This window comes from Primulina tabacum, chromosome 2, assembly GCF_025594145.1.
Source record: "Primulina tabacum isolate GXHZ01 chromosome 2, ASM2559414v2, whole genome shotgun sequence".
Lineage (NCBI taxonomy): Eukaryota > Viridiplantae > Streptophyta > Magnoliopsida > Lamiales > Gesneriaceae > Primulina > Primulina tabacum.
Window position 1 is genome coordinate 4,397,233 of NC_134551.1, and position 72,089 is coordinate 4,469,321.

General features: G+C 33.9%; 4 protein-coding genes, 1 non-coding gene and 1 pseudogene across 11 annotated transcripts; 1 reads left to right on the forward strand and 5 right to left on the reverse strand.

Moving 5' to 3' along the window:
* Positions 1–12,043: 12,043 nt before the first annotated feature.
* Positions 12,044–13,637, reverse strand: LOC142537309 (transcription factor RAX1-like). The gene is made up of 3 exons (XM_075642851.1): positions 13,383–13,637; positions 13,072–13,201; positions 12,044–12,830 (listed from the first exon to the last, which is right to left on the reverse strand). The coding sequence occupies exons 1-3, from the start codon at positions 13,516–13,518 to the stop codon at positions 12,137–12,139; spliced, it is 960 nt and encodes a 319-aa protein (XP_075498966.1). The 5' UTR covers positions 13,519–13,637; the 3' UTR covers positions 12,044–12,136.
* Positions 13,638–19,826: 6,189 nt separating this feature from the next.
* LOC142526773 (sialyltransferase-like protein 2) lies at positions 19,827–23,417 on the reverse strand. 7 transcript variants are annotated; one of them, XR_012815352.1, is made up of 8 exons: positions 21,543–23,033; positions 21,411–21,475; positions 21,161–21,315; positions 20,994–21,075; positions 20,647–20,744; positions 20,447–20,527; positions 20,124–20,350; positions 19,827–20,026 (listed from the first exon to the last, which is right to left on the reverse strand). XR_012815352.1 is itself a non-coding variant. In XM_075631379.1 (8 exons), the coding sequence occupies exons 2-7, from the start codon at positions 21,426–21,428 to the stop codon at positions 20,164–20,166; spliced, it is 432 nt and encodes a 143-aa protein (XP_075487494.1). In that variant the 5' UTR covers positions 21,429–21,475; positions 21,543–23,033; the 3' UTR covers positions 19,831–20,026; positions 20,124–20,163. The 7 variants fall into 7 exon arrangements, 5 of the variants coding, with proteins under 5 accessions (XP_075487511.1, XP_075487494.1, XP_075487486.1 ...); XM_075631379.1 differs by lacking the exon at positions 20,647–20,744 and having other exon boundaries at positions 19,831–20,026; positions 20,124–20,193; positions 20,285–20,350; XM_075631354.1 differs by lacking the exons at positions 19,827–20,026; positions 20,647–20,744 and adding an exon at positions 23,239–23,417 and having other exon boundaries at positions 20,175–20,193; positions 20,256–20,350; positions 21,543–21,901.
* A 5,991-nt stretch (positions 23,418–29,408) lies between these two features.
* LOC142526803 (S-adenosylmethionine synthase 3-like) lies at positions 29,409–31,820 on the forward strand. Its single transcript, XM_075631408.1, has 2 exons — positions 29,409–29,569; positions 30,340–31,820. Exon 2 carries the CDS (start codon positions 30,347–30,349, stop codon positions 31,517–31,519), a length of 1,173 nt encoding a protein of 390 aa, XP_075487523.1. The 5' UTR covers positions 29,409–29,569; positions 30,340–30,346; the 3' UTR covers positions 31,520–31,820.
* A 2,859-nt stretch (positions 31,821–34,679) lies between these two features.
* Positions 34,680–35,618, reverse strand: LOC142537180 (cyclin-dependent kinase G-2-like). Its single transcript, XM_075642736.1, has one exon. The coding sequence runs from the start codon at positions 35,616–35,618 to the stop codon at positions 34,680–34,682; it is 939 nt and encodes a 312-aa protein (XP_075498851.1).
* A 4,447-nt stretch (positions 35,619–40,065) lies between these two features.
* Positions 40,066–50,825, reverse strand: LOC142526810 (uncharacterized; annotated as a pseudogene).
* An 18,983-nt stretch (positions 50,826–69,808) lies between these two features.
* Positions 69,809–69,914, reverse strand: LOC142538159 (small nucleolar RNA R71). Its single transcript, XR_012818697.1, has one exon. It is a non-coding gene; the product is annotated as a small nucleolar RNA R71 (small nucleolar RNA).
* Positions 69,915–72,089: the final 2,175 nt, after the last annotated feature.

A 72,089-nucleotide genomic window follows, 5' to 3' on the forward strand; every position in this document is an offset into this window, starting at 1 on the left:
GTGCCCTGTGCTTTTGAATAACCAAGGTGCGGAGCCTTGGGCCGGGGAGCATGTCCCGGGACTTGGGAGTGGTCGAGGTGCGGAGCCCCGAGCCAGGGTGTAGTGCCCTGTGCTTTTGAATAACCAAGGTGCGGAGCCTTGGGCCGGGGAGCATGTCCCGGGACTTGGGAGTGGTCGAGGTGCGGAGCCCCGAGCCAGGGTGTAGTGCCCTGGGCTTTTGAATAACCAAGGTGCGGAGCCTTGGGCCGGGGAGCATGTCTCGGGACTTGGGAGTGGTCGAGGTGCGGAGCCCCGAGCCAGGGTGTAGTGCCCTGGGCTTATGAATAACCAAGGTGCGGAGCCTTGGGCCGGGGAGCATGTCCCGGGACTTGGGAGTGGTCGAGGTGCGGAGCCCCGAGCCAGGGTGTAGTGCCCTGTGCTTTTGAATAACCAAGGTGCGGAGCCTTGGGCCGGGGAGCATGTCCCGGGACTTGGGAGTGGTCGAGGTGCGGAGCCCCGAGCCAGGGTGTAGTGCCCTGGGCTTTTGAATAACCAAGGTGCGGAGCCTTGGGCCGGGGAGCATGTCCCGGGACTTGGGAGTGGTCGAGGTGCGGAGCCTCGAGCCAGGGTGTAGTGCCCTGGGCTTAGATAATGTGCCGGGGCCTCGTGTCTCCCGGACTTTCAACCTTTTTGCTCCTCCTGCTATACTAGTTTTATTAAAAATCAAATCACTAACCTGGAAATATTGACTCCGAATTCATTTTCGGTAGAGTGAAACTTCTCTTGGTTGAGCTAAATTAGGTGACTAATATAGTTGTATGCTACTGAGTGCATAGTAAATGATCTTCATGCCAATCATGGATAGCTGCTGAGCTTTGAGCCCATATGAAATCCACATATAAGATCTGTGTGTCGAGTTGGTCGGACTTACTTTTGAATGGAAACCATATCTACGTCTTGAGCTCAAGTTCCCACAGACGGCGCCAATGATGTGATCCCGTTAAAATGGGTGAACCGGGTACGGGGCTCCAACGGACCAAATCAATAATTTATAGTGTTGTTTAGGAAAATGAGCAAAGTAGATGACTTCGATCGTGACCTGCACACAATAAAAGGAACTCGTGAATGGGCGCCGGAGGGGTGTCCGGCGTGGCCACTCCGATGCTTAAGTCAGCAGGTTGAAGATAAGAGAAAATGGCGATATATGTGCGAATATATGTGAGTGCCAATGCTCAGGATTTTCCCCCCTTTTAAATGAGAAACATACCTGCTATTTATAGGAGGAAATATCATGATTACTTCGACTTTCGTGTACACCTACCACTCATAGCCTTTGATGTTGACTTTCTGTCAAGCCACCCTACCTCTGATAGCTCCTCTGACATGCCAAACTCCTGTAGTTCTGACAGATAAGAATGCCCATACCGATACACTCGAGTATGGTGCGCTTCTCGAGGTAGCCCGAGTAGAAAGTTCCCGGGAGTTTGCATGAGAGCCCGGGCTATGATGATGGCCCGGGAAGAAATGGAATGCCCGGGAAACTGGCTATGATCTGGGCTTCCCATTTAATAAACGGGTTAAAGATGACCCGGATCCTTATGGGGTATCATCCAACATTAATGATTTCGTGACTTTCGTCCCACCTACGAGATAAAAAGTCACGTAGCCTAGCAAGAGTTAAGACTGATTGTTTTGAATTTCGTACACTCGAATAAATTCAAGATACACGATGGTGGAAAATCTTGTAAAGATTTGAATAAGCATCAACTACATAGCGCATTATCTTGTTGAGGAAATATATATTATATATATATATATATATATATATATATATATATATATATATATATATAAAGGCACCGTGCTTATTCAAAATTACAAAAATTCATATGAGATGATCTCACAGATCAATTTTAGAAGACATATATTCTATTTGAATCACTCATTAAAAAATATTATTTTTTGTTGTAAATACGAAGATGATTGATCTATCTCATGAAAAAGATCTATTACACAGTCTTATAATCAACTTGACTTGTGAATAACATTTAACTAGAGTTGATTCAAATAGTTGATATTAGATACACGTTCAACATTTTTAATTTCAATTTGAGAACTAGTATATTATTGAGTATGTATTTTGTGCGACGGTCTCACGAATCTTTACATGTGAGACGAGTCAATCCTACCGATATTCACAATAAAAAGTAATATTTTTAGCATAAAAAGTAATACTTTTTCATGGATGACCCAAATAACATATCTGTATCACAAAATACCACCCGTGAGACCGTCTCACATAAGTTTTTTCCCATATTATTTTACGATGAATCTATCAAACCACACACAAATATATATATATATATATATATATATATATATATATATATATATATATTAAAGGGAATGAAGGGGCAAAACATGTACTTATAATTGAAAACCTTATCGATTGTGGGTTGAGTTTGTATGCCTTCTCAAATCTATGAAAGCTGACCCTATTACAAGCAAATGACAAAATACTGATTCAATCATAAAATAATATGTATCGAGATCGAATCAATTATTATGATAAAAGTTTCACTTAATAATAATGATACAACTTAAAAATATTGTTATTCACTTAATAGTAGTTCGATCATAATATTTCTCGACTCAAACGCTAATTGTAACAATATACATACACACGTTTGTGTGTGTGCGTATATATAATATATATATATATATATAGATAGAGATGAGACACACGAAGAATTGAGATAATTTATTTCCTTTTTCTTTTTGTTTTTCTTCGAGATTTATTTGTAAGACGTTGGTGTCCATGCGTGAAAATGGCAAAGGGCAATCATATATTTTTCTCTTCTTTCATGATAGGTTGTCCCATGTCCTCTTCTCCTCGTGCCTTTACCTATAACATTTTTTTTTGAACATTAAAAAATAAAATAAAATCAATACGAGAGATCCCGAAGAACAACACAAGAAAGCCAAAATGGAATATCTCCATCTAGCCATTGGAAATATAGATAAACATCTGAAGTTCTACGTGATAGAAAATGAGTCACACAGTTTGTCGAACGATACATATACTTAATAAAAATAAAGCTAGTGTCCATAATCAAAAAAATTGACATCCAAGATAGAACTCCTATATATGCATGATAGAGAAATTATTTTTTATTTTCAAAATTTATATAAATCTTGAAAATATTCCACTAGTATTTATTAGGTTTTGTGAAATTAAAGCATATCACGCATGCAACGCGACCCAACTTTTTTGGTACGGAGTAAAAATACTCAAGTCCTCCTACCTTGTCTGAACTGGGCCAGTTTGCTGTCACATGTGAAATAAATAACTTTTATTTTTCAAAAAAAATAATTTACTTATTATTTTGAATATTGACATAAATATATATTTATTTGCACTTACTGGTCTTTATCATTCTGTATAAGAGATTATGTGTTTCCCCTAATGAGAAATAAAATGAAATAGATTTATTAACTCGTTGAACGACCAACGAGGATGATCGATCACCCCCCTACCTTCAGATTTTCCAGTAGATTAATAATTTTTTTTTATCTATAAACCTCGAAAAAATTATACGTTGTCCTCTTTTTTAAATCGAATTCGATGATCTTAATGAGTTTATTTTTGTTTTTTGGCATAAAAGGATGTTTGTTGATTGATTGATTTATTTTATATTTAATTTTTTTTTTTAAATAATTGGTCGTGAGATTGGCAAGATTTTATTTATAAATGAATAAATTTCACTAGGAGCAAGCATTAGAAAAAGGTTAATTACATTTATCTTATATGAGGTTTTGTTATATTAACGAAAAATCCAAATGTATTAAATATTACATATATCTCTTATGAGATTTGTGAAAAATAACAACTAAATCCAATAACTTCTTACATTACGTACACTCTTTCCAAGTTTTTATTGTTATATTTAATCTCATAAAAACGTAAAATAATAAAATAAGATAAATACAACATAAAAAGTTATTATATAAAAACTTTTTTATAGTTTTTTTATTTTAATATAATATCTAATTTTTTCATTAAAAAATATATATAATATATATGAACGCGGTAGGGACACTAACGTTTATAATGGAGACTAATATGGTGTCATGTTAGGGTATTTTGTCTTTTAAAAAAAAATTTATTTCAAATTGCAGTTTTATCTCTTAATATTTTACAATTATAATATAATCCTATTTAAATATAATATTTTTAAATTATAACATGACATTTATTACTTTTATACTATTAAGCATAGTTTGGTACATGGAATAAAGGAAGTACTGATTGATAAATAATCCTCCTTATCCCACGTTTGATACCATTTTAAAAAGCTCATGATAATATCATGGGCCCTTGATAAATAATTTTTTAGATGGATAAAATGTCCCTTCTATTAGGTGTGATAATTTTAATATAATGATAAAATACACTACAAATATCCCTCCTTATTTTGGTGAGCTTTTTCATAGACTTGGCATACTACATTCCATACTTTGGTTTTTTTATATATGATATTATTTTCGACAAATGAATTTGGTTTGGTTGTTTGATATCTATTTTATTTAAAAATTTTTAAATGCATTTAATTTTTTATATATTATATAATATATAAAATTATGTAAAAATAAATAAATTGTTGGGTGCAATAATTGTCTCTGTTTGGTAGAACGATCGAATCGTAGTGCTTGAGCTGTTGTGCGGTTTAAAAGATTTAAGTTGCATCATTACCACTAGTTATAGCTTTTGGTAAAGCGGTAAGCACTCGGTCCTACAATTGGTATCAGAGCCAAGGTCACGGGTTCGATTCCCATTGATTGCAAGGAGTGCAATTATTGGGAGGGAGATTTTTGGGTGAAATAATTGTCCTTGCTTGGTAGAGCGATCGAATCGTGGTGCTTGAGCTGTTGTGCGGTTTAAAAGATTTGAGTTACACCATTACCACTAACTATAGCTTTTGGTAAAACGGTAAGCACTCGATCATACATAAATCATACAACATTGTCGGCGCATGAACATATAAAAAATATGAATTCAAGCAACAACTTTGAAATTATAAAATTTATTATGATAATGTTAATTTTGTCATTATAATCTAATATATAAATTTAATCACTCTTATTAAAATAATACCAAACATTAAATATAATATCCTACATCATATTTATCATTAACTTATCCTTATATTATATATCATATGTTTATCCTATCATATATACCAAACTATGGTTTATAATATTATCTTTGTTTGAATATAAATCAAATTAATTATTAAAAAAATGGTACACCATCGATGCACTAGTGTTTATTATTAGTTTGGCACCACTAATAGTTCCTATAGAATATACCTATTTTCCAATATTGGGCTCTCAGTTGAAATCGTGCTCAAACAAACTCGGATATTTTCAAGAAAGGCCCCCAATTGATAAATGGGCCATTCTGTCCTGATTTTTTTGATGGGCTAACTCTAAAGGAGGAAAGAGACAATTATATTCTGGTAGCAGTTATAAATATAGTTACGGTTTGATATGTGAAATGAGATAGTCCGAGGATTATAATTAATGTGATAAAATGTGTAGTATCGGATACAATTTTAATTTTGTGGATAAAATTTGTTTTTTCTTTTGGGAAAGTTGTTTTTAAATTCCTAACAATATAGTTAAATGTGCGTTCAGTTTTTGTCTGCATTCCCTGAGTCTACAATTATTTTTTCGAATAAAAATCGATATAAAACATTGAAAATATGACACATATATAAGATATTGCGGAACAAATTGTTTTAGATCTAGTATAAAAGATAAATTTTGAGTATAAAATTATCACAACTATATTAATATTATTAATTACTACACTTGTTTGTGTGCTCAAATATCAAATATTAGTATTCGATCTGAAAAAATTTATAATGAAATATCATATATTAGTATCACATATGTAATGTTTTGTATCAATTTTCATCCGAAGAAATGTGTCTTTAATACCAAATTTGTTATACATGTTTAGGTACTCAAAAATCATATATTAATGTTAGAGCTGGAATATTCAGTACTCGAATCTCATATATTAATATCAGATTTTCAAGGTTTTATACCAAATTTTCATCCGAAAAACATGCCATTAATATAAAAATTTGTTATACATAATTTGGAGGGACGAAGATTAGAGTGAAACAATATTCAGTGGAGTCCATAGATATTAAATGAGCCATCAAAACTCATACCAAACAAACTCATGTGACTATAGTTTTGGCTTGTGGATAATATTCCTAGTCAAAATAACAGTACCTAACGTTGACACATGTTGAATTTCTGGCCCAAAAATTGAAAACTAAATGGCTCCATCACGATATTTATTACTTATCGGTCACGTTAAGTGAATCTGATTTGATTATTAATCATGTTTCGTGTTTTGCATATAAATGCACACAAGAAAATTGATGAGGATGGATGACGTACTTAATGGAGAACGAATGACAATTTTACTGTAAAATTGTGTGACACGTTCTCACGAGTCAATTTTTTGATAAATTTTTTTTTTATTTTGGTCACCATGAAAAAATATTAATTTTTTTGTATGTGATTAGGGCAAAACCCTGTTATCGGATCTCATTAATCATTTTAAATCTCTCCTTTTGTACCACTAATTCCGCATGAGGGAAGAACTCAAAATTAAAGTTTGCTATTGTTTCTAAAGTTTATGCTACTTCTAGAAAAGAAACGTGTAGATTTCTTAGTCGTAAAGCCATTTGAAAAGATCTACATAGATTTTTCCAACTTAAGGAAATACAAAGTGGAACATGAATAATTGTTTTTTGTGATATTTTTTTTTGACTTATAGGATCTAAATTTTCAACACCAAGTATTGCATTGGGGAGAAAAATCAAGCTTTTCAAGAAAATTGGGCTGCCATGACACAAAATAATGCCTACATATGTGCGCACACATATTATAAAATTATTTTGCCCAAATTCAAAATTTGATAGCAATAACGAGTGCAAATATAGTATATAGTAAGCTCTCGTTATGTTGGATTGTTGTCCTCTCATAGAAAAAAATATAGAGAAATTAATAAGGATACTACAATATATTGTTAGAGTAGGTGTCCAACAAATCAACTTGTGGTTTAAGCTTTATTATCTTAATGTTAAACTAATCTTTAATTTAATAATATTTTATGATTTTATCTAGTTATGATATTTACTTTATCTATATACGCATCCAAGTTGTATAGATAAAGTCCTTAAATATAATATAAGTACCACGAGGTCCACGTATCTAGTTGATCATGAAATTCATTAAAAAGAGTATTGTATACTCTAAATATGTTCCTAGTCGATTCATTGTCTAAAACAAGGATTAAAGTCGCTCTAGCTTGAGAATAACATATATGATGAAAACGTCACGTTTCATTGGTAAGGACATATTGATGTCCATTCATACAAATGAGTGATCATTTGATGAGGCAATGAACAACGCTCCCTCGAACTTTTCAAGTGATTATCATTTATAAAGTGGTTTAGTTTGTGGTTATACTAGTACATCATTAGTTATTTGATTTGAGACAACATGGAAGCTTTGCGTACAAGCATGCACTTTAATTCATTTACCGACTCCATTGAGGGTCGTCAGGTAGTAATGTTGGATGTAGTTTCAAAATACATAAGAGTCAATACATTGTAGTCAGAGGTTCAACGTTCGCCTACGGGTGAAGAGTTTCTTTCTTTTCCTCAGTTAAATAATTTTGGCTACCTCCCCCTTGGAAGACCCACTGCTGAACCCCTTCCACCGCCGCCATGTCTTCGTTGCTAGCCACCGTTGTTATTCACTTGAGTTGTCAAATTCTGGCGATCCAATCTCGACGCAAATTTTTCCTAGTTTTCTAGTGTAATCTAGAAGAGGAACAAAGTTTCTAATCTTGGATCTGATTCAAATATTGAAGAACAGTGGTTATCCAGTAGATCATTCATAAGGATTACAAGAAAAGCTGACCCTGCTAATCCTGAACTAGTTTGATGTCCAACATTCTTAAATACAAAAATAAACCTCTAAATATCTTATGAATGTTTAATCAAATCATATGAACGTCAAAACAAAATTTTAAAACTTTCGTTACATATTCAATATGAAAAAAAGTTATATCAGCATGTGTGTATATGCAGTTTTAAATTTAATTAGCTAGAGAGTTTTTAGAGATTTAAAACCAAACATTTACTGATAACTTACTATTTCAACCAATGGATATACAACTATTCAAGTACGGAAGTTTTTGACTCTTGAAATTCATAAAAAAAAATAGATAACTCAATTGACGAAGATAAAATTGATGTCTTGATTGATTTTGATGTTATTTTTTTCTGACAAATGTTTCAAAGTTTTATGACGTGATACCGTAGCCCCATAAAGTTTATTTTCCTTTTATTTTGATATTTTAAGCAAATTTATTTGCCATCACTTGGAAAAAACATCTAATCTTTAACGTGTGGTTACGCATATGAGGAAATAAATAAGAAGAATTAATAATTTAAAACAAAATAAGTATATGACGTGGATGGTTTGATCCATATTTACAATAACAAATATTAATAATTTTTTTTTATAAAAAATGATATTTTTTTAATAAATCATATCGAATAAAATATATTTTTTATAAAATTAAATTGTTATATTGTTTTATAAGATTTTTGTGTTAAAAAATGAATAATGAAACTTTCATAAATACTAATAACTAAAATTAATCAACACCTATATTAACATCCGAGCATATTTTAATAACATCATATGTAACATATTTATAAAAATTGCATTATATATTTCCTAATAACCCCAAATCATATTTTCTCATTTTAAATTTAGTTTTTACCGAACAATTTTAAAATTTTCAAAATAATTGTTACTATATCAAATTTATATAGATAGTTTTTTTTTTTTGGCCGTGAGAGATTTGTTACAACTGAGAAACTAGCATATTTGGCTATGTAACTTACACATTTTCTGTTATTGATCTTGTAATCGGTCAATTCATAGTTTTAGTCTACTAACGGTGATATTGCATCAGATATGTCACTAATGTCTTAGAGCGCGCCAACAATGTTCGGCACTACGTCACCATTTTTCAACATCACGTCATCATTTTCCCGGTGAACATGGACAAAAATGAAAATAATGTGCAAGTCAGTGGACTAAAATTAAGAATTGAATATTAACACAATAAAAAATATACATATTACATGAAATATAAAGTTGTTCTCCCGTTACAACAAGATCTTGAACTCAAAAAATGGTCCAAAATTTAAGTTAAACGTGCTTAAATACCCGGATAATATGTACATAATGATTTCCCCTCACGCAACAGCACTCGCGATATGATAAGTGGAAAAGTTTGAAATTAAACACAAACATTAATTGCGAGCACTTATTGTCAAATAACATTAAAAGCTATGGGCCGACAATCCGACTCAGACAATGTGATGGACTTTCACGTAGAGAAATGTAAACCCGGAAAACTCACCTCCAGGCTCCCATTTCAAATTAATTAGTTCAAAATAAAAAAATAATAATAACAATCAAATTTGGTTCTCTAAATTGATCTAATTTTAATTTTGGTTCTCTAAATTGATCAATATTCACTAATATTGTTCTCTAAATTTTGATCTAATTTACTTCTTTTTTCCGAAAGAATACAAACGCGACGTCGGACATGTTAACAATATCGTTATGTCAGCAATATTCGACATTAAGTCAGCTTTATAATGAAATAAAAGACTATAATTATAAAAAAGAGAAGCAAAGTTATTGTGCTAGGGCTGAAATTGACTAATTAAATGACTAAAATCATAATTAGCTCAACTAATTATACAACCAAATCTGTAATTTTCCTAAATAAAAATCTCCAATAAATTTGTTTAAATGCGATTTTAGCTCCAATGCCATTGAAACTCTTATTTTGACATTGAAATTTATCAAGGCAAAGACTTGTATGAGACGGTCTCACGGGTCGTATTTTGTGAGACGAATCTCTTATTTGGGTCATCCATGAAAAATTATTACTTTTTATGCTAAGAATATTACTTTTTATTGTGATGAATATCGGTAGGGTTGATCCGTCTCACAGATAAAGATTCGTGAGACCGTCTCACAAGATACCTACTCATTTGTCAAATATGATTTTCAATTCTTGTTTTTCCTTTTAAATTGGCAATTTATATTTTGAAATTGAAATTTATGTATAGTCACTTACCGAATATATCCCCGTCTCCAGTCGGTGTGAATAATCCCTACTCATAAAATATATTATCCTCCAATAAGACAAATTATAAATAGCTGTTATTTAAAAATATTTTCTACTTTAAAATAACTAATTATCGCGTAATCCGAAAAATCAGTGAAGATGTCAATGCGTCATTATTTTAAAAAAATTATTGATTAATTTTCTTAATCAACTTTTTAAAAGAAATTAAAGTTTTCTTATTCTTCTTTGGTAGATAAACTAAACTTTTTCTTTGTTTGGCCTTATCTTTCCTCAAGGCAACTAGGGGCGGCTGCGCCTGGATGAGAGGCCAGGTACATTTAGATTAACATTTGGAGACAAATTTTATTATATATTAATATTTAATGATCCTAAAATATACACAATAGTAGAAATTCAATGAAGTCATAGGTAGATAATTGTCGAAGTAGATCCAAGTGAAGTAACATGGTACCATTTTACTTTGCATTATAACTGAAGTCGTATCCAAGAAATTAGCGAAGTCTTTGTCGGTTCAATGAGGGAAAACCGATCCGGAATTAGACTGATGTCGAAGTAAATAATTTTATGTGTTTAAATAAGCTGAACTTGGTCACTGATTTTTTTAATGGTCACATTTTTCCCGGAGTCTTAGCGTGGACTGCTTCCAATGAGAATATATTCAATTGATGATTAAATAAGCAGACTTCAGTTTCCCATATGCTAAAGTCTTTGTTCCCCTAGTGGGATTTATATTTTTTTTACCGCAACCATTTCAAGTCAAATTTGTTCCCACTTCAAAATTAAGTCACTTGTACATTTTTTTAAAAGGAAAAGCTACATTTTTATATTAATTTTTTTTTTGCAATTTCATCTTCTATTTTGTCAAATTACATTATTAGATTAACATATTTGATTTTTCTTGTAATTTGAGTCTTTTTTTGATTTGACAATGATGTAGCACCGATACAGTGTCGACATAGCACTCTACTGTATCATATCATCACTCTCATTAAAAATAGATTAAAATTTCCAAAATAAAAGATATATGATAAAAATAGATATAACAACATAAATGATCAAAATCCCAAATAATCAAAAATATAAGACCACAACCGCAATTTTCCCAAAAAAATAATTATTAATGGTTTATTTAAATTAAATTTGTACAAACATATCGAACCCATTGGAATTTAGAAATGGATAATCATAATCTTAATTGGAAATGTACTTTTATTAAATTAGAAACAAAAAAATTCTCGACCATTCTATTTTCAGAAAACAGAGAAGTATTTAGAAAAATATTAGACAACACAATGGCTCTTATTTATTTTTATTTTTTTAATTAAAAAAAACATGTTGGGAACGTGAAAATTATATATCGTGTATCGTTTAGATTATATCATTGGTAAAATAAATGATCCTTGACAGGGATATTTTAAATAAATTATGTTTCATGGCATCTCAATCCTTAAATAAACAATTCATGGCGGTGTTAAATTACAGGAACGATTGTCGGAGAATTGAGATCAGAATTAGCAACAAACGAAATAAAATAATTAGTAACATAATAATTGTAGCAATAAGTAAATAAAGATTCAAATTACCACACAGTCCAAATGCATTGAAAGTTCTCTCCATGTTTTAATAATTATATTTATTCACAGAAAACCATATGTAAAGAATAACATTATCTTTTCGTATTATTTGGCAGAAAACGATGATTGCTATACACACATCAATCTCAAGCACAAAAATTTAGTTCAATATTTGTTTTAAACATTTAATTTCAATTAAAATGCAAAGTAACAGATCACATCCCTGAAACAAAATATATATGAACATAGGAATTTTTTTTAATATATACTCTAAAAAATTAAAATAAGAAGAAATTCATGAGATTAATATTCGTCAGTAGTACAACACTTGTTCTTCAGTTTTGATTCCACCCACAAATAAATTCAGATTAGCACTGCAGATAGTAGTGTTACTGCTAATCAGCTGCTTAATCTCCTCAATACTGTAATCCAACGGGTTCTCGCTAAAATGACCATTCTCTGTTTTCTCAAGATCAGCACCAAAGCCAGCAGGATTACTGATCAAGAATTTATGATCACCTTCATCGAACCCGTTATTGTATAAATATTTCTGCAGATTTAGATTTTCACCGTTGGAGCTTCCATCGGATGAACTGCAGCTAGCTTCCCCTCCAAACATAATGTAGTTACTAGTATTGTTGTTATAATTCAAGCTCACATATCCATGATTTTGAGCTTGAAAAACTGAATGGGTGGTGGGATTTGAAGCAACCGTTGTGGGAAAAGTGGGAGAGATGGGATCAAGATCGGTACCGGCGGAGAAAACCCTAATATCTTCAGAAATCTTGGTGGGATATGCCGTGTTATTACCGAATTCAAAAGGGGTTTGGAGAGATGGGTATGGAGAAGAGATTGAAGGGTTTTGTGGGATGGGATTGTTATTCATCTTGGATGATAATTGGTTGAATTTGGATGCCCCCAAGATTTTCTTCTTAAGCTTCGTGTTCCAGTAGTTCTTTATGTCGTTGTCTGTTCTTCCGGGTAATTGAGCTGCTATTATTGACCATCTGCATGATCAAACGACCGATGATCAAGAACCCTAAATATATAAAATCCAAGATGGATATGAAAACTCAAAATTCGACGAATGATTTAATTGCAAGCGATGGAGTTTGACACTGCTAAATTTAATGTATTTCTGGGGGAAAAATTAAAGAAGAAAGAAACAAGCAACCAAAACTCATCAAATCACCCACTCATGCTCACATTACCAGCAGCTAAATTTTTAGAGTGAGTCGATATATATACCTGCTTCCAATGCTAGCAAAAAGGCTGCAAATGACTCTATCTTCATCATCTGAAAATTCTCCGTGTTTAATATTTGGCCTGAGATAGTTCAGCCACCTCAGTCTACAACTTTTTCCACATCTTCTGAGATCTAATCAGGAAAAGCAAACACATATTTAAAACCCCCAAGAAACCAATAAAAAGAAACTCACATGCTAACTCTTGAACCTGGCAAGAATCTAATTTTTCAAAACATCAACAAACTACTACACTTATGGATTAGCTAGTTGTTCGAAAGAACCTCGTCGATACACATAGATATATATACGTACCAGCTTTGTGAGGAAGAGAGATCCAATTGCCTCCAGTGCCATGTTTCTCTATGTATTCCTTAAGTTTTGCGTCTTCTTCAGGTGACCATGGACCTTTCTTCACGTTTGCTTTATCACAGCATGGAGCTCTTCCCATTTTTCTTCTTCCTTACTGAAAGCAATTGAAAGGTGTTATCACTTTGGAGAAAAAATCTTGAAGCTTTTAGAAGGTGGATCTGTGTGTAGAAGACTTGTTCTTCGTACAACATGGTGGTATATAATATATGTGTATATACTGTACGTATATATATAGAAGTATCTAATAATGGAGATACAGAAGCACAAGTCAAAGTACATACACTAATTCAATTATCAATTTGTCTAATCTTATCTAATCCAACTTTAGTCATTAGCTAATACAATAAATTTCCACAATTATTATTCATCCACTCCATCAATGTGAGATTATTTTAATCGTTGGTTTAAATTTATATAGTGCGAGAGTCTGAGAAATAGTGCGAGAGTCTGAGAAATTTATAGTGCGAGAGTCTGAGAAATTTAATGCAAATTAAGTAAATAAATTAATTGGAAGAAGTTTCGTCGTCTGCGAAAACATTAAAGTATTAGAAAATAGCAGCCAAAGGTTCAGTTCCGGAGTTACCAAATCTTCGAGAGCTTAGTTAACCTCAAAAATATAAATTTGCCCGCATCAGATTTTGGGTTTCTCACAAGGAAAAACTTGTCTAATAAAGGATGGCTCAAGTTGAACCAAAGTTTGGGAAATACACGAACTAAATAGGTTGTCCGAGATACAAAGACAAATAAAGGGAAAAAAGGGAAATTAATAACCAAATTTTCGTGAATTTAAGCTTGTCTATTTTTTTTTGGTCATTAAGTAGTCAGAATTAACTTTTGATCCTCTAATTTGTTATTTGGTTAATTTACTCTTATTTTGCAAAAGTGCTAGCATGATGTCAAAAAATGAGACGTGACTGAAGTTATATCGACACTCTAGTGACCAAAAACCAAAAAAGAACCGATCTAAGGAACTAAGACTCAAATTTGAGTATTTACAGGATTTTAGATCCAGTTAGATGAGCATTTTTGAAAGCTTATCATAATTATTTTTAGGGAAAATTGAAGTTTTTGCCTTGTATATTTTCCTTTTCACGCTTTTGAAATTCTATGTTGTCGAAATTCAGTATTAACCCGTCACTTTTTTTCATTTTGGTTTTTTAGACGTGACGATAATACAATATTGATGTGAAACCAATATAGTGCATGCTGACGTGTGAAGTACCACATAAATAAATACTCTCAGCTCGTAAGAAAAACTAAAATTATCAAAACAAAAGTCATATGACTAAAACTGAAATTTGATGAGATAAATGACTAAAATCACAAAAAATTTAACCTACACCGTCAATTTTGCAATAGGTAGATCTCAATCTTGATGAACCCTAGATCAAGCTGTCGAATTGAAATCGAACTGGATATACCCCAGTTCGATACTTGACTGATACATTTGGGGATCCAATCATTCGATTGTTTATTATTATGAATCATAAAGTTATTTTATGATAATTACATGCATGTTCCACATATAATATTAAAGTATTAAAAATTATTATAATATTTAATTCTGGACTGTCAAATAGCGATGGCTTGATTTTTATAAAAAGTTTGACCTTTGTTGGATATGCTATTAGCTGGGAAACGAGGTAATTGAGAGTTAATTAAGTTCTAAATAAAACAAAAACAAAAACAAAAAATCAGCTTAATTTTACTCATAAAAATAAAAATTTAATTCAATCAAAATAAAACTTCATTTCAAACTCAACTCCCACAAAAAATTTTACCCCAAAACTTCACTTCAGACTTCACCTCAAATATGTAAAACTTGATTCAAGTATGAAAACATTTACCCAAATGTGAAAACTCGATCCAAATGTTAAAAACTTGACCCAAGTATGAAAAAGTCGACCCAAATATGAAAAGTTCGACTCATGCTCGACCCAAATGTGTGAAAAACTCGACCTAAATAGGAAAATCTCGAACCAAACAATCCAAACTCGACAAAATGTGAAAAACTTGACCCAAATATAATATGTACATAATTATTTCATCAAAATGACATAGCGTGGTAGTAAGGTATTGTGTTGTCCAAAAACACATTGTTCGAATATGGATCGAGTCAAAATGTGATATTATTTTTTTATTTTATTTTAACAATCATTAGTAAAGTCTATCTTGTCCTTCAGTCAGTCTATTTTACCAAATTTAAAAAGTCACTCCCTACACTTAAAAAAAAATTGGCGAAGAGTCATATATATTTTAATTATCCCTGTTAGCTTAATTACTTATTTAATTTGTTCACTTCTCAACGAAACCTTGTAGATATATACTTAAGAACCTCAAAAATTTACAATATTATTAGTATTTAATGGTTCAGACTGCTCAAGCGTCACTTCCAAATTTTTGCAATAGAGCGATATAAATTGAAACGCATAAATCTTAAAACTTTAAGGAAAACTTTTAAAAATTTATAAAGAATATACAGAGATTAATATATTTAAAATTCAATATTTCTATATATTTTAATAGATTTTGTACATTACAAATCAACTTTTTGACGCCTCTGTACTATTTTCATGGAGCACTAGTGCTAACGCTTATATATATATAGAGGTAAACAGCTGTATCTACTCGTTCTATCTAGAGGTAGCTAGTTTGGTGTCACATGCAACTAGAATACGTTTATTTAACATTAATGATAGCAAATGATTAAAAACAAAATCCACATGGCAATTAGCAACTAAAATTAATTATGAAAAAATTACAATTTTAGTTTTGTAACTTTAATTTTGTAACTTGTCAATGTTTGATTTTAATTCAGTAACTTAAATATTTTTTTATCGTTTTTTTAATGCCAAAAGTCACTAGCTTCTTCAAATATTGTTTTATCTAACATTGATAGTCTTCTACTTAGATTTTGTAGCGAGAATAATAAACTCATATTACACACATCAAAATAAATCTAAACAAAAACAAAAGAAAAATACAACAAGAAGACGCCTAATATTTCAAAATGAAGGGAAAAATCTTTTTTGTTTCCCTTATTTTTGTTGAACAAAATGCAAACAACAGTAGGATAAAATTGTACTCGTAAAGATAAAGCAGTAACAGAAACAAGCGTGTTGTTTATAGTATGAATAATGTTTTGATTCCCAGGATGTAACAATGATTGGTCAAGCCTTTTTCCACTGCAAATCGGGCCCATGATTTGCACCCCCGCGCCGGCGTGCGCCAGAGAGAGCCTCTTGACCAATAATTGTTACACATGCATAAAGTGTAACACAATATAAACTTATCTATACCACTTTATTATTTCAATGTGGGACAAATCCACCTTTCAAATTTCCATTCACTCATATGGAAAGCCAATAAGCCTAGAAGCTCATACCTTTAAGAGCACCCACAATAGGTGGGTGTTATAACACACACCAACTCATAAAAAATCTTGGGGTCCACAGCCACATACTCATTATAAAAACATATCTATTTTATCCACATTCTTTTTAACATTAAAACTCATTATTTATGGGTCCCACAGTCCACTCAATCATCTGAAAATTTTTTCATATTAAATAAATATGTTTTAAATATATTTTACATTATTTAAATCATTATTATATTTTTTAAAATAATCTTATTTTTTAATAAAATAATTTTATTAATTTTAAAAAATAGTATTAATGTTTTTTAAAATTTATTTATTAAATAAAGTAGATGTTCGAAAGAAATACAACGAAAGAAATACCACGACGGAAGTAGTGTTTGCAAAAAGGTATGTTAGTCGAATGAAACTCTCGTAGCACAATGAAACTCTCGTGCTTACATGCGCCAGACATAAAAATTAAAAAAAATTGAGAGGGGGCATGTGAGTGGGCATTATAATGGAGAGTTGTGTTAAATGAGCATTCTATTAATGTCCATTTAACACCCCATTGTAGGTGCCATAATCCAACAATTTTTACTTATATAAATTTTAATGTATATAATATTTGTTTTATTCTCGTTATATGATCCACGTAGGAGATAATCCGTTCCAACCAAACAATATTTGATAAATTTTGTGATTTCGGGTGAAAAAAGGACCAAAACAAAAAAAATTCCGAGTTAGTGGATAAAAACCGAACACTACAAGTTACATTACTAAAAAAAACAGATCAACTTACATGTCCAATTAACCACCGAAAGGCAACTAAATTAATGATTAAGAAATAACTGGGATCACTCACTTGTTTTATTACTCTAACTAGCTAGAATTGACAGCTACCTATTATTTCACGCTTAAATTAAATTTCTCATGTCCAATTAATTAACTTTCCAAACATAAACACTTCATATAATATTGGAGAGAAGAAGAAACACATGAATAAAAAAAATTAAAACCCAATTAATGTTTGGTTTGGCTGGATCAACTAATATTCCACGTTAGACGACTGTGTCCAAAAGAACACAACAATTTAAAGCAAATCAGATATCTGGTGATGCATGCAGATCATCTGTCGATATTGATCTTCTTTACACGCACACTGCATGCATCCACAAATAATTCATTTGGCAGAAAACATGCACGAGTGGGACACAGTTATCTCTATTCAAACTGGAAACTTATACATAAAGTTCATCGAGTAAGTTTTGGTATGCTATTGGTTCAATAAGTTGATCTTTCTTTTTTTTTTTTTCAAATTTTTAATCTTTTTTTTGTCAATGTTTTGATTGTATTTATATTATTTAAATATTTCAAGTGAATATGTTCCACACAATCGATTGTGTAAAAATGAAAGAAATCTTGACACGAAACCTAATAATAGTTCTCAACAAAGTTGGCACAAATTAGGTTTCATGATTAATCTGTTGTTGTGTCTTAAACTGTTTGCCAAGGAATCTTTATTTGACAAAATGATTGAAATTAATAAATTAAACAATTGAGCAGTGCGAAACTTCTGCTCAAATCATGGGTATGTTTGCAATTTTTTTCAATTAATTATTCAAATTAAAATTTTATTAATAACTTTTGACTTTAGGATTTCTATGTCCAAGTTTGCAGATAAAATAAGAAAAAAAATTAATTTTCATCTTTTTTGTTTGTCTTTTTGTAATTTTAGTCGTCAAAATTAGCTCTTATTCATATATTTACCATTTTTGTCGATCTTGATGCGGAGGCCGCGTTGGCGTTATGTCAGTACCATGTTGGAGAAAAGATATAAATAGCAAAAAAGAAGAAGAAAAAGAGTGAATAGATTCAATTGCATAGAGAAACAGATATATTTTTTACACATATTACCCATTGTTTGGATGATACTAATTATCCCAACATAATAAATCTTCAATTTGATCGACTATATATTATTCCCAGCATATTTTTGTTTGACTTTTTTAGTCAATCATTCTAACAGAGATAGAATAAAAAAATCAATTTATTATATATTTTTTATTATTTTGATTCCTTCACAAAAATTCAACTAACTTGTGTGCCAGCGACTGGTTTAATTAATGGTCGTCCACCTAAAAGCTTGAAACAAGACAAATTTCTTAGCTTGCATCAAAGTAGAGCAAAAAGGCTTCATCAAATTGATTATTTAACTTGTTTTAAAAATCTTGAGGGCCGGTGCCAAAGTTGACAATTTTTTGACTAATTCACATGCTGTAGAAATTATTCAGCTAAGGATAAGTATATATATTCTGCTAAATTTAAACCGATCGAAAGCTCCCACTACAAGAATAAATGCTTATGGTGACATTCATAAATGTCATAATATTCAATATTTAGTGACATTTAAGTTTTAGTGACATCCTCCAACAAATGTCGTCTATTCCAATGTCGTCTTAAACTTCCTGACATTTTTTAATGTCATTATAAAATGTTAATGACAACTTCATACGTGTTACTAATTATTCATCTAATGACAATTTTAAATGTCAGGAAAACTCATGTTTTAAAGACATTTATACATGCCTTATTATTATAGTATAATGACAAATTTATATGTCAGTTAAAATCATTTATAATGACAACTAAAAGTGTCGTGTATGTTATTTATAGTGACAATAAAAAATGTTACTAATGATATGTTATAATGTTAATTTAAAATATCTCATTATGTAATCTGTAATGACAATTACAAATGTCTTCTATACTAGTATATGAAGACATTGAAAATTGTCATTAATAGTTGTTTATAATGACTTTTTGAAATGTCTCTATATGAGTTTTACATTGACATTTTTTATGTGCATTATTTAATGTTTTATTGTGACATAAAAAATGTCATATTTTATGAAATGTCATCGATTTTCAATATTTTCATGATATAATATTCAAAGATATAACAAATTAACATAAATACAAATACAAAATTTTAAAATAGAAATTAAATTGTTAATAAATAATTGTCATTAATTTTACAATCATTAATGTATAAGACTAACAAATTTGTTACCTCAAAAAACATCTATACTCCAACAAATGTACCAAATGTATTTAGTTTAAGAACTAGCAAACAATTAAGTCTTGTAGAGCAAAACATAAGCAAACTTGTGACGCATCTTCATTCTTCAACCATCTCATCTTAATCAAAATCCAATATTCTTGTCACCTACAATAAAAATTCATATATTTGTATGAATGAAATAAAATTAAAGAAGTACAAAATAAAGATATTAAAATTTAATTCAAACTGGTGAATATCATACCAAATGATAAACTAGAAAATTATTATTTATCCAAATTCACCTAGTAGAAATCTTCGTCACTAACTGTCAACTGCAAATATAATTGATATTGGTTTAAAAATATACTAACATGACATACATAACAATACATACTAGTTAATTGAAATGATTTGAGCAAATACGTCATTTTGACCAATTTGATCATCCTCATCTTCAGGAAGTTGATTTTCTAGTTCTTTCATTGTAGCCTTCACCAAAAAATCAAAATCCATAATTTATTCATAGTGATTGTGAAAACAAATATCTTTGAAAGTAATTTAGTTGAAGTTTATAAAACAACTTACCAATTTTTCATAGTCAGATGATTCCATATTTTGCAATCCCCTTTTGAGCCCTTCACTTTTTATCAAACCATTTCCATAAACCTGCAATGTAGTAATTTCACTTTGAAGTATGACAGTATAGATTTACAGAATCTTTGATATTTGATGCCAAATGAATCATATATTTATGATTGAATGACCCTTCAAATATAATTGCATACTTTAGAGTCAGCTTAATATAGCTCACAGGAAGTGCCCCTATTGCGAAACTCATTGAGTTCCTGGCACAGCTCCTCATATTAAGTAAATGTGTCTCTAACTGATATAGTTAGCAGAGTAAACGGGAATAACACAAAGAACCATAAGATAATCACTCGCAACATTTCAGCAACAAAGGGCAAGGCAAACTTTGTGATCAAACAAAGTTGTATTATATTCCTATAGTTTATCAACGTGTTTAGGCAGTTATGTAGATTTACGATGAATATGCAGGACAAGGCAATATCATCGTGTAAACCTAAATCATTTGTACAACTTCAGCATTAAAATATTTAAGCTTCGAGCTTACTCCAAGGCATTCCATCATCTGATAATAGGCCCTACCATGCAGAGGAGTATGGCCTTGTCTAGACTCTGAGAAATATCTGGTCCTGAGGTTATATAGAGGCTCCAAAATAAGAAACAATACAAACTTAAAAAAAATGCATTCAGAAACTTCTTCCAACGGCTACGTACCATTCTTTGTAACCAGGATCGACAGTGAAACCATACATATCAACAGTGTCACATATGGAAAGAGTGAATTCAAGAGCCTTAAGTCCAGTACCTTTTGCAGCTGATCCAAATGATGATCCCAGCATGAGATATACAGGATTTAGTATTGGAATTTCCTAAAAGTAGAAAGATAAGTATTTAAAATTAGATTTTTCACAAATCACATAGGATCAAACTTAATTTACTAGAGTAAATTGGCAGGTATAAATACCTGGATCATCTTGTTCATGATATCGTGAATTGTTGTTTTAACAATCAAGACTTCCTTTCCTTTATCTGAAAATTCGAATTTGTTAACTTCCACACGAGAATAATGTTAAAGACTAGTGAATCATGTTCATACCATACAACTCTGCAACTTTATCAAGAGCTTTTGCGGAGCCCCTATTGAGAAGGCGGAACGTACTTTTTGTACCCACATTTTCTGAAAAGTTTTGCAAAAAGCACAAGGCAACGGTGAGAGCATGTGGATATCACAAGCGGAAGTTAAATAAAATTAGAATGACAACCTGAATAGGTGCTCCATTTTCTCTCAAAACCGCGTCATAGCTATCTATTTCTTTGCCAAATTTAGTTTTCAAAAGATCGCCAGAGTTACCAATAACAGCACATCGACCAAATTTCCTTGGTACGTAAGGTGGTCCGTCTGGGAGCACCAGAGCAAGTTTCTCCATGCACAAAGTTTTATTCTTACATCGATTCCTGCAGCAAAAATAAAATCGAACTTGGAAAGTGGAGGGATAGAGTGCATACGGACATCAACAATTACTGAAAAGTAGCATTCATATTCATAAGTGTTTCAGTGCACCAAATGTTTATTCGCCATACTAAAGCAATAAGATTAAGACAATAAGAAAAACCGAAGTATAGCTGGAGAGCAAACAATCACAAGGCTGGGCATCAAATTTTTCTTCAAATAAAGCCTGTTAAACACCATCCCATCATTGACAGTGTTACAGGTCTATATGGAAATAGTAACTCAACAATGGGTATTTAAGGAGGTGGATTATTCAAAAAGTGGTATAACAGCTAAATATGTATCACTAAGCCTCCCTTTTTACAAAAAGACGTGCTATTTACAAATCAAATAATATTGTTTGTTTTTTAAAAAATTCATTAGGAGGAACGAAAAGTAGTAGGCATCTATCGGCATCAGAAATGTAGTGAATAAAACAGTATTCAGTGATCGACAGAAATTTATTATCTTCGCCTACGATGATTAACATTAAACTCAATGAAATACAAAGAATCATGCCTACGTACAAGATACCAAGGACACACAACTTGGAGAAGTGAACCGAGTCATTATTCTATTATCAACCACAAACATCAACGCATATGATTTGAAGTTAATTTTATGCTTCTGAACCTCTGCTCCACTTATTCAAAGCTTACTATAATGGGCGTTATTCTATTATTTTTTCCAGTTGTGAATGAAGTCAGGAATTCTCCCACTTAAGCTGAGATCATTTATTCTACTGCAACGCAGTAGCAATACCATTCAACAAACTAGAGAATTTCAAAAAATTAAATTAGATTAAAGGTGATAATACAATGTATTTAAAAATCTTTTACGTTAGTTAATCCAGCAAAAGACATTGGCAACTGCCATGTTAATTTGTTGGAGGACAAGATCTTGCGATTCGATCAATAGCCTTAAATAATGAAATTGTTGGTCGTAGGCCTATACATCCGAGCAGACAGCGGAGCATCGGCGGAACTTGCCGAAAGTCACTGTTCACCACTGAAACCGTGAGAAAAAACAGGGAAAAGTTGGGCTTGATCGTGAATTAGATTAATGCTCAACAACAGGTGAAAATACTGTCAAAAACTGAAGAAACTTGTTGAAAGATAAATGAGGAAACCATTTTGTGGGGAAAATTCCCATTGCTGAAAACCGTTTATTGAGGTGAAAAATAAATCCTGCAAAAAAATACAACCGAAGACTCTAGCCTATTTATACTAAATCAAGGAAGAAGTGCAAGAATAGGAAAAACACGTTTTCTATAAATTACAATTACGACTTTAATAAAACTCACCAAGAACTAGACTGGAAATCTCGAACAAGACGGCACAAGAAATTGCAGAAACAAGACTCGCTCTAGGGCTTCGAGTCGCCCGAATCGGGGCTCAAATCCTTCGATTAATGGCTTAGACCGAAGCTACATGTCATGAGCCATGATTCACGGTGGCTATGGTGGCAGAAAGTGGTGTTGTGCAATGATACAAGGGATTGGAAGGATGCCGATTTGAGGTGAGATACTAAGATTGTTGGAGAGAATTTTTTTTAGAGATGTATGGCCGTGAGAGTGAGAGTGAGAGATTAAAAAATAGGAAATGAGTGGGAAAAATAAGAACTTTTAGTGGCATTCATTAAAAACGTCATTATAACATATCTAATTTAATATTTTTTTATTAAAAATTTTATGTGTAACCTAATGTCATGATATGTATATAATGACGACATTATTTTAAAATGTCACTAAGAAAATGTCAGTATAGCCATTTTTTCTTGTAGTGTCCTTTTCGGGTGCCCTCCGTCGATTCCCTCTCGACGTTCACGAATCGGCCTTCATTACCTTTAAGTAGCCATACTTTTGAGTGAACTATTATTAAGAGTCACATGACAAGAACAAATAATTATACCGCAAAATTATAGTAGCGAGCGTTTGTCAATATATCGTAATTATATTCTGTAATAGAAGTCATGTGATACAAAATTTGTAAATGGGGTCAAACATCATATGCTAATCATTGTATCACATAAGGTACTGGTAAGAAAATAAGGTTATTCAAAATTGCTCTCCAACTGGCAAATTATCATTGATGCATGAATAGAGAATATGTTCTCTTATATTAATTATAGGATAATTCGTAGCTAGTTAACAATAAAATCAAATATTTTACATATTCATAAAAATTTATGTGAGATGGTCCCACGAGTCAATTTTGTAAGACAAATATTCTATTTGGATCACCCATAAAAAACCATTACTTTTTATTGTAAATATGAGTAGATTTGACTCATCTCACGAGTAAAAAATTGTGAGAGCGTCTCACAAGAAACCTACTTTTAAATCTTACAGTAGCCGAAGAAGAGTTAAATTTTACAAGCTGCATCTATTCACGAATGTCGTTAACGTTGTTGCTCTATTGTAAAAAAATTATATAAAAGTTCCCTCTTATATATATTCCTTTTTTAAAAGTCTTTTTAGCGAAATGAATAGGTCTCCTCCGGTCTATATTTATAGTGAAAAATAATAATTTTGACATAAAAATAATATTTTTGTATGAGTCGAGTCGGATAGAAGATCATTATCATAATATTGACCCATAAGACGGTCTCACGTACCGGAGTTTTTGTGTATCAAAATATCATATATTACATGGTATGCGGAGAGTCGTCAGTCAATATATTTCCATTTCTTAACAAAAACGCTTTCCTGATCATATCAATCAGATTTACATTATATTAAAATTAAAATATATACTTACGATTGTGGAATAAATACTATATCAATGATATTCAGTTTTGTCTTCTATTATGAATTAACTTACAACCAATCAAACAACCGTAAAAGGCCATCATACTACACGTATATAAATAAAACTCTTGGAACCCGAAATTACAGGAAGCCATATTGGGCCCAAAATGTGAACATCGGCCCATTAATAATATATGGACATAATATCCATACTTATTCGGGCTTCGTTCAAGGTCGGTTATGCCCACATTTTCTGTATCTCGTTTATGTTTATTTGAGAAACAATTTTTTTAAGAAAGAAATAAATAATTGTATGTTTGAAATTAAGAAATAGTCACGATCCAACATTGTCCAAGAACAGCTAACTTTGCCGCGCATAAGAAATAGTCATTCTTCTACTGCCGAAAAAACAAAAAATGTGTTTATTTGGGAAGAATGATCGAAAACAGTTGTTAGTTGTTGAGAATGATAAAACTTTTATTAATAAATGTTTAGTTAGAGTTTTATTAAAAATTATAAAAACCCATGTAAAACGGTATCACAGACCAGTTTTGTGATCCACATATTCTATTCGGGTCACACATGATTGGATTTCCATTTATTTATTACCAAAAAAGGAAAAAAAAATGTAACACGAGTTTCATTCCTTGGCCCGTCTTTTTGTTAAAATTCGACATCGTCCAAAATCCACTAATTTGAATACTTATCTATTTGTTTTTGAGATTTTGGTGATCAGAAAGACATGATCTCACGGCATAAAAAGTTAAAATTCATAAATTATATGAGCATGGGGAAAAACTCACAAGAAATATAAAAAGTATATATAATTTATGAAAAAGTTTCATCATCGTCTCTGTAATAAACTAACACTATACACGTTCATTTATAGGTGAATTTTAAGTATTAATAATTAATGTGATCTTTAGGTTCAACAACAGATCATCTCTATTTATATAAGTAATTACATGATTTTAGAATACAATTTTATTTATGAACTATTTTTCGACAACTTGCAAATCACGTAGTTGCACATGAGGATGTCAATTCGGGTGGGTTGGGTCATGTTGAACAATAGTACTATTCAAAAATTGCTTAAACCGAACCCGAGCCAACCCGAAAGCTGCCAAACCGAACCCAAACCCGAATCAACCCGATTAACCCGATTTTGAATTTTTTTTAATATAAAATAAAATTTAAAAATAATATTTTAATTTAAACACATAATAACAAAATCTTCATCATACATTATACATATAATTTAAATTTGAAAGCTTAATTATAGAAAAATAAAATATATTTACTGAATCAAATAAAAAATTGTTTAAAAAATAAAAAAAATATTCAAAGTAAATATTAAATTATAAAAATTTATGATATAAGTATACAACAATATATATATACAGTGGCGGAGCCAGGAATATGACTCTACTTGAACTAAAATTTTTAATTCTATAATATTTTAATAATTTAAAATCGATCTACCCGGGTTAATATCAAATTAATCCAAATTTTACATATAATTTTTTTAAAAAAAATTGAGTCATCCGGTCTATGGCAGCCAAGAAATTCATCAGAATGAACGGCCTTATTTCGAAATTTGCGACGGTTTTTCGTAAACCGTCGCAAAGTGAAAAGCGTCTGTTTTTTTTAAAAAAAGGTCGCTATTTGCGACGGTTTTTTAACACCCGTCGCTATGTGCGACGTTTTTTCAAAAACCGTCGCTAATTATCACCAACAGCTATTTTCAAACGGCAAAATTATGCACCAACGGCTATATTCGAAATTACTCACTATATATACTAATCAATTTCTACAAATTCATCCCACAACATTTATCTTTTCATATTTTTAAGCCAAATGAGTGACAATAGTCAGAACTCACAAAATCGACCTCGATTTGTTTCTTCTACACAATATCCACCACAATTTCTAAATTGGCCGTTTGTTTCAAATTTTCAAGGTTATGAAAATCCTTCGAATCATCCAAATTACACCTCCCGAGCTCCGTATCCACCGCCTACACCTGAATATTGGCAAAGTATAGGCAACCCAGATTTCATGCTGCCTTATTTTTATGGATTATATAATCCACAATCCACCAATATGCCAATCGAAAACGAGCCTGCCAACTCCTACGTTTGTCCCAGAGACTCAGTTGTCCGGCCGTGAAACACGAGTTGATCTCGAAAATGTGCAAAATGCTGATGTAGATGTTGAGGGTACGAAGAAGCTAATAATATGAAAAAAGGAGGAAGACGAGCTACTAGCGAGATCGTATGTCACAATGAGTGATGACCCAGTCATCGACAATGATCAGAAGGGGAATGATTTCTGGAGACGTGTTGCGGCTTTGAACAAATCTGAAGCTAAAAAGAGCAAATATTTGCTTAAGGAATACGAAATCCTTTCGAAAGACACTTCACAAATGACGCCGGAGCAGCTTATAGTTCATGAACATCTGTGTGACCAAATTAGAGAGAAATGGAATATGTAATTTTCGATTGATGTAATTCTCTTTTCAATTATCGTAATTCGTTTTCTTTGTATTTTGTGTTTTTTTTAAGAGATTGTGTTGAATAATATTTTAAATAAAAGAGTCCAACTTTTTTTTCATTTCTTAATAATATTTTAATGAATATTGGAATTAAGTTATTTTTAAAATAATAATACTATTTATTTTTAGTAATATTTGTTGTAAAATTTTAAAAATATTAGAAAGATATTGAAATATTAAAAATAAAAAAAAAATGAGTAAGTGGACAGTGGGTTAATAATGAGGAAGTGTTAATGTAATGAATATGTGGTTCGTGGACCCCATCATTTTTGATGAGATGGAGAGTTATTAACATGGATTAATTCCGACGGATGCGGATGCCCTAACTACCCAATCAAACTTAGATCTCAATCAAATAGTTTTGTAATCAACTATTATATATTAAGAGCATAGATCTTAGAAATTAATTTTTTTTTCTTTCAAAAACAAAACATGCATCTAGGGGAAAAAAGGTTGTGTATTTTCTATTACTGCATATCAATTAAGGCTGGTTCAGTACGATATACCCGATTTTTCAAAGAAAACCGTATCATATCTAAAATGAATATCGATACCGTACCGAAATTTTAATATACCGATATGTCAAATTTCAGTATGACATAAATTTCATACCGTTCTAATTAAATTAGCACGTTCTTTTGACTTCATTAAAATAATTTTCAATTATGAACTAGAGATAACAGTTAACAGCACACACACAAAAGCAAATCAAACATTGTTAAGAATTACTGATAATTACAATATAACATAATGATATCTTCACGATAATGATAATTTAGATAAAGACTCATATCTGTGAGCTGTGTGCCCACAAAAATTTTAACACTTTCACCAACCCACGTACAACTTGGGCTTCACGTAGTACAAGTGCTGAAGCGACATTGCATAATTTGACAGTTACCATTACCAACCCCCGGACATCGCAATTACAAGCAAAATCCCCACCGATTGATCTACCATTCATCTGTCATTTCGCAATATGCCCTTGTCTCTCTTTTTGTCCAAGGTTGGTGAATCTTGCATGGAAATTATATATATATATATATATATATGATGTTCATAAATCTGTCCATCTTTGTGTCTACAATGACGTAACTCATCTATTAGATATACAATTTTGATATGATTTTATACTCAATAAATGAGTGTCACTTCATTGATGTGTATAGATGTTGGTATGGTCGATGAGTATCATAACAAAATTATATATATATATATCATAACGATCTTGTAGTAATTTTTTTAATTCCAAAATTTATGTTTGACTTTTACCTTTTTATGTTGAGTAGGCCTCCTATGAAACGGTCTCACGAATCTTTATCTGTGAGACGTGTCAACTCTACCGATATTTACAATAAAAAGTAATACTCTTAGCATGAACAATAATAATTTTTCATGAATGATTCAAATAAAAGATTTGTCTCACAAAATACGACTCGTGAGACCGTTTCATACAAGTTTTTGCTTTTTATGTTTACTTTTAAAAATAACAATATTATAATTGACAGAGAAAATTGGTGTAGATTCAAAACAAAAATAGCTTGTTTCGGATCTAATATTTAATAATATAGTATAATCAGTGAACAACTATTGATTATTTACTTGAAATCATCACTATTTATGTTAGTATTCTAATTGTATGATAAACATAGAGAAAAAAGTTTGGAAATAACTCAAATTTGTTTATTTTATTTGAACAAGAAAATAATGTATAAAATCCATTTTAACATTGAATTCCGACTAGACAAAAAAAAAAAAAACCAGTGTTGTACTGTCTTATTTCACAGATTTCCGAAAAAGAATGAGATCGATATGTTTAAGAATATTAATTATAAGAAAGCAAAACGAAGAGTAGACCTTTTGTGAGACGGTCTCACGAATCTTTATATGTGAGACGAGTCAACCCAACCGATATTCACAATAAAAAGTAATATTTTTAGCATAAAAAGTAATATTTTTTAATGAATGATCCAAATAAGAGATCCATCTCACAAAATACGATCCGTGATATCGTCTCACATAAGTTTTTGTCCAAAATAAAATATTGTTTTAAAATTGATTTTATTGAAATTAATTTCGTTATATCAAAATTAGAAATAGAATAAAATTATATAATGATAAGTAACAATATGTCCCTTTATATCAACCGCTAGGGGCCGCAATGGAAACTAGAGAGAGGAAGTGAGCTAATCAGCCGCACCCCTTTGTCTTCGGACGCATATATATAGCCTCGTCTGCACCCACGAAAACCATTCTCATCTGCGCTTCGATATCTCTCCTCCTTCATTGTACATTCTGCAGATCCGAGGCTTGAATTAACTTTAAAAAAAGGTGCGAATTCTTTTCAGTTAGATCTGGTATTGATGATGCTTCTGTTATTGATTAGATCTGAACACGTTTCTCATTGATGTGTTAATGAATTTGGTGTTTGTATAATTTTAGATTTCTTTTAATCGGAGAATGGCGTAAGAATTGTGATTGTTATGTTCTTGCTTCTGAGATGTGGATCTTGTGGAGCATTTATCACAAAATGTTTTTATTTGATGTAATAAATGATGGGACATTTAATGAATGTGTTTTATCATGATTTTGGTATTGTAGAATTCCTGCATTTCGTGTTCTAATGAAGCGTGTTGCCGATTAATATGACAGAACGTTGTATGATCATTGGGAAAGTTCTGTTTCGAAATATCTGCTGTCAAAAGCTATCATCTCCATTATATATATATATTAACGTCTATTAATTTAACATGCTCCGTCCATCCATTCAGCAAAGGATGATCTATGAATTTCGATCGGATTCAATTTCCTTTTTGGTTTTTGAGTATATTTGAATCCAGAGGTGACCTCTCTGACTTGAGATTTTGTAGTTTTTTATATAGATTTGTGAAGATCCAAATGATTGTCACCTAGTTTACTGCAGATTGTCTGCAAAAAGATTCTTCTTATAGCTTGTGTGTGTAATAATGATTATAGCTATCGGTAGCTACAAATGCGAGAACATTACTTCAACTGCATGTTTCGTTGTTCCTTTTGGACACATATTGGAGTCACTTCGGAAGAATAGCAGAAGCTAATATGTGATTCCAAATGTTTTTCAGGCGCTACATGGATACCTTCTTGTTCACCTCTGAGTCTGTCAACGAAGGTCACCCTGACAAGCTTTGCGACCAAGTCTCAGATGCGATTCTTGATGCTTGCCTAGAGCAGGATCCAGAAAGCAAAGTTGCATGTGAAACATGCACAAAGACTAATATGGTGATGGTCTTTGGTGAGATCACAACCAAGGCTAATGTGAAATACGAAAAGATAGTTCGGGATACCTGCAGAGGCATTGGGTTCACATCTCCAGATGTTGGTCTCGATGCTGACCACTGCAAGGTCCTTGTCAATATCGAACAGCAAAGTCCTGACATTGCCCAGGGAGTTCACGGTCATCTCACCAAGAAACCTGAAGAAATAGGAGCTGGTGACCAGGGCCACATGTTTGGCTATGCCACTGACGAAACACCAGAGCTCATGCCACTCACACATGTCCTTGCCACCAAGCTTGGAGCCAAGCTTACCGAAGTAAGAAAGAACAAGACTTGTCCATGGTTGAGACCCGATGGTAAGACACAAGTTACTGTTGAGTACAGGAATGATGGTGGTGCCATGGTTCCCCTCAGAGTCCACACTGTCCTCATCTCAACCCAACATGACGAGACTGTCACGAACGAGAAGATTGCAAGCGATTTGAAAGAGCATGTTATCAAGCCTGTGGTTCCTGCCCAGTATCTTGATGAAAACACAATCTTCCACCTCAACCCATCTGGCCGATTTGTTATCGGTGGCCCCCATGGAGATGCAGGACTCACTGGTAGGAAAATCATCATCGACACCTACGGTGGCTGGGGTGCTCATGGTGGTGGTGCTTTCTCCGGAAAGGATCCTACCAAGGTGGACAGGAGTGGTGCCTATGTCGTTAGGCAGGCAGCAAAGAGTGTGGTGGCTTCAGGACTTGCTCGCCGTTGCATTGTGCAAGTTTCCTATGCAATCGGTGTAGCAGAACCACTTTCAGTGTTCGTTGACACCTACAAGACGGGGAAGATTCCAGACAAGGATATACTCGTCCTTATTAAGGAGAACTTCGACTTCAGGCCGGGAATGATTGCCATTAACCTTGACTTGAAGAGAGGTGGCAACTTCAGATACCAGAAAAGTGCTGCTTATGGTCATTTTGGTCGTGAGGATCCGGACTTCACCTGGGAAACTGTCAAAATTCTGAAGCCTAAGGCTTGAGATCACGGGCTGTGCAGCTTATTGACCATTCTGCAAATTCGTTTCTTGCCACAACCATACAGTTTGCAGATAAATAAACATGATTGGAAGGATATAGTAACAGTATTTTTCTTTTTCGTAGTATTCGTGGGATTACTCTTATTTTTTGTCTTTAAGCGGAGCGATAGTGAAACCATGAGAAAAGGCTGATATATGCTGTTGTTTTTGCTTTTCTGTTTTGTTGTTTCTTCGATTGTTGTCTTTTGAAAGTAGTATGTTCCTGTGTACTTCGAAATACTCCTACGTCTGTTTCAATTTTTTTTATGAAATTATATACTCGTACGTTCATAGTAAAAGTTGATTGATGAATATATATTATGGAAGTAAATCACGTATGCATACCCATTCTGCTTCTCGATCGACTAAGATATTTGTCCCACTAAAGTGGTCGACCAATAATCTAACAATAAATGTTCACTTTGAACACAATAGCACCTTGAAAGCTCGAAGTCCACACCATGGAAACCAAAACATCTCGTGAAATCGAGTGTAACACGTTATACGTAGAAGTATTACAAAAATTAATTTCAGAAAGCTTTACATCATCCACATGGTATAAGATTGAGACTTGTAAACTGGAATAAGAATCCAAAATATGGCCTTTGAAATAGCTTACAATTGGGCATTTACTATTGTTCATCAATGAAATACTCAAGATTATTGGACATATAGCTCAAGTCGAACAATGTTTTTCATAGCTAAACTATATTACATGGATTTGCAATTTCTATCTCTACACTAACTCAAACACAAATTAAATAACATGAAAAATCCTAGGCCAGGCTGTCAAAAATTGGCGTCACCAGCTCGTTGAAGTTGAGGAATTGATTCGAGAATAAATATTTCTCTGAACCAGTCATGATTGAGAGCTTCGTCTGCTGTTGGTCTGTTATGGGAATTGTAAGTAAGAAGCTTGCTTAACAAATCAAGTACAACTGCCTTTTGAGAAAGCATGGAAAATTCTTGTTTAATCCAGGCTAAACAATGTGGTTTCGCTTGCCAAGAATCTTGGTTATTTTCTGCAGCTGGTTAATCTCTGAATATCCGTCGAAAAACACTTGGTTAAGCAATATTTCTACCATAATACAGCCCACTGACCACATATCTATATATGGAGCTGAGCATGAATGTTTCTTAGCTCCAATAAGCAGCTCTGGGGCTTTATACCACAAAGTTCCCACATGGTGAGAATGCCAATCAAATCTTCTTTCAAACCGTTTCGACAATAAAAAATCGCATATTTTCAACTTGCGTGTTCCTCAAAAGGATGTTTGAGGACTTCAAATCTCAATGTACGTGAAGATAGGCCACACCCTCTAGCGACTGTCTCATCAGGTACTTAACTTCCCTTACGGTGAGAGCCCCTCTCATTCCATCCATAACTAAGTCATGAACACGGTCATATTCATCCATAACAACTTGTTTAAACTCCACAAACCACGGGCAACCAACGAGGGATTGTAGAATGTCAATTTCTCTCAATGATGATTTAGATAATCCATCAAATTCTTTTTTCATTACCACGACTACTCAACTCGGCCTGTTTTCTTCTCCCAAGCTCGGTAAACTATGCTGCAAGAACCCTGCCTGATCTCATCCAAAGCTTCATACTCATCGGCACTCCCATTCTTGAACTTTTCGGAACTCGACTACTGTACATAACTAATCTTGATCTCATCGGTGAATTTTGCTCGGGGAAAAAGAACTCATTCACTCGGCAATCAGACAAACACTAATGCTTGGTCGTCATTCTAGATCATCAACAATATAATATCCAAAACAAACTTTTAAAAAAAATTATTTCGGTAGTTAAAATCTATTTCTTGTTCTTGGATTCTTGAAGGTAAAGGAAACGAGGACTTCGCACGGTTGATTCTCTTCTAAATTTTAGAGTACGATAAAATTAGAATACATATTAGTGAGGTTGCGCAACCAGATCAAATCTATGCATTTCAGATATATTTTTGTTGTTTAGAGAAATAAGTTCATAAACTTCAAATTCAATTATTGCACTTTTATATAGTATATTTCATGTTCATAAGATGGATTTCAAGTTTATTAAACAATGATGTTATTTAAAATTTATTATATTTTTTATTACCAATGTGTAAACAGGTAAGAGGTTGATTTAAGATTTACTATATAGTTTTATATATAAACAATAAAACTATTGGAAATTCATAGATTTCAAATCATTTTACTATACTTGAATTGATATTTTTACATAAAAAATTTCAGTCAATGTTTTATTGTTTAGGTAATAATAATAATAATAAATAACAATCCATAAACATATTTTTAATCAATCTTGTTTTTATTAAAATGAAGGGCACAGAGCAAAATACGTAAGTGCTATGTTTGCATTTGGCACAACTAAAACCTCACACACACACATAATTTTAATATGTTTTACGTCTATCGTGCACATTTATAAGCACCGATGATGTGATGCTCACTTATTGAATAAGATGAAATATAGAAAAATTGAATATCCAATAAGTGAGTGTTATATCATCGGTACTTACATTGTGTACAGTGTAACACTCACTTATTTACATCATAAAATTATTTACGCATCACATTTTACTAATCATTTTCAACTATTACTTAAAAATATTTTTAATCCATAAACATCTTTAGCTATTGCTTTAAATTTTAATAAAATTTCGTTATCTAGTCACTTCTCCGCTAATTTTTTAATTTTACATTTTATTTTAACTACAATTTTATTTAAATAGAAATATTGAAATTCATTCAATGGAAAAGTGGCGACAGAATTTAACAAAATCAGTTATTGGTTGTTTGATTTCCAAGTAACGCATGTGCTTTCAAAAATTTTCCGTATGATGTTCCTTAATGGTTGATGCTATTTGATTCATTTTATTTTATTTTTATTTTTATTTTTAACAACACATGAATTGGGGCGCAATACATTAATTAAATATATATTTAAAAAAATGAATTTTTAACTTTATCTTTATCAAAATTAGATCTTGGCTATCCATGAATTTGTTTTTTTAATAAAAAAAAATAGTTTCATAGCTAAACTTTATCGCATTAATTTGCAATCTAAACTAATTAGATTAAAAAAAAAAAATACATCAGTCGAGGGTTCGAGAAATCAGATTTCTGAGAACCATTTATGATCGAGAGCTTGGTCCGCTGTTATTCTTCCGTTGGGATCGCAAGTTAAAAGTTTTTTCAACAGATCAATTCCCTTTCCAGAGAGAATATTGGCAAATTTCCTTTCCAATGGGGGCCAAAGAAAGCATTTTTGATTGCCGATCATCTCGGCTATTCTCCCAAGCTGGTCAGTCTCGGAACCACCCTTGAAAAGCACTTGTTTATGCAATAATTCTGCCATAATACAGCCCACCGACCACATATCTATGGCGCACGAATATGTCTCCTCTCCCATAAGCAGCTCCGGGGCTCTATACCATCGAGACCCCACCTTATGAGAATGGCGATCAAATCTTCTTTCAAACCGTTTCGAAAACCCAAAACCGCATATTTTCAGCCTGTCGTTGTTCTTCAAAAGGAGGTTTGAGGGTTTCAAATCTCTATGCATGATCCCGTTCTCGTGTAGAAACGCGACGCCTTCTAGCAGCTGCCACATCACGCTCTTGGCTTCCCACTCTGTGAAACCCCTTGTCATCCCATCCATGACCCGAGCTAGGTCGTTTCCGACGTACTCCATCACCACGTCAACGCCGCCATCTTCATCAAGCACAACTTGTTTAAACTCAACAAACCACGGTAGGCCAGCAAGCGATTGTAGAATATCGATTTCTCTCAATGATGATCTACAAAATCCATTCAACCCTTTCTTCATCGCCACGATTTCACCTGTTTTCTGATCCCGGGCTCCGTAAACCGTGCCGAAAGAGTCCTCCCCGATCTTTTCCAACACTTCATACTCATCGGCTCTCCCATTCTTGAACTTTTTGGAACTCGGTTTCTTTGCAGACACATTCTCTCCTCCCTTGGGTTGATCGGCGATTTTCGGCTTCGGTAAATGCATTTGAAAATCGATTAATGGATGCTGGATCGTCTCCATATATGTTAGATTATTGACAATATAAAGTGATATATAAAATTTAACACGAATCGCGAAGAATATATGAAACTTCGGAATTTCTGAAGAACAGTAGTTGTTTCTTTGTTCTACAACAAGGGTCTCTATTTATTGATTTTATATCATATTTCTACTTGAACTTGACACTTCAGATAAATATCATATTTTTTCAAAAAATAAATCAAGAATATTATCTTGATATTTAATTTATCGTAACTGGATAGATATTAATACTATTTTCCAAATATCGAGTATCTCTAGTTAGAAAACATCTATAATTAGTGACATATATGGTCCCTAAATCTTGGAATCAAATAATGACAAATTTCTTGAAAATGATTTGATTACGGGAATCGATTACATTTAGAATATTGATCGTTATGATGTTCATTCATCCACAAGTTATTTATAATGATTGTTATTCACAACATTCCTCAAGTTAAAGTGTGTTGTGGAATCAATTATATAAATCTTACAATTTGTTTATCATGATCATGTGGATCTTAATGCTCATCAAGATAATGAGAATTTTGTTAGACAACACGATCTAACTTTATTGGAAAGTGTTAATACAATATTAAGAAAATCTAGTGGAATTAAGAGATCAACAATTTCAATTGATTATATTATGTATTTGAAATGATCTTACTATTTATTCTTGAGTCGAAAATGATCATGAGATATTTTTGCAAATCAAGAGCATAAGAAATCTAATTTGTTGTAGAACGTTATGAACCATAAGAAATTCAATGGAAAATAACGAAATCTAAAATTTGGTTCGATTGACATTATTGTATATGAGTCTTCAACATAAATAAAGTATAATTAAGAAACGTTAAACAATAGAAAGCTAGACTCGTTACTAAAAAATTCACTCAAGATAAGAATTTGACTACATGAAGACATTTTTATTGTATATAATAAAAATAATCTTCACCTCATCATGTCATTAGTAGTGTAATGCCCCAGATTCGACGACTGTCCTCACTGTACCAAGATGAGTCTTTCCAGCGTGCTTATGTCCTCACTCACACGCACCCTGAGAAAAGTCAAGCACGCTTAACTTTGGAGTTCTTATGTGATGAGCTACCGAAAAAAAGATGCACCTTCGTGATATGAGTAATACAAATCAAATCTTTTAAGCCCTCTTCAACTGTACAGTCCATTACATTGAACAGTCTCGGAATCCCTCTCATTCCCGTGTGGGTCGGTTCATTCATGTTCCCTCCACCTAGAAGCCTTCCAGGAGCCGCTCATTGTCCCTGCAACTGATGGCACCGGCGATCACCCCCCGCCCTCTTCGGCACCGGGCCTCACATGCCCACCAGCTTCCGCTTGGTTCGTCCCCGAACCACACCGTACTAAGAGAGGTCGGCTCTGATACCAACTGTAACGCCCCAGATTCGACGACTGTCCTCACTGTACTAAGACGAATCTTTCCAGCGTGCTTATGTCCTCACTCACACGCACCCTGGGAAACTTCCCAGGAGGTCACTCATCTCAAAATTGCCCCAAGTCAAGCACGCTTAACTTTGGAGTTCTTATGTGATGAGCTACCGAAAAGAAGATGCACCTTCGTGATATGAGTAGTACAAATCAAATCTTTTAAGCCCTCTTCAACTGTACAGTCCATTACATTGAACAGTCTCGGAATCCCTCTCATTCCCGTGTGGGTCGGTTCATTCATGTTCCCTCCACCTAGAAGCCTGCCAGGAGCCGCTCATTGTCCGTGCAACTGATGGCACCGACGATCACCCCCCGCCCTCTTCGGCACCGGGCCTCACAAGTAGCTCATTCAATTTAGATTTGCATTAGATGGATTTGAAAATAATTTTTTTCAACGGTGATCTAAAGCATTAATGTTACATGAAATAACATTAAGAATTCTTCTTTAATGGTGTGAGTATCTAATATTACAAGATTGAGAAATCTATATAAATTGAAACAAGCCCCACATTAGTGGGTATTTAAGTATAACAATGTTATCTTTTTATTAAGTTTTGTTGAGAACATTGTGGGTCATTATGTATACCAGAGGGTTAATGAGAGCCGAGTTTGTAGGAAAATTATTAGAGCTACCCTAGGTGTTGACCACTAGAAAACTCCAAAATGCATGTTATCAAATACCCTCATGTTACTTAAGATTACATGCTTATTTAGAGACGAATTGACAATTTTTTGAAACAATATTATATGATGTATGTTAAGGAGTTTCATTTCGACTTAGAATTGTGAGTTTTTATGTCTAAACCATTAAGATGATATTCGAGAATTCAGTTGTAGTCTTTGTGACTAAAGTAGTAGTCGAATCAAGTATGTTGACATAAAGTATTTTAGTCGTTGGAGATTAAGTTAAGCAAAATAAACTGGGGATTGATCACCTTATCACTGAATTGATAATCATTTGACCTAAAGACATACAAATTATGATGTTTAAGAATAATATGGTAATTAATGTTAGACTTGGTTCTTAAAATATTTTATAGTATATATATTGTTCTTGATTTATGATATTCATTCAGTTATGATATTTCTCATATCCAATTATGTACATATTCATTCTTGAGAAAATATCTATTAAATTGGATTTAGAATAAAGTCTTGGTTTTATTAATTAAGTTATATTAGAGAATATGATATGAGATATATGAAAGATAATACTCAGTATAAGAGTGCATGTCTCCATGATTCATATATTTGTTTTTGTAACTTTGGATGATGATGATTTCTTGATTATTAGGCAAATTTGAAATGTGGAGACCAAGTGACAGAATTTCAGATTATTTTAATTTTGTCAATAAAAAAAATTATAATTGTGATCAACATATTTTATTAAGATAGACATGAGAGATATATCATATTTAAAAGAAGATAAATCAAGAATATTATCTGAGTTAAGATGATAAAAATTTGACATTTGATTTATCACATCTGGATATATTATCGAGTTTTACCAAATCTTCAGTCTCTCTATGATGGTTAGAGAACATCTATAAATAGCAGTATACATGGTCCCTAAATATATGCGGTTATTCAGAAATACATCATATTATAAATTACATAAATATTTAGAAGATTTTTTTAGTGTTCATGGTATCTTGTCGATTCTTTTATCAAATTTAATATCAATTTTTATATGTTAGAATTCGTTCTGTTTATATTTACGTGTATCGATTTTTACATGTTATACTTGTACATATATAAATCGAATTTAAGCTGTCATTATATTAAATTTCTAACATTTGATGCATAAAGATAAGTTGTAGGAAGATTAACTCAAACTCTGATAAAGATAAATTAGAATATGTAAGGTACTCTTGTAATTAGTTTCTTGCCTCTAGCTCGGTCAAATAAACCATTATATTATCTTTGATATTTAGTTATAATTTTAACATTTTTTTCTAGAAAAGTCCATAAATTAACTATTAATACAATTTACATCTCCCCACCCCCTCCCACCACACACACACACACACGAGAGAGAGAGAGAGATATATATATATATATATATATATATATATAAATGTATGAATTATCTTTTAATTTGAAAACAACTGAATCATTTTATTATAAGAAAACAATTTGTCAATTTTTTATTAGTCATATTTCTATTAAATTCTAGGATTTTTTTTAGAAAACAGTAAATTTTGGGATTTTAAAACACGGGAAACTTGTGCAAAAATTTACCAAGTTTGCTTGATATATTTTTTTGTATGATTTTTTAGTAATGAAAATATAAATACTTCGTCGTTTCTTTTCAATAATTTTTATTAATTCTTATTCTGACTTTCAAAACCTAAATAAATATAGAGGCTCTGTTTGCTAACTAAAACTACAGAGACATGCCAATAATTATTTTGCAGGTCTATAAAATTATTTATAATTTCTACCTTCTCATTTAAAATCTATAAAAATAACCCAAGATTTCTAAAAATGGCCAACTATATAACATCACAATTTGGGGTGGGGAAAAATACCGAAAAACCGTACCGAAAAAATATCGAATTTATCGAAAAAATCGGTATACCGAACATTTCGGTACGGTATCATACCGTACCAAAATTTTCGGTATCGGTATCGGTATGAAATATTTTTTTTTCGATATTTCGGTATATTTTTTATTATTATTTTTTTAAATTTAAGTTCGGTATTTTCGATATACCGACATTTTTTCGGTATACTGACAATTTTCGGTGTCGGTACGGTACCGGTATGAAATTTTTCCATACCGAAAATTCGGCATACCGAATGTGCGATATACCGAATTTTCGATATCGATATCGGTATGAAAAAATTACATACCGATATTTTCGGTACGGTATACGGTACCGTACCCACCCCTAATCACAATGCTTCTGCTGTTAGAAATCTAGTTCCCCTACATAAACAGGGATCAAGAATTTGAATTCGAACTCAATTCATCGACATATTCTTGAAAATGTTGCACCATAAAATAGTTCACATATTAATTGGTCTTTATGTTGTATATATTTGTATATATAACTATAATTTTCCTCATAATCATACACAAGGATCCATTTTTTCCAGTCATTTTGCAAGGCCACTTGCTTTAGCATTCAACAATGATCATGTAAAACTCTTCCCTACATGAGTTAACCCCGGTTGTCGTATTTACTTCCCTGCCATAACATGCAGGTTCATCTCGAAGCTTGCACGATTTACAACCCCAATAAAAATCAATCTATTGCTCGGTCAATTTCAGACAGCAACCCTGGTTTAAACTTCTCGTGTAATGTTTCTATAGCAGTCATGATTCTTGCAGCATCCTGCAGATGATGATACGTTATATTCTGAATATATCGTTTATGGTATCTGTTTCTTGAAAGGATTCCTTGCCTTCCTTCAAAGGTGATGATCAGAGGGCCTGCTCTTGATTAACGATATGCCCCTGCATGACCCAAGAAACCGGAAAGATATCAGCCACATGAAATTGCAGAGGTCGCGTCGAGAAGAGTGATTTGTTGATTCTTTGTTTTTTTGACTATGTGATTTGTTGATTTGATTCTTACCGATGTGTAGATCAGGAAATACCATAAGCATTTTGGAAAGCGGTTGAGAAACTTCCACCTACATCAGACAGATTATTTGATAGTCAAGCTATCGTAACTAGAATGTCATTGCATCAAGAAAATATTGTGAGCCAGTGTGCGTCGTTATACCAAAAGGCGAAAATTCATAGCAACAAAAGCAGCTCAATTATTCAAATCTAGGATGTCATATTTCGATCATTGTGCTTCATAAACAGCCATGTCGTACCGGATATTTGTTATCACACAACAAATGACACCAACTCTTGTACCAAGAAACAAATCCCTGTGTATGAAGTTCACCGTATGATGCTTTTTTATGCTTATTAATAAAAAGCTGATCCAAAAAAAGATTGATACTTTATAAGAATACATAATTTGATTTCATTCATCTCTGTGATGTAACCTTGTACGTAATACTTCACTGATTATAGGTTCGAGTTAGAGGTCGAGGAATCAGCTCGATCCTCCTTCAAAAAGAGAAAAAAGATGCTTACGTCAGAAAGAGCTGTTGCCAGTTTCTTCGACAAAAACTTTTCCGTGATTGAAAGTCCGATAGATGTCACCAATTCAATCAAACAATCCCATTCACGGTCCAGCTTTACCACATTGGTCGCAGTAAGAATAATCAAATCACGTTTTGGCACTTTACCTAAAGAAACAAGCAATTGAATCCGGAAAATATATGTTAAAATTTTACATAAGAGAACTTATAACCAGATAAAAGTAGCGAAAACAATATATTTCCCTAGATAAAATTAATAGAGTACACTAATGTGAATCTACATGATACTAAAAACAATCTAGTAATGAGAGTTATGGTATTTATTCAAGGAACGAAGATTCAACGTACCAATGGCACTTTCAATCTCTCGTGATGCGCCAACTCGGTGATGCCTTCAGGCAACTGAGCCATCTGAAATAAGAAAAAAGACAAGGTTAAAGAAAAGATAACGTGCCCATCACTTCTCACAAAGTTTCATGGAGCTCCATACTATATCAGGTTTGGTGAACTCAACAGCACTCAAACTTTAAACTGGATTACCTCATTTTTATCTCCAGTACAGCTTTCACCTATTAGAAGCCTTAAATATTCTTCAAATTCTTCATCGGGAGCCTTCAAGAAATGACGATGCAAATAAAGGTGAGAAAAATATATAAAGTTTCACGTGTAAAACTGACAAGTTAACAAGCTTGGCAGTGGAAAACATCTACCATTCGGGCACCAAATGCTTTAGCAATGCCAGTGACAGGGACATCTGAAAGCAATGGACCAAACCCTCCATATATGAAAACCTGCAGCGACGGTATCAAGCTTCATGACATTGAAAGTTGAATCACAAATTTAAATGCTTCCACACAACACATTACCAGTGGCAAATCAAGGATTTTACGCCAGGGTGTGGATGGGTATGAAACTTAGATTCATGAAATAATTTTTTTAAAAAAAATCAATTTTGGAGGATGATCACCCCCTCCTCGTCCCCACTCTAGAACCACCCCTACACCTAAGTACAAGCCAAAGGCACAGACAACTGTAATGCAAAATGCTTACCATATCATTAGTAGACTTCCATCTCTCAACTTCATCGGCAATAGAATCAATCTAGAACAGTGGCAACAAGTCAAAACACACACCACGAGGTCAACAAAAGGGAATCTTCACATTTCTCTAGATCTCCATATTTTTTTTTGAACCGCAAAGGGAAGAGTAATAGGATGCAGAATATCACAACGCAATTGGTTGGTGTTGAGATTAGGTACGTAAATTTAGTTATCAATCTATATTTCAAAAGATTGGTAAAACGGATGTTTATACTTCCATTGTACCTTCTATATTTAGAAAATAAATTACGTTTCTTTTAAGAAAATAGAGATACAGCACATCACCAATCAATTTTCAGTATAAATTAAGTGATCTAACATAAAAAAGAGGGCAAAAGCCGTGAAAATAGAATTCAAGACATAATAATAGCCCATCAAGAATGATTCTCTACATTTTTCAATATAATTGGGACAATTACTTTGTTCATCATTGTTAAGTTTATATGTCCTTTCCAGTCAGCTAATTCAAATAGCCGATGGCAAGAGTTTATACCATTCGTCTTAATAGTAATAAAAATCAAACAGAGAATTCTATTTCATATTAGATGTCTACAGTCTATTCTAGCAATATGAATGAAAATGTCAACAGAAGAATTCAAAGCTCATCATGCGTCAATAATAAATGTTGAAACTAACAAGAATTTACATCATTTTGGGTGACTGCGACATGTGAAACAACCCAACCTATGGAATGAAGCTTTCAACATAATACTGATCCCAAACAATCCTCAACAAAGCCAAACCTGAGCTATGGAGCCACCAGAAAACATTATTTACAAAATGACAGTAATCAAATTGGCAGTCAACGTAAATCTAGAAAATTTATTCAGTTAAAACATATTTTCCAATAGGAATGCAAAATAAGCTCACTTTTTAAATAAAAATTGTCACATCAAGAGGACCACTAGACCAAAAGACGCAAGTTTTACCAGTCAAACATGTATCATAAGAGTCCAATCATGAAGCAAAAAGAATCTACGAGGAGACTCAGTAAGCAGAGAAACGAAAGAGGATAGTGTAGCACTTACTTTTTATACGTATTCCTTTAAAATTGTCAGTGATAAGGTTGCCGATCAATAGTTTGTTTAAGGACTGAATGCAATTGATAGGATCCAAAGTGACAGCTGGGTTTTCTAAAAAATAAGTGATGGAAGGGAAAAATAACTTTAAAGACAAAAACACGTGTCATTTACTTGTTGAGCATAAAATATCATCAAACAATTGCACTGGGAAAGAATGAGCAATGAGCAGAGAAGTAGGAAAAAGTAAGTGTGGATTCAAACTACTTGACTCTCGACAACTATTACAAAGCCTACCGAATGACGATCTTCTGGAACACAAAAAAAGAGATCGCAAAGATCATAATATGTGGTTTTGAAAAATGAAAAAAATATTATCAGCAATAACATACAGAATTTCATCTCCTAAGGCAATAACCGAGGCTGTGAACATGATTTTCCCATGTGAATTCTCACATTTCAAGTCATTGCTACCCACAGATGATGGCCGACAATAAATTTTTTTAACTCTCCGCGCTCTTTTAAATCTTCCGTCCTTGAGCAGATAGGCAGGTTTGAATCTTTCTTCACTATTGCTCGACTTTCCATTGCACAACTGTGCATTAGGAATAGTGTCATGGATGCTACCAATTCAAGTGTAGCTGCATCATTTCATGACAATACACCATGTCACCAGCTATATAGACATCGAACACCATATGACACAATATGTGAAGATAAAAGTAAATTACAGAGAAGAGCCAAAGAATTATGGAAAGAACACAGGTAAAACTTAGAGAATGTTTTATAGAAAATATTGCAAGAATTACACATTTCATAACAAACTTCCGGAAAGGGATTTGGCATCATTTACCGTTTATCATACAGGCTGCAGCAAGAGAAAAGCCCAAACATCTCTGTCATATAAACAGTGAAAGGTAAGATCACTGAATTCAACAGGAAAGAAACACCACTTTTAAAACTCTTGTGACTTGTGTTGAGAAAATACAGATGCACAGTGATCTCAAAAGTATATATACAACTTCAATATAGGAAACAGACCTGTATGACCAATCTAAGATGGGATTCAGTCTCATGAAAGGCGGCCATCCAGGCGAGCTAAGGGAGAACTGATCTTGCTATCTGCAAATTATAATTATAAAAAGACAAATATAATCTCTCTAACCGTACCTTTAACTTGTTAGTGTTTAGATTTTGGAATTTAATAATAAAAAAGTTTTATATAGGATCACCAATTCGGACACCAAGAAAAATAGCTCTAATAGGCTTAGCTTTTAAAAGAGCCTCTAAACCGGACTTGAAGTCATGGCGAATTATGTCCATTTGCAAATTGTAACTGCCAAAATAGAACCAAAATCATCAAACATTAGTTCTCCACAGAATCTAGATGAAAGAATAATACTGCATCCATTCCAAGAACGTGCCATTTTGTTTCACTTCATATAATCGCAGGAGGGTCATGTTTATGATATACCGGCTGAGAATAGACATTGGATTGATTGGTCCCCACATGTAACAAATAAAGGATCCATCATGTATCGACGAATCCAACGATATGTAATTCATATGATAAGTTCAGCGTAACATAGATATAACCATGAAGGAGAGATAGGGATCAACCAGAAAAGAAAAATAAGATAAAACTGATTATATTAAAAAAGGAAATAATCACATACGCTAGCGCAGTGTCATAGGTGAATGAGTTTATTCCATGAAAAGCAGATGGGCTTTCAAAATAAATTGTCCGCATTGGAAATGTGATTTCAGCATCTCCGCTGTTCTCCAGTGGACATATTCTTTCCAGCCTTTTGCAATAAATAGCCTCCCCTTGGAATGTGCAATAAAACCTACAAACATAAATATGATGTGTTTAAGTAAGCAAAAGGATTTAACAATCAGATTGGCAGAAATGACACAAGAGTGTAAAACAACTTACAGTAGAATCCTTTCCTCCATTGAAGCTGAAGGCAACCTCTTCAACACTGTCAAATGCAATCCTTTAGCGCTTAGTTTTCTTTGAAAGTTAAATTATGATGCTAAACTACCGGTTAAAGAAAAAATCTCGTTCAGAATCCTTCATTTCTTTAGTTTCACTTAGATCACTTAGTGAATAAAGATATATCAACTGTCAGTTATTTCACAAATGAAAATTCCCACAATTCTACACCAAACCCAAAATAATAAATTATTGAACTGAACTGTTTCACCACAGCAAACTCAGTTAACAAGAACTTGAGATTCCCAAAACTGATCAAGCTCACAAAGAACAAGGTGATTCTTCGAATATTGAAAGCACGGTAGACTGATGGTAAGCTAAACAAACGATACTATCTCCAGTCTAAAAAAGAACACAAAAAAAACCGTTAGCATGCTTCATTGAAATGAACTTTGAACATAATAAATCAGAATCACTTCGCATATTTTGATTTTTAGCATGTGGCTTATTTCCTACAGACAATTAAAATAGAAAAAGCATTTGAATACACATGAAAAATAGAGTCAACAGCATCTGGGCACTCCCATACACAAGGAAATTCGTTACAGATTCTACATTTAAAAATAAAAAGGAAATGGGGTATACGATTAGAGAGCTGCAATATCCCGTCATTCTCATGTACTATTTGTTAGAGTGCTGATTCCTTGGCCACAAAGTTACAGTAATGTAGCTGGGTATTGAACGACAAAACAACGAAGAAACTAAAAATAAGATTGAAATAAACTGAAAGTGTCATCATTCTCTGAACAAGCAAAAAAATTGCTCTCGCCAAAAAAGATGAAGACAATGACTGAAACATTACCGTTTCTTTTCCCTCACAAGTGATGCATACAAGCTAAATCTCTTTTTGGTGAAAGATGAATGTTAAATTTCATTCGTTGATTTTTTATGTGTATCCAAATGTTTGTCATTCTCTAAAATTTTCATATTTTATGATTTCTCACTTATTTTATTCTTCGCAATGTTATTCTTTTTAAGATATATTACTCTTAATCTTTTCAGCCCTTAAAACCTATGGTCAAACTGTCTTCACAGGTTACCTGAGTTAGGTCGCTTTCTAAATATTCTGTTAGTTTTTTCTGATTACTAAAAAAAATTATATGTTTATGCTATAATATCATTGTACACAGGCGCATGCTACCTAAATGTTGCAGCCCCCTTAAAAAGAAAGAGATGCATATGCAAAGACCATTTTTGATCTCGACCGAGCCTTCACAAACTTGGTACAAGAAGTTTTCGACGACATATCGTGAACCGACCAAAGATTTTCTCGCTATTATGAATGTTGCAAAGTTGCTGTTTGGTCTGTTTTTTACCACAAAGGTTGTTGACGCAAAAAAAACTATTGAAGAATCAAGTATTTCTACAAAAAACCATAAACGAGAAGATGGGTAACTTAATTAAAGATTTACCCAATGTATGTGCAAGGATAAAATAATCAAAATAGAGCTGAAAAAGCTCAATGATGGTGTGCTCAACATCCATAAAGATATGATCAACAACTGTGAGGTGATTCGAGAACTCTTGAATTTGAAAAAAAATTAAAACACACAATTGATGAATTTGAAATAGCATGTATCGATAGATGGAGAAGGGGAAAAGAGAGTTCAAAAAGAATGACAGCGCAATTTACTACAACATCAAGCTTGATGAATGTGTTATCTACATCAGCAAAGAGTTGATCAAGTCTTGGAAACAATAGATTGTATGTTTGGTTTGGTTCTAAACTGTTAAAATCGTATTAGACTCGATCAATATCTTCACTTTAACTCCAAGATTCGGAATCACAGTTTACCCACAAAAGATTCATGAATTTTATGAAAAGTTACATACCTACGAAGTGATTCTGTGTAGATTGAAGATATAACTTCGATTAGACATGAAGTGTTTGTGAATGATTTTTGAGGTGAAATTTGAAGAGCACCGGTCCCTTTTTAGATTTTGGTGTGTATGTGGGAATGGATGAAGTTTAGTCGGTTGGAACCCTTGTTTTAACACCTGGAATATCGAATCAGCAGACTAAGCACTGGGGCGCCCTGTTTTAGGCACTGGGGCACCCCGGCTGTTGTCCAACGTTGTCTCATTCCTTTTTTTTCAACATTTTGTCCAATACACTTCTACAATTCTATTTATGCCTCATTTTAACACTTCCCATTATATTCTCAAGTTCTATACATAACAACACCATAAACAAGAATTCATATCAGCTTCAATGTTTGTTAAACGATAAATACTAAGTGAATTGTTATAATCTCATCCGGTACAAACTCCATATTGTCAGAGATTCACACTTCTCAACTCCTCAACACATACGAGTATATCGTGCTTTTAAGACCAAGCATTCCATTTAAAATCACAATATCCATGTTTCGGCATTTAAAGTCACACGTGATCAATTATAATGCCGAATATCCAACCGATTAAACCTCACTTATTCACACACAGACACACCAAAATCTAAGACTTAGGGCTATTCAAATTCACCTTTAAAATCATTCACAAACAATTTACGTCTAATCGAAGTTATATCTGCAATCTACGTAAAATAACTTTCTAAATATGTCACTTTTCATAAAATTCATTAATCTTTTGTGGGTAAACGGTGATTCCGAATTTTAAAATTAGGATATTGATGGAGTCTAATACGATATTTGCAGCTTAGAATTAAGCCAAACATACCATCTAGTGTCTCCAAGCCTTAATCAACTCATTGCTGATAAAGATAGCACGGTCATCAAAGTTGAGGATGCAGTAGACCGCATGGCCATTCTTTCTAAACTCTTTTTTCCCCTCCTTCATTTATCGGCACATGTTATTTCAAATCCATCAATTGTGTGTTTAAATTTCTTTTCAAATTCAAGAGTTCTCGAATTGCGTCACAGTTGTTGATCATATCTTTATGGATGTTGAGCACGCCATCATTGAGCTTTTTCAGCTCTATTTTGATTTCTTCCATCCTTGCACATCCATTGGGTAAATCATTAATTAAGTTATGCATCTTCTCGTTTATGGCTTTTTGTAGAAATACTTGATTCTTCAATAACCTTTTTTGTGTCAAAAGCCTTTTTGGTAAAAAACAGACCAAACAACAACTTTGCACATTCATAATAGCGAGAAAATCCTTGGTCGGTTCATGACATGTCTTGAAAAACTTCTTGTACCAAGTTTGTGAAGGCTCAACCGAGACCAAAAATGGTCCTTGCATATGCATCTCTTTCTTTGTAAGAAGGCTGCAATGCTTCGGTAGCATGCGCCTGCGTACAATGATTTTATAGCATAAACATATAATTTTTTTTAGTAATCAGAAAAACTAACAGAAGATTCAAAAAGCGACCTACCTGAGGTAACCTATGAAGTAAGTTTGGCCATAGGTTTTAAGAACTGAAAAAATTAAAGTAACATATCTTAAGAAAAGTAACATTGCGAAAAATAAAGCTAATGAGAAACCATAAAATATGAAAAATTTAAGAGAATGACAAACATTTGGATAGACATAAAAAATCAACTAATGAAATTTAACATTCATCTTTCACCAAAAAGAGATTTAACTTGAATGCATCATTCGTTGTTCTCTGAAACTTCTGGCATCGAGCATCGAAACCTTGTTGAAACTGGGATTTTTACCAAGTACATCATAGTTCATATTTAAGTTCTCACAATACAAAATCCAGTTTTAGGTCTAAAGTGTTGTACAAGAAAATGTAACCAACTCAGCATAAATCAACATGACACTTACCTAAATATACCAACCTCATTCTATCTAGATTGCCTAGAATTGAATATAAGAATCCATATATGTAAGAAAAGGAAGAGGGAATGGAATTTCACTTGTGACATCAAAATGAATGTGTTCCAAGTAAGGTATACGGAATCATTCCAAGTAAGGGATACGGAATCAATAAACACACAACCCACCAATCAGAAAATCACAATATGAAAAATCGTTTCCTTCACTTATGAAATTTATAGGCAAAAATCGATAACTACCGTGGAACTTGAGGGGAACATAAATTTCCTCTCTCACTTCTTGTTTCTGCTGAGTTATACCCATAAAAACATCACAAAAGTCAACTTGGAAACATTCACAAAAAATATATATTCGGCTCTTGTAACTAACATTCCAAGAACAACCAAATCAAAAATAACATCATTGTCGTTCCAAGCCCTAGCGAAGAGACTCGAGAACATTCGAGGCTCTAAAAAATTTTAAGTCCGAATTCCGATTCATTAAAAAAAACCATACTAGAACAGAATATCAAAGTATACCATTCCAAGCCCTGGCGAAGAGACTCAATAACATCCGACTCTCGAAAGTCCGAACATTCAAAACAAAAAATAAGACTATTGCTCCCTAAAATTGCATCTTCAAATCAGAGATTCAAAAAAAAAACAACCAGAAGACTAGAATAGAAATCAAAATAATACCTCATTTGCGTCGTTTGGACGCGGGCTGGAGAAAGAGTTTGAGGAGATGATTAGAGATGCGTACAATAAAGAGAGATTTTCTATTAAAAAAAACCCTACTTCAACCTACCATATCAAATTTAGCCTAATATTAAGCCAGTTTTAAAAATAGCTTTAAATTCCAAATATATCCTTTAGACTCTTTTTATGATTATGATGGATGATACTGGACGGTAGTGGAACGATCGAAAGCCAAAAACAGTCCACACCATGTACAACTGATCTTATTAACTCCACCTTCCCTGCATAATCTGGATAGACATAAAAAAAATTAATTAACGAAGTTAAAATTCATCTAGGTTTCAGGAAACTTTTTGCGTTAAACATTGTAACTTTGTGGATACTGGGGGTTTTCCAAGTACAGCATAGGGCATATTAAAACTCTCACAATACAAAATTCAGTTTTTTCAGTTCTAAATAGTTGTACAAAAGAAGGTACCAAACTCAGCATAAATAAACAGAACTTAGACCTAATTATACCTACCTTGTTCTAACCCTTATCCAAATCCAAATCAAAATTGAATTGACCGTAATTGTGGATACAATCCATATAAGCAAGTAAGAAAAGGACAAGGGAACGGAATTTTACTTACTTTCGTCGTGATTTGGAATGTCTGCCAAGAAAGACCGGATAAGAGGAAATCTATAAACAGACGACCCACCGATCAATAAATCGCAATACGAAAAATGGTTTCCTTCCCTTAAAAAAGTTATAGGCAGAAATCGATAAACACCGTCGAACTCGAGGGGCACGAAGAATTTCATTTCTCACTTCTTGTTTCTGCCGAGTTAAAATTCCACGAATAAAAGTCCTAAAAAAAACGAAATGGTTGTGATCGATAATTAAACGAAAATTAGCAGCGTAGAATCGGAATCAAACCTGACAGAAAACATAGCTGCGGTGAAGGCAAATTTTTCCCCCAAATACGCCTCATTCTGAAATGCCCTACCGTCTATAATAAATATATCGAAATGGGTTCAGCCCACCCAATCAATTTTTCTTTTTCTTTTTATTATTATAGATCCAACTATGGGTTCAGCCCACCCAATCAATTTTTCTTTTGTGTATTTTAGTACATGTTAATAGGATATTTTTAAAAATATAATTTTTATTAAAATTTATACAAAATAGTTTTTGTAGTTTTCAATTAATTCAATGAAAAAAATGATATTAAAATCATTTTTCAAAATAATTCAAATTAACTTATCTTGTTAATTATCATTTTTTTAACAATAATAATAACGTAATATTAATATTACAAAAAAAATTTATAATATGTTGAACATTTCATATTCGCAATCTTGATTTTGATGTTAACAAAATTTGTTATTATATTCTTACATATTTACTCACGTGTGAAGTTGTAAACACAAGAAGTAAACTGAAACTGAATTTAGCCAAACTGAATTTTTGGCGAGCTTCAGTTTTTTGAAGATATCTCTCAGCTGGATGATTCAAATGACAATCTGCCAACTTTCCTGATCAGAAAAATCAATTTGAAACAAGTCGTATTTCACGTTGGTTATACAAAATCGGCTGTTATCTAGGTCTAACTGATCGTTGAATTACCAAACTAATTGCACGAAAACAGCAATCATGAGTTGGGTATGAGCAGTTGCTGTATTTTGGTGATATCTCTCAGCTCGGTTATTGGAATGAAGCGATTCAGTATACATTGGAAAGATAATACGATGATCTACAAATCATCTTCAGAAGTCAAAGTCTGAATCGAAGCTTAATATGCTGATAAATGACGTTAAAACTACTGCTTGTGCACAAACTAATTAAAATCAACCTAGCTGATTTCAGCACACCAGCTGAAATTGAAACTGAACCAGACCAGCTGAAACTGAACTGAACCAGACCTGCAGCTTGCAGCGACCGTGGGAAAAATGACATATCTCCTTGCTCGAGTGTCCAAATGACGAACCTGCTTTTTGCGTTGTAAACTAGACTCGTAGAGTATTGCAGCGACAGTGAACTTTCAAAAATATAGGAGGAGAACTAATTATAATTTTAATGGAGAGATTATTTTTAAATATTGAGGGAGAGAATTTTGTGCTTAAAATGTTTCGAAAATATGACTTTTTGATTCACACGAAAAGGTGGAGAAAATATGTTAGCTGAATCGATTGTTTATCCAAGTTTTGTTATCACCAAAAAGGGGGAGAATGAGAGATTGTTGGAATATTTCATGTTCGTAATCTTGATTTTGATGTTAACAAAACTTGTTATTGTATTTCTAACATATTTACTCACGTGTGAAATTAGTAAACACAAGAAGCAAATCGGAACTGAATTTAGCCAAACTGAATTTCTAACGAGCTTCGGTATTTTGAAGATATCTATCAGCTGGATGATTCAAATGACAATCCGCCAACTTTTTGATAAGAAAACTCAATTTGGAACAAGTCGTATTTCACGTTGGTTGGGCCAAATCGTCTGTTATCTAGGTCTAACTGATCGTTGAATTACCAAACTGATTGCACGAAAACAACAATTAGTTGGTATGAGCAGTTGCTGTATTTTGGTGATATCTCTCAGCTCGATTATTGGAATGAAACGATTCAGTATGCATTGAAAAGATAAAACAATGATCTACAAATCATCTTCAGAAGTCAAAGTCTGAATCGAAGCTTAATATGCTGATAAATGACGATAAAACTACTGATTTTGCACAAGTTGAAATCAGCCTTCAGCACACCAGCTGAAATTGAACTGAACCAGTCCAGCTGAAACTGAACTGAACCAGACCTACAGCTTGTAGCGACCATCGGAAAAATGACATATCTCCTTGCTCGAGTGTACAAATGACGAACCGTTTTTTGCGTTACAAACTAGACTGGTAGTGAATTGCAGTGGCATCGAACTTTTAAAAATATAGGAGGAGAACTCATTATAATTTTAATGGAGAGTTTATTTTTAAATATTGAGGGAGAGAATTTTGTGCTTAAAATCTTTTGAAAATATGACTTTTTGATTCACACGAAAAGGAGGATAAATATGTTAGTTGAATCGATTGTTTATCCAAGTTTTGTGAATACTAAAAGGGGGAGATTGTTGGAACATTTTATGTTCACAATCTTGATTTTTATGTTAACAAAACTTGTTATTATATTTATAACATATTTACTCATGTTTGAAGTTGTAAACACAAGAAGCAAACCGAAACTGAATTTCTGGCGAGCTTCGGTATTTTGAATATATCTCTCAGCTGGATGATTCAAATGACAATCCGCTAAGTTGTCTAATCAGAAAACTCAATTTAGAAAAAGTCGTATTTCACGTTGGTTGGGCCAAATCAGCTGTTATCTAGGTCTAACTGATCGTTGAATTACCAAACTGATTGCACGAAAACATCAATCAGTTCGGTATGAGCAGTTGCCGTATTTTGGTGATATATCTCAGCTCGGTTATTGGAATGAAGCGATTCAGTATGCGTTGGAAAGATAATATGATGATCTACAAATCGTCTTCATAAGTCAAAGTCTGAATCAAAGCTTAATATGATGATAAATGACGTTAAAACTACTGCTTTGCACAAAATGAAATCAACCTAGCTGATTTCAGCACACCAGCTGAAATTGAAACTGAACATAACCAGCTGAAACTGAACAGAACCAGACCAGCTGAAACTGAACTGAACCAGACCTGCAGCTTGCAGCGACCATGGGAAAAATGACATATCTCTTTGCTCGAGTGTCCAAATGACGAACCGTTTTTGCGTTGCAAACTAGACTCGTAGAGGATTGCAGCGGCATCGAACTTCCAAAAATATAAGGGGTGAACTCATTATAATTTTAATGGAGAGATTATTTTTAAATATTGAGGGAGAGAATTTTGTGCTTAAAATCTTTTGAAAATATAACTTTTTGATTCACACGAAAAGGAGGATAAATATGTTAGTTGAATCGATTGTTTATCCAAGTTTTGTGAATACCTAAAAGGGGGAGATTGTTGGAACATTTCATGTTCACAATCTTGATTTTGATGTTAACAAAACTTGTTATTATATTTCTAATATATTTACTCACGTTTGAAGTTGTAAACACAAGAAGCAAACCGAAACTGAATTTCTGGCGAGCTTTGGTATTTTGAATATATCTCTCAGCTGGATGATTCAAATGACAATCCGCCAAGTTGTCTAATCAGAAAACTCAATTTAGAAAAAGTCGTATTTCACGTTGGTTGGGCCAAATCAGCTGTTATCTAGGTCTAACTGATCGTTGAATTACCAAACTGATTGCACGAAAACATCAATCAGTTCGGTATGAGCAGTTGCCGTATTTTGGTGATATATCTCAGCTCGGTTATTGGAATGAAGCGATTCAGTATGCGTTGGAAAGATAATATGATGATCTACAAATCATCTTCATAAGTCAAAGTCTGAATCAAAGCTTAATATGCTGATAAATGACGTTAAAACTACTGCTTTGCACAAAATGAAATCAACCTAGCTGATTTCAGCACACCAGCTGAAATTGAAACTGAACATGACCAGCTGAAACTGAACAGAACCAGACCAGCTGAAACTGAACTGAACCAGACCTGCAGCTTGCAGCGACCATGGGAAAAATGACATATCTCTTTGCTCGAGTGTCCAAATGACGAACCGCTTTTTGCGTTGCAAACTAGACTCGTAGAGGATTGCAGCGGCATCGAACTTCCAAAAATATAAGGGGTGAACTCATTATAATTTTAATGGAGAGATTATTTTTAAATATTGAGGGAGAGAATTTTGTGCTTAAAATCTTTTGAAAATATAACTTTTTGATTCACACGAAAAGGAGGATAAATATGTTAGTTGAATCGATTGTTTATCCAAGTTTTGTGAATACCTAAAAGGGGGAGATTGTTGGAACATTTCATGTTCACAATCTTGATTTTGATGTTAACAAAACTTGTTATTATATTTCTAATATATTTACTCACGTTTGAAGTTGTAAACACAAGAAGCAAACCGAAACTGAATTTAGCCAAACTGAATTTCTGACGAGCTTTGGTATTTTGAAGATATCTCTCAGCTGGATGATTCAAATGACAATTCGCCAACTTTTTTGATAAGAAATCTCAATTTGGAACAAGTCGTATCTCATGTTGGTTGGGCCAAATCGCCTGTTATCTAGGTCTAACTGATCGTTGAATTACCAAACTGATTGCACGAAATCAACAATTAGTTGGTATGAGCAGTTGCCGTATTTTGGTGATATATCTCAGCTCGGTTATTGGAATGAAGCGATTCAGTATGCGTTGGAAAGATAATATGATGATCTACAAATCATCTTCATAAGTCAAAGTCTGAATCAAAGCTTAATATGCTGATAAATGACGTTAAAACTACTGCTTTGCACAAAATGAAATCAACCTAGCTGATTTCAGCACACCAGCTGAAATTGAAACTGAACATGACCAGCTGAAACTGAACAGAACCAGACCAGCTGAAACTGAACTGAACCAGACCTGCAGCTTGCAGCGACTATGGGAAAAATGACATATCTCTTTGCTCGAGTGTCCAAATGACGAACCGATTTTTGCGTTGCAAACTAGACTCGTAGAGGATTGCAGCGGCATCGAACTTCCAAAAATATAAGGGGTGAACTCATTATAATTTTAATGGAGAGATTATTTTTAAATATTGAGGGAGAGAGTTTTGTGCTTAAAATCTTTTGAAAATATAACTTTTTGATTCACACGAAAAGGAGGATAAATATGTTAGTTGAATCGATTGTTTATCCAAGTTTTGTGAATACCTAAAAGGGGGAGATTGTTGGAACATTTCATCTTCACAATCTTGATTTTGATGTTAACAAAACTTGTTATTATATTTCTAATATATTTACTCACGTTTGAAGTTGTAAACACAAGAAGCAAACCGAAACTGAATTTAGCCAAACTGAATTTCTGACGAGCTTTGGTATTTTGAAGATATCTCTCAGCTGGATGATTCAAATGACAATTCGCCAACTTTTTTGATAAGAAATCTCAATTTGGAACAAGTCGTATCTCACGTTGGTTGGGCCAAATCGCCTGTTATCTAGGTCTAACTGATCGTTGAATTACCAAACTGATTGCACGAAATCAACAATTAGTTGGTATGAGCAGTTGTCATATTTTTGTGATATCTCTCAGCTCGATTATTGGAATGAAACGATTCAGTATGCATTGGAAAGATAAGACAATGATCTACAAATTATCTTCAAAAGTCAAAGTCTAAATCGAATCTTAATATGCTGATAAATGACGATAAAACTACTGGTTTTGCACAATTTGAAATCAGCCTTCAGCACACCAGCTGAAATTGAAACTGAACCAGACAAGCTGAAACTGAACTGAACCAGACCAGCAGCTTGCAGCGACCGTGGGAAAAATGACATATCTCCTTGCTCGAGTGTCCAAATGAATAACCGCTTTTTGCGTTGCAAACTAGACTCGTAGAGGATTCCAGCGGCATCGAACTTTCAAAAATATAGGAGGAGAACTTATTATAATTTTAATGGAGAGATTATTTTTAAATATTGAAGGAGTGAATTTTGTGCTTAAAATCTTTTGAAAATATGACTTTTTGATTCACACGAAAAGGAGGATAAATATGTTAGTTGAATCGATTGTTTATCCAAGTTTTGTGAATACCTAAAAAGGGAGATTGTTGGAACATTTCATGTTCACTAATCTTGATTTTGATGTTAACAAAACTTGTTATTATATTTCTAACATATTTACTCACGCTTGAAGTTGCAAACACAAGAAGCAAACTGAAACTGAATTTAGCCAAACTGAATTTCTGGCGAGCTTCGGTATTTTGAAGATATCTCTCAGTTGGATGATTCAAATGACAATCCGCCAACTTGTCCTAATCAGAAAACTCAATTTGGAACAAGTCGTATTTCACGTTGGTTGGGCCAAATCGGCTATTATCTAGGTCTAATTGATCGTTGAATTACCAAACTGATTGCACGAAAACATCAATCAGTTGGGTATGAGCAGTTGCTGTATTTTGGTGATATCTCTCAGCTCGATTATTGGAATGAAGCGATTCAGTATGCGTTGGAAAGATAAGAGAATCCTTGGGTATGAACAGTTGCCGTATTTTGGTGATATCTTGAGCTTTTGTAATTCTTCCTTAATTTATTCGGAAAGAATTAACTGCATCTCCATTCAATTTCCTGTAAGTTCAATTGGAATTGTTATTTCCATTCTGGAAACTTTATAGATTTGATGGTGCCTTCTATTTCTTAGGCCAAGACTTCCTAAGAATTTCTCTACCTATCCTGCAGAGAATCCTTGATATCTCTGTATACTAGGATTTTCTCTCATGATCTTTTGGACCATATTATGAGATATTGTTGTCTGACTAAAGAAACCAGACAAATCTTCATGTGTTTCGTGCCGAAACACCTCGTCTTCAGTCAGATTCCGATTGAGTTCCATCAGATTCTTCATGACTTAAGACTTCTTCTTCATATATACTTTCGTCCGAGGCAATATCCTCAAACCGGTATACTTGAATAAGATCTTTATAATAAACTACTTCTTTAATATCCGCTGTTGGATCGAAGCATTTTATTCATTTTTTTTTTCATTTTTTGGACAAATGGTTGAAATATGACCTCTTTCACCACATGTCCAGCAATTGCAATCTTTAAAACTTTCATTCGCTCAAGTATGAGCTCTTCTGAAAGTTTTCTTTGTAGATGTTCTTCTTGTGCTTCGAGAGGTACTCGATGCTTGAGATGATATCTTACTTCTTGATGGTCCGTTTCTTTGTCCAGATTTGTAAGCTCTGGCATTTTTTCTGGACCAAACTTCTTCCTCTTTTTGCATAAGGATGAGATCTAAAACTCTTCCACTTTTGCCTTTGTGGTTTACTTCTAATTATTGTTGGAAGATCATTTTCCTTACAACACAAATGAGTACATTTGTTTATACCCCTTAAGCGTTTATAATTCTTTTGTAACGCTGTCAGATGACACCATTCTGCCAATTTTCCTACGAGGAAAGAGGCTCTTCTTGCCAATGTATCTGGATTGCCATGGACATATTCCCTTATTAGCAATTCTCTCCAAGGACTTGGCATTTTGGCGAAGAAAAATTGCATTGCTATGTCTTCTTCGACCCATGAATTCCATCTATATTTAGTGAACAACATAATATATTCATCCACTAAACATATATCATGTAATTCAAGACTATAGAGAGCTTGAGTATATTTCTTTTTCTTCTATGTATCTTGACTGTTAAAATAGTATACCCCTATAAATTGTGCTTTAAATAGGGTAGCCATTCTTCCGGCTATCTCACTAAGAGATTCTCCGATTAGGACTGACTCTTTGGTTTTTACCGAAGTCATGTCCCAAGCAATTTTAACTGATCCCATAAGACTCATTTCTAAAAGTTTAATGAATCATTCTCGAAGGAGATCAATTGTTCCTGCTACGATTCTCATAGCAGATGTCCAATCATCTACGAGGTCTTCTCTGTTTTTGAAGTCTAGTATAGCTAGTTTAAGCATAACCCATAAGGATGTATATGTTCTAAAACAGTTTTCTCATAAGTGGTTGATCGAGCAAAACTTGCACTGTGGAATCCTCAATAAAAATATGATTTTGTAAGCTCGAAAATTAATCGCAAGTGCCCGATGTCAAGTTATAATATAATGTACGAGAGTACGAGTATTGTTCCACTGAAGACTGTATTTTACAATTGTTATTTCCAGTTATTAAATCTTGAGCAACGAAATTTGAATGGTTGTTTATGACTACTAAAATTTAATAAATACTCAAATCGTTAATCAACTAATTCGTTCGATAGTGATCTATGCTTCCGACAGGGATTTCCTATTCCATTGAACACATTCTCTCGAGCTATGCCAAACTAATTCTACTAGTGAAGTAATTAAATTTCTTTAATTATTTATCAAGAGCGAATATCAAATCGATCTATGAAATCCCCTAGTTTTCGACCCTAAGGACTATAACTATCGGCGCGCATCCAATTTCATATGTCTATGTAAATTGTAGATCCACGGATTATACTACTCGTTCCTATCACAAGCTATTCTCTCGAATTCACCCGCGATATTAGATTATTATTAAAGTTAGCTACACTTTAATAACACAAAGAAAAACACTCAAGAATAAATCAAAAACCGAAATATGAATTAACTAAATCAGTTTCGGGGTAGGATCCCCTTAATTCCCAACAAATATTGTAGTGTAGCTACTTGAACTCATAGCGAAAATAAACACAACAATGTTTAAAATATAAAAACTAAATTAGAAATACTAGATTTGACGAAAAACACGAAGAACGATGCCCGGAAATCTTCGAATCTTCAATGGCATAGCTCGAGAGAGTGTGTTCAATGGAATAGAAAATCCTATCTGAAGCATAGATCACTATCGAACGAATTAGTTAATTAACGAGGGGTAGGTGAACCTGATATTCCCAACAAATTCATTTCTCATTGAAATTACATTAATTGGTCTAGATTTTATATCTCATTATTTAATTCTTGAATTTTATCTTTGAGTATTTATTAAATTTTAGTAGTCATAAACAATCATTCAAATTTCGTTGCTCAAGATTTAATAACTTGAAATAACAATTGTAAAATACAGTCTTCAGTGGAACGATACTCGTACTCTCGTACATTATATTATAACTTGACATCATGCACTTGCGATTAATTTTCGAGCTTACAAAACCATATTTTTATTGAGGATTCCATAGTGCAAGTTTTTCTCGATCAAGTTTTTTACGCCGTTGCCAGGGACTGTTAATCTACGATTTTATTTTTAGTTATTTTCTTTAGCATTGTTTTACTTGCCTTGAGCTAACACTCCATATTTTGTTCCAGATATCTTGTCCAGTGCATGCCAAAGTCACTTGACGTGGAGCTTGAGTTTGATCCTGAAATTGAAAGAACTTTCCGCAGGAGAATACAGCAACAGAGACTTAAAGAACTGATGGAGATGCACGAGCGCGAGCATGAGGAGGAACACCATGAAGAGAGACAGTGTTGAGTTTCCACGCCGCATACCGATGCTAGAGTATGCCCAGCCTTATTTGGATGGTGCACACCCCAGCATTATGAGGCTTATTGTGCGGGCAAACCACTTCGAAATCAAGCCAGCTATAATTCAAATGATTTAGAATACAGTCCAGTTTGGAGGAACTTGATAGGATCGATTAACGTATCAAGAGTGTTTAGAAGGGGGAGTTGAATAAACACTCACAGTTAAAACTGGTCTTTTCTAATTTTGAGTTCAGTTTGGTGACAAACTGATTCTCGAAATCTTGTTGGTCAATGACAATCAGTTAAACTAAAGTAGTTGCAGAAAATAACTGACTGAAAGATAGAATACGAGAGTGAAATAAAGTAGGCAATGGTTGTTTCTGGATGTTCGGAGAATTTAATTACTCCTACGTCACCCCTTCTATCTCAAGGATAGGATATCCACTAAAAGACTTTGATCAAATACAAGAATTGTACTGACCCACTTCAGTTTGGACTTAACACTGCCAAAAACTGAAACTCTTAGTTTAACAGAATGTTCTCAATGCGTAACTGATCTTAGCACTATCGAATTTCAACGATTATTACAACTTGCTAGTGAGCTCAAATTGTAGCCTTAACTGCTACGAATATACCAAGTAAAAGTGAGCTAAGATTTTGACAGAGTGACAGCAAGCTTTTGAATAGTGTTCACTCATTCCTTCAGCTGTTCTTCTGTCATATTTATAAGCTTCTTTTCTCCAATGATAACTTGAGATGAATTTGAATCTTTGTATCCGTTGATTTCTACTTGATTATTCATTGGACATTGTTTGCTTCATTTATTGTAATGCGGCGTCTTAACTGATTTCGCCGAAATGCGTTTTTCTAAGCTGTCTTGATTAAGGTGCGGCTTTAATATTCAGTTGCAATCTGCTATGTCTCTTTGTCGGTTGAGTGTTCTTTCCCGAGACATGTTCAGTTGAAGGGTGCTTAGCATACGGCTGAATATATCAACTGATCAGTTTCCAACTGATCAGTCAGTTGATTTCAGTTATTAAGTCCAGTTGTTGAATGTACTTGCGCGTATCATTTGGTTGATCAGTTTGTCAAACTCCAGAATCCAGAATTTGGTTTTCAACAATTTCCCCCTTTATGGTGTTTGACAAAACTCAGCAAATAATAATAACTGAACTCTTTATAGATAAAATAAGAGATTGATAATCTGAATCATATATGTAGATAAAATAATAGATTGATCAATTGAATCATAAACTAACTGAACTCTTTGTAGAGATTGATCAACTGAATCATGTACTTCATGAGTACAGAAAAGGCTGCTACTGAAAAGAGGATTTCTTCTGCTGTTCTAGCATTTCTTTGATTTCTTCCCCCTTTTTGTCAAACAGATCCATCTTCTCAGATAATCTTCGAACGTCAATGGAAAGAATTTTGACATCTGAGGAGATACTTGAGACAGTAGATTGGAAAAAAGTCTGCAGCAATTCCAGTTTATTTGAAACAGAAGATTCTAATCGCTCAACTCTTTGACTGATGACATCCTGAGTTGTGTAGAGACTCTGAGCTAGACCTTTGTTATTCTTCAACTCAAGCACAGTTCGAGTAAGAGACTCCATGTTTGCTTGAATAGCTTTCAGTTTTGCTGAATCAAATTTAGTTGAAGAATCTAATTTGACAGTATGAGATAATTGTGTGGATTGAATTTTCTTGATTTCAGTAATCATCTGCTGCATATTGTGCTGCATATTCTGAATTTCTTCAAGAACAAGATCCATTTCTGATAAGGGAGGAGGTGTTAGATGAGAAGTTCATGATTCCTTCGAGGTTTGATCAACAAGAACTAATGCTTGGTCAGTTTCCATTGTTTCAGCAACAGTTTGATCTGGAATGTCTGTTGCAGCAATTTCTTCGTGAATTTGAGGTGGTGAAAGTGGATTTTTATCAATAGATAACGCTTGGTCAGTTTCCACTGGTGCCTCTTGTTGATAGTTTACTGAACTTGGTTCTGGCTCCTTTGTTTGAATGAACAATCGACTCTCCACATTTTCAGCAACTGCTTGACCTGGAGATTTTTCTAGTTCATCAGTTTGAGTGACTTGTTCAGCAGAGATTTCTGGCTGAACTGGTGCTTCTTGTTGTTCTTGCATTAAATTTGGGACTGGCTCTTCAGCAGCAAGTGGTTCAACTAGTTCTTCAGATGGTATCTGAACTTCTTGTTCTGGTTGTTCATTTGAAGGAGCAACTGATTCAGAATGTATTTCTTCTAGCTGAGCTTCCAGAGCTACAGCCTGAATGATTTCATCAATGTTTGCAAAAGATAGTTCAGTTTCAGAATACAGCTGATGTTCAACCTGAGAAGATTGAGGCATATCCTGAACTGGCTCTTCAGCAGCCGGTTGTGGAGATGGCTCATTCTGTTGGGAGGAGGATGAATATTTTTCTGCATTTGAATTGGAGGATTTGTCAGGAAGAACCAATTCCTGATCCTGTTCTCAAAATCTGATTTCACCTTGTAGACCACTGAGATCTGTGTCCAGTTGGGTGAACACAGTTTTATCATTATATGCAGTTGGACCTGTGGGATTGTAGTTAGATTTCAGCTTTGCAACCATTCTAGTCAGCTTTTTGGCTCGAATTTGATCAAAGAAATATTTTTGCCTTTCCAATGCCTGGCCAATAGTAGCAGCTTTGACTATTTTCAACACAATTGCTTCAAGTTTAATAAACTTTTTCAGTTGGGATTTGTGCTTCAACTCTTGGGCAAAAACCTCAGTCCTAAAACTTTTCCAATTATCAAAAGATTTTAATTTCGAAGTGGCAAATGCGTTGACCTGTTCCCAAACCAGGTCAATGTGAGTTTGGATGGTATTAGATGGCCTTGGTTCTTCAACTAGCTTACCCTTTCCTTTTTCAGTTGTGAGAATATGAGGAATATCCAAACCAGAGTAAGTGGTTTCCACTGGTTCCCTCAATATAACACCTTTAGATCTGGCCCGAGGCAAAATGGTAGGTCGATTTACATGAGTCAAAGGGGCTTTTACCTTAGCGGGTGCCTTTTCTTTAGTAACTGAATCATCAGGTGGGACTACCTGCAAAGGGATAGCCTGAATAGGCTGTTGGGCAGCTGATTGAGTAATTTTCTCAGTTGGAATGACTTCCACCGCTGTTATTGGTTTAGTTCTTTGCGTCCTCGGTCTCTTGACAAGCTTAGGAGAAGGAGTTTTCTCCGAATCTGATTCACTGAGAATCAGTTTTCGTTTTGCAGTTTTCAGTTGGGCCAAAGTTTTGGCCTTCTTAGCTGATTTTGGAGCAGGTGATTGCGATCCAATCTCCTGTTTGGTTTTTGGCGGCAAGATGTTTTTAGCAGTGAAGACTTTGAACTTTGATGATGTTCCAGCATATCAATCCCTTTAGTCTCAAAAGATAACTGATTGGGATGGCAAAGCCTCTTGACTGTTTGGTTGATTGAAGCATATTCTTCAGAATATTGAAAATAATATGCCTCCAGTTGGCTTTCTTTTCTCCCATGATGATGGTCATCACCTGGAATTTCTCAAGTGTAAGGGCAGCATAAGATCCGGCCTTAGCCAATATGCTCTTCGCCACAATGTCGGCTAATAACTGTATTTCTGGTTTCAGCTCTATCTTTGGATCAGAAACTTTGATTTTCCGTCCATCAGCAGATAGCAAAGATTGCATTTTCTCAATGTCAGATGTTTTGATTTCGGAGACGTTGACGTACCCATCAGTTGGCAAAGAGAAAATTTCTCCGAAGGTTTCTTCAGATAGGATCAACAGTTGATTATTGACAGTTACAGAGATGCTTCCATCAGCACTGACAAACCTCTACATATAGAATTCATTTACTTCCTTGGGGTATATTTCCTGCGAAGATTGTCCCAAAAACATCCTGAGACCAGCAGATTCAATCTTCAGAAAAACGTTCTTAACATCAGCTTCTTGAATTGATAAAACTGAGTTAAAATCAATGGCCATTGCGTTCAACATGTAAGCTGGGATTTGATTCGCCATTTCGACAGATAAAATGATCTGAAATTCGTAAACGATAAGCTCTGGAATTAGTATGCTATTAGAAACTGATTGTATGCGTAAGAAGAAAACTGAATTGAAGCGGGCTTAGTACAGTTGTTCGTGACTGTTCAAATTCGGGACACGTGTCAGTCCATTAAAAATTTTGAGTAAAACTATGTGTACGTGTGCTGTGGGTGTTTGTGAAAAAGATGAACGGTTTAAAATAGGCCACGTTATGAATCTGCAGTCACGTCAGTTGATTTGAAATATAATAAGTTTTAAATTTGTTAACTTATGTGAGAAGATTTGTAAAATATCCAGCTGAACGATCAGTTGGGAAACTGATTCATTTCAGTTGAGAGTTCACAAACAATTGTCTTCTCAGTTAACCTCTTCAAAACTGATATTCCCCCTTAATCGGTTCATAGAATAATTAAAGAGACGATATAAATAAATTTAAAGGTCAGAAAGATTATCGTTTGCTGAAACGTTGACGACCCTTCATCTTCCATGACTCTTGGCTATAAGTAGAAGTGACATGGTTAGTTTCAGTCATATTGAAAAACATATTCAAAGTAAAAAAAATGGCAGATGCTAGTAGCTCAAGTGCTTCATCGTTTACTCTGGAAGCTAGGAAGGCTGTTATTGAAGACGAAGTCTTCTACAAGAGTCTTCCCTACTGGGAAAAGTTACAGGAGCTTGCGTTCCTGTATAATTCTGGAGAGGCTATCACTCCCGAACTGGTAGCAGAATTGAAGAAAGTGCGAAAGCACTTGAACATAGCTGTGTGGGTGGACATCTTCACAGATGGTCATATCTATCAGCTGATGCTTCGAAAGGAGCTGAAGATCCTTAGGCACATAGCTGGTTCTCACAGCTTTTCCAAGACATCTACTGGACCTTTATCTGCTTGGTTGAAGATGTGGATAATTGTTGTAGAAGAGAAATATAATGATGTAATCCAAGCAAATATTTATGGTTGAATGAAACATTTATTTTGGCTTAACTTTGTTCTTTTTTTTCCTGCAAATAATAAGTTTCATTAGTTATTATATATGAATTACGATCATAAACAGATGAACTGATGATTGGTTAAGCGTTAAGTAATAAATGTCAAACTGATATCAGTTGATAATGAACAACTGATAGTTAAGAAGCCTCGGTAAATGAGAAAAATGCTTCGGTTGATTTGAGTCTCTTCAGTTTCTTCAACATTTAAATTTCATCTGTCTATAAATAAGATGATAGAATGTGAGACAATAACAGTTCAATATGTCGGATTCAAGTAACTCTGATGCATCCAGTAGTTCGCATATTCAAGTTAATGAGCAATTAAGTTCTTATTTAGAAGAATTGAAGAAGACAATGGAAGAATATGTCTTGATGAAAGTGATGTCAACATGGTTCAAGATTCATGATTTGCAGAGGGTAAGTAGTAGTGGTGCTGTTCCTACTCGTGCTCAAGCAGCAACAACAAGAAAATACATTGATCGTTTTGAAGTTAGGCATGTTACAGATCTGATTGATGACAAATGTCTGTTAGAAGCAATGTTATGGAAGGAATGACATGTGGTTGAGAAGATTTCTACAACTAGGTCATTTTCTAGAATCCAAATTTATGAGTTGAATAATTGGATTAGAGAATGGCAGGATTCAGTTGGTTCTATGATATCTTCTGTAAACTGGGATCGATGGTATTCTTAATAAAGTATTATTTTCAATTTGTTGTGTTCTTATTTTCTACATATAATTCTATTATTAAAGCAACATTAGTAATAATTTTAAGACAGATCAATTAAATCAAGAATATTGCGAAAGTAAAAAAACTTAGTCTCGGGTAATGGTTTGGTGAAGATGTCAGCTGCTTGTTGCTCAGTTGATATATACTCCAGTCTAATGTCCTTCTTCAAAGCATGATCTCTAATGAAGTGATGTCTGACATCTATATGCTTTGTCCTTGAGTGAAGAACTGGATTACAGGTGATGTCAATTGTACTCGTATTGTCACAAAATATGGGCGAATTATTTGTAATTACTCCATAATCTCTCAGTTGTTGCTGGATCCAGATCAGTTGTGCACAGCAACTACCAGCAGCAAGGTATTCTGCTTCAGTTGTTAAGGTAGCTATAGATGTCTGCTTCTTGCTGAACCAAGAGATCAGCCTGTCTCCTAGAAACTGACAAGATCCGCTTGTACTTTTACGATCAAGCTTACATCCTGCATAATCTGCATCTGAATATCCAACTAAATTGAAAGTAGATTCTTTAGAATACCATAACCCAACATTTTGTGTACCCTTAAGATATTTCAAAATTCTTTTAGCAGCTGAGAAATGTGATTGCTTAGGATTTGCTTGAAATCTAGCACACATACACACAACAAATACAATATCAGGGCGACTGGCAGTTAGGTATAACAATGACCCTATTAAACCTCGATATAATGTCGCCTCAACTGATATTCCCCCTTGATCAGTGTCCAATTTTACTGATGAGCTCATGGGAGTATTTGCAGCTGAACATGATTCCATGCCAAATTTCTTCAGCAGCTCCTTTGTATATTTAGTCTGACTGATGAATATGCCAGTCTCCAGTTGCTTCACTTGCAGTCCAAGAAAGAATGTCAGTTCACCCATCATGCTTGTTTAAAACCATATAATGCTTTGTTCAAATGATATACATGATCAGGAAAGTTGTGATTTACAAAATCTGGGGGTTGTTTAACATATACTTCCTCTTGTAGTTGACCATTCAGGAATGCACTCTTTACATCCATCTGAAAGACCTTGAAATTCTTGTATGATGCATAAGCAAGAAATATTCTGATTGCTTCCAGTCTTGCAACTAGAGCATATATCTCATCATAGTCAATTTCTTCTTCTTGTCTGTATCCTTGTGCTACTAATCTTGCTTTGTTGCGTCCAACTGAACCATCTTTGTTCAGTTTGTTCCTGAAAACCCATTTTGTACCTATAACAGTTTTTGAAATCGGTCTTGGAACTAAGTTCCAGACATTGTTATGAGTAAACTGATTTAGCTCTTCTTGCATTGCATTTACCCAGTTAGGATCAACAAGAGTTTCATCAGTTTTCTTCGGTTCTAGTTGTGAAACAAAAGATGAATGGATAAATAAGTTTAGCATTTGATTTCGAGTTCTTACTGAATCTGATGGATTTCCTATTACCAGTTCAGGTGGATGTGATTTTTTTCCATATGTACTCAGTATTTGTTGTATCAGCAATTCCTTCAGTTGGTAACTGAACACAATTTTCAGTCTCAGTTAGTGCTTCGTCAACTGGTATTTGAGTGTTATCATTATGCTCTATCAACTGATCATCACTTACGACTTCCTGTGCATCTGATTGATCCAGTACTTCTGGTTCAGGTGTTTGAAATATGTTTTGATTATTATGACATTCATTTTTGTCATCATCTTCCAAACTGATATATTTGGAATTGTCCCCGAAACTGATATTTGGACCACTGTATTTGATCAGTTGAGATAGCACACTTGCATCTCCTGTCATATGTCGCGAACATCCACTGTCCAAATACCATATTGAGTTCTTGTTTGTACCTGTTACCTGTTGGCTACATGATTCTTCTGCTGCATCATTAGCCATCAAGTACTTTACTTCCTCATCATCACTAGAACTGCATGAGCTTTCTGGTTCCGACTCTTCACTGTCATTTTCTGCCCATTTAGATTTGTTTTCTTCAGCTAAGAGTACCTCATGTTTCTTTCTGAAGACCTTTTTATCTTCCTTGGGTCTTCTTTTGTGTTCATATGATTTCTTTCTTCTATCAGTTGAGCCTTGACTGTCCTTCTTGGGTTTAGGACAATCAACAATAAAGTTACCTGATTTGCCACAGTTATAACAGGCATTTGGTTCATCTTTGGAATTGTTCCTTTGGTATGGCTTCTGGAAGTTCCCTTGATTCTATCTAATGAACCTTCCAAATTTTTTGATGAACAATGACATAGCATCATTACTCAACTGATCATCAGATTTTTCGACTGAACTGATTGGTTCAGTTCTGACAGCAGCTAGAGCAGTTGTGGCTGCAGAGGTAGATGGTTCTCCTTCTCTGGTCTGCAGCTCAAATTCATAGGCCTTTAAATCAGCAAACAGATCATGAAGTTCGATTTGGTTCAGATCTTTGACTCCCTCATTGCCATGGTCTTGACATCCTATTCCTTGGGAAGACCTCTTATTACCTTCAGTGCAATATCTTTGTTGGTATACACTTTTCCAAGTACATTTAGCTCATTGATGATACTGCTTACTCTTTCATTATACTCGTGCATCGATTCTCCTGCTTTCATTTTGATGTTATCAAACTTTTGCACTGCAACAGAAAGTTTATTTTCTTTGGTTTGATCATTTCCTTCACACAGCTGGATCAGCTTTTCCCAAATTTATTTGGCTGTCTTACACATTTTTATTTTGCTGAAGGTTACTTTGTCCAGCGTTTTGTACAGAATGTCTTTAGCCACATTATCAAGATTTGCTTTCCTTTTATCTTCAGTTGTCCATTCATCTCTGGGCTTTTCTATTCTTTGTAGTGCTCCTTCTGTAATGGCAACTGCTGTATTTGTTTTTAGAATCTTCATGGGTCCATCAGTTATGACATACCACATGTCATCATCTTGTGCAGCCAAATGAGCCTGCATTCTGATTTTCCAATCATCAAATTCTTCTCTGGAGAACATGGGAGTTTTGTTGAATAAAGTCATGCTGGCAAGTTTTTAGATCAAAAGTATTCAAGAACAAGATTCAACGGCTCTGATACCACTTGATAGGATCGATTAACGTATCAAGAGTGTTTAGAAGCGGGGGGGTTGAATAAACACTCACAGTTAAAACTGGTCTTTTCTAATTTTGAGTTCAGTTTGGTGACAAACTGATTCTCGGAATCTTGTTGGTCAATGACAATCAGTTAAACTAAAGTAGTTGCGGAAAATAACTGACTGAAAGATAGAATACGAGACTGAAATAAAGTAGGCAAGGGTTGTTTATGGATGTTCGGAGAATTTAATTACTCCTACGTCACCCCTTCTATCTCAAGGATAGGATATCCACTAAAAGACTTTGATCAAATACAAGAATTGTACTGACTCACTTTAGTTTGGACTTAACACTGTCAAAAACTGAAACTCTTAGTTTAACAGAATGTTCTCAGTGCGTAACTAATCTTAGCACTATCGAATTTCAACGATTATTACAACTTGCTAGTGAGCTCAAATTGTAGCCTTAACTGCTACGAATATACCAAGTAAAAGTGAGCTAAGATTTTGACAGAGTGACAGCAAGCTTTTGAATAGTGTTCACTCATTCCTTCAACTGTTCTTCTGTCATATTTATAAGCTTCTTTTCTCCAACGGTAACTTGAGATGAATTTGAATCTTTGTATCCGTTGATTTCTACTTGATTATTCCTTGGACATTGTTTGCTTCATTTATTGTGATGGGGCGTCTTAACTGCTTTCGCCGAAATGAGTTTTTCTAAGCTGTCTTGATTAAGGTGCGGCTTTAATATTCAGTTGCAATCTGCTATGTCTCTTTGTCGGTTGAGTGTTCTTTCCCGAGACATGTTCAGTTGAAGGGTGCTTAGCATACGGCTGAATATATCAACTGATCAGTTTCCAACTGATCAGTCAGTTGATTTCAGTTATTAAGTCCAGTTGTTGAATGTACTTGCGCGTATCATTTGGTTGATCAGTTTGTCAAACTCCAGAATCCAGAATTTGGTTTTCAACAGAACTGCAGTAGATGACTCAAACACGCACATCGCAGATTTTCTTGAAATTTGCGATACTTTTAAATTTAATGGAGTTTCTGATGATGCTGTTAGACTGCGTTTATTTCCTTTCTCCTTACGTGACAAAGCTAAAGCATGGTTAAATTGTTTACCTGTAGGTTCGATCACCACATGAGAGGACATGGCGAAGGCGTTACTCATTAAATACTTTCCTCCATCTAAAACCATGAAGCTGCGAGCAGACATCACCACATTTGCTCAATTCGAGCAAGAGTCTTTATATGAGGCATGGGAGCACTTCAAAGATCTATTACGGAGATGTCCACATCACGAATTTCCACTTGGGTTAGTCGTTCAAAAATTTTATTATGGTTTGCTTACTCCTAACCGTACCATGATAGATGCTGCTGCTTGTGGAAACCTATTGAGGAAGACTGCTGAAGAAGGATATGAGTTGTTAGAGGAGATGGCTGCTAGCAGCTATCATCCTCAATCTGACAGGAACAACCAGCGGAGAAGTGCAGGAGTTCACCAGGTAACTGAATTTTCTGCTATTACTGCGCAACTTGATGTCTTGAACAGGAAATTGAACAGTTTGAATATGAGTGGCACGACTATGCGTCTTCAAGAGATATCTTGTGATAAGTGTGGAGGTGAAAACTTCGCGAAGGACTGTCAAGATGTGAATCCCTTCTATGTGCATGAGGAAGCACCGGTAAATCAAGTGGGGATTCAAAACCGTCCAAAGAATGATCCGTATTCGAACACATATAATCTTGGATGGAGGCAACATCCCAACTTCTCATGGGGTGGCCAAAATAGTCAGAATCGATCACAGGGAGGACCACCGTATGGGAAACAATCGATGTCTAGATTTGATCCTCCTAGAGAAGAAAAGTCCAATTTAGAGCAGATGATGTCTAAGTTTATCTCGTCCACTGAAACTAGACTACAAAACCAAGATGCATCAATAAAGGGGCTAGAGAATCAGATTGGGAAGTTAGCGAAGATGATAGCAAGTAGAGAGCCGGGCACCTTGCCAAGTAACACAGAGACCAATCCAAAAGATCAAGTGAAGGCCATCGAGTTGAAGAGTGGGAAAATTTTAGAGTCAAGAGAAAAAGAAAAAAATCAAACACCGGATGAACAGAATGAGACACCCAAAGGTAAGTCTTCTAACTCTACACTAGCACCCACTGCACAATCTAAAATTGTTATACGTCCTCCTTTTCCTGCAGCATTAAAAAAAGCAAAACTGGATGCACAATTCGGTAAGTTTCTTGTGGTATTTAAAAAAATTGCATATCAATATTTCTTTTGCCGATGCTTTGATGCAAATGCCTAGTTATGCTAAATTTTTGAAAGACATATTAGCTAACAAGAGAAAGTTGGAGGATCACATGATGGTAAATCTTACTGAAAATTGCTCTGCTCTGGTGCAAAACAAGATCCCACCGAAACCTAAAGATCCAGGGAGTTTTTCTATTCCTTGCATGATTGGTGATGTTGTTTTTCATAAAGCATTATGTGATCTTGGTGCAAGTATTAACCTCATGCTTTGTCTGTGTTTATGAAACTTGGATTGGGAGAACCTAAGCCAACGAGGATGTCTTTACAACTAGCTGACAGATCTGTCAAGTATCCCCGAGGAGTGATTGAGGATGTGCTAGTGAAAGTGGAAAAATTTATTTTTCTTGTGGACTTTGTGGTACTTGACATGGAGGAAGACATGGAGATGCCCTTGATTTTGGGGAGACCATTCCTTGCGACTGGCAAGGCTCTGATTGATGTACACGAAGGGAAGTTGAGACTAGAGTGGACGAGGAAGAGATTACTTTTGATGTCTTTAATGCACTTAAGCATACACTGCATTCTGATAGTTGTTTTAGAATTGATGCTTTTGACTCTCTTGTGTCTAACTATGTGCAGGATGCTATTAGGGACCCTTTGGATGCCACTCTCACTAATGAATTGGGAGAAGACGAATTGGATGCAGAGAAAACTGAAATAGTGGCATACTTTAATGCCAATCATCCATGGAAGAGGCCTATCAAGATGAGATGAGAAGATTTGGGGGAACGAAGAGACTTGATCCCTCAGAAGTCAAGTCTAGAGGAGACACCAACCCTGGAGCTCAAGCCATTACCTCCGCATCTGAAATACGTTTATCTAGGTGAGAATAATAAACTTCCTGTGATTATTTCTTCTTATCTGACAGATGAGATGGAGGAAAAACTGCTGAAAGACTTGAAAGCGCACAAGAGTGCATTTGCATGAAAAGTGGCTGATATCAAAGGGATCAATCCATCGGTCTGTATGCACAAGATATTGATGGAATACAAGTACTCACCTCTTGTACAACCTCAGAGAAGATTGAATCCAAAGATGCAAGAGAGTAGTGAAAGCAGAAACTATCAAACTCCTTGATGCAGGTATTATCTATCATATATCTGATAGTGCATGGGTAAGTCCTGTTCAGTGTGTACCGAAAAAAGGTGGGATTATTGTGAT

Excerpts from the sequence above, each read along its gene's own strand:
- LOC142537309 (XM_075642851.1), bottom strand. The coding sequence starts at position 13,518 with ATGGGAAGAGCTCCATGCTGTGATAAAGCAAACGTGAAGAAAGGTCCA. Across the intron at positions 13,202-13,382 it reads CTCTCTTCCTCACAAAGCTG|ATCTCAGAAGATGTGGAAAA; the intron begins GTACGTATATAT and ends TTTCCTGATTAG. Across the intron at positions 12,831-13,071 it reads TTTGCTAGCATTGGAAGCAG|ATGGTCAATAATAGCAGCTC; the intron begins GTATATATATCG and ends TTGATCATGCAG.
- LOC142526773 (XM_075631354.1), bottom strand. Across the intron at positions 21,076-21,160 it reads GATCCTGGTTACAAAGAATG|GACCAGATATTTCTCAGAGT; the intron begins GTACGTAGCCGT and ends ATATAACCTCAG. Across the intron at positions 20,528-20,993 it reads AGATGATGGAATGCCTTGGA|GTTTATGGAAATGGTTTGAT; the intron begins GTAAGCTCGAAG and ends ACTACATTGCAG.
- LOC142526803 (XM_075631408.1), top strand. The coding sequence starts at position 30,347 with ATGGATACCTTCTTGTTCACCTCTGAGTCTGTCAACGAAGGTCACCCT.
- LOC142537180 (XM_075642736.1), bottom strand. The coding sequence starts at position 35,618 with ATGGAGACGATCCAGCATCCATTAATCGATTTTCAAATGCATTTACCG.